A 72,089-nucleotide genomic window follows, 5' to 3' on the forward strand; every position below is an offset into this window, starting at 1 on the left:
AAACAGCGATTACCTGTAACCCCAACATAGGGGAAGAAAGATCACCGTCTGTGTACACAGGAGCTATTGGCGTACGGATTAATTTACCGATCAGGAAAGTATCACTGTGATATATGATCCTTTTATTGCATCCGATGACGATTTGCTAATTATTTGGATTAATTCTAAGTTCAAACTGATCGTGATTGATATATTGGTTCTTTGTTTGGATGATTTGGCTCAGCGGGAAAAGGAGGAGTCCTAATCATAGTATTAAACCCTGCAAACATACTACATTTATTAGCACCATCGTGGATGAGCATGGGTTCACTTTATACACATTGTGGCCATTATTAGAACGAGACTGTGTATTTTAGATCAGATGCTATAAGTACTGATGTCACAGGACTTTCTATTAAGAAGGCTATACATTTTTTCTTGTTGCCGATGATTTCAGACTGATTGCCTATTTTTTGATAGATAAGGATGTTATCAAATACATTATTTTTTCTTTGTTTTCATATGTTTTTTGTCAGAGGCAAGGGTGTCCATAAATTATAATTACACCATAAACACACCGGGTCTGATTCATCAAGACACACATACTGAGCATAACCCGCGTTTGGTATTGAAACGCACGTATTTCGGCTTTGCATATCCCCGAGTTCATCAAGGCACGGATCTCAAGATTTGTGTGCTGTTGAATTTGGGTGTAGGTCTGCTGAGCTCTACTACATAAGACACTGCACAATACATCCAATACTTATGTGGAATATAAATTCGCCTAAGAAGGCACAGAAAAAATATATATAATCAATGCCACCTATTCATAATGAAGGCATTAATGATTAAACAGAAAATTGTATTATTATTTTTTAAAATATTTTTTACTCATGAAAAATATTTATTAGGATAAACACAGTTGCTCCTGATTGTAAACATGTTATAGCATATGAGACTGTCATCAGCACTGATCAGGACTTAGGCTGGGTACACACTACAGTGTTTTCAGACAATTATTGGGCCAATCAAATGATAAACGATCATTCAACTTGATATCGCATTAGTGTGAACGCTGCAACAATCAACGATTATTGTATCATTTCATTTGATTTTTAAACCGGACTAAAAATCTTGTTCAGCGATGGAACAATGTCGTTCCAATCCTTCAGTGTGTATGCACTGAGGACTGGCAGGGTCCATAGATCTCTATGGAGTGTGCAGAATCATGATCTTTTCAGCCGATGGTTACGGCAGACGAAGAGCACAGATCTGAACCTAAATTGTGTAAAACGTCTTTAGTGTGTACACACGAATCGGCATGCTGATCAGGACTTTTTTTTTAAAAAAAAATATTCGTTAAGGATGTTGCATCGGGAGAAATTTAGTATAGTGTGTACCCAGCTAACCAGCCTTAGACAAGCCATGTAGCAGGAGCAAGAGATACGGCAGAAAAACTTTGAGATGCTCAGAGCTTAATTGGGACATGCGAAAAGTGGGAGTCAGGCAGACCAGAGAGGAGGATACAGCAATCAAGGTGAGAGGTTACAAGGGAGTGAATAAGTTGTGGTAGCTTCCATGGTGACAAAGGGACAGATCTTTGATATATTCCAGAGGTGGAAGTACCCTAGGCAGCAGTCTTAAAGAACAGAAAGAGAGATGAGTGAACCCTAGAAAGTGGTGAAAATGATTATATCAGTTGTGGAAATATTGAGTTGAAAAAAGTTCTGAAAACATCCAAGATGAGATGCCCGAAAGATAGTAGGAAACATGAGACATTAGGGGAGGGTAGATGTAAGGGAAGGAGAACTAGATCTGTGAGTCATCAGCATACAGGTGGTACTGGAGGCCTAAGGAGCTGATCAGGTCATCAAGGGAAGTGTAGAGGGAAAAGAGCAGGGGGACAAGAAAGGATTCTTGGGTAAAACTGAAGGATAAGGGAAGAGCGGAAGAGGGGGGGAGGGGTATTACTTTAGAGACTGAAAAGGAACGCTTGGTGAGGCAAGAGTAAGCAATTCTGCCAAAGTGGTAATTCCTGTTCATTGGAGACCCCTTACTCCCCTCCCCTAAAGGAGTGGTTAGGTAGAATAGATTGTTACATGGCAATGGGTGTTTCTATGTCTAGTTCAGACCGTTTTACAGATTTTGCAGTAATTTGGGATAAGTGGTTAGAATTTAAAGATTTCCCTGATTACTGCTCCCTGCTATAAGGGCGAGTACATTTTTTGATCCTTAGAGAATTAGAATTGGCAACCATACTAGATGGTCAACAGGCTTTGGGCCGTCACTGCTCATTAGTAAAAGTGATTTTACGTCTTTGTGGACATGCAGACCTTCTCTGCGCAAAACTCAGAGGCCACCATTCCTCGCCCTATCCCTTAACCCCATTTGTTCTGTATACCCAATTGTTTAGGTTCTGAGAAAATGTGAAGATTGTGCATTTGTTTTTTCATATAATCATCTCCAGTGCTTGTACACATAATTTCTGTATCTATGTATAATCTTCAATAAAAAAGGATTAAACAAAACAAAACAAAAAAAACCAGACTTTGCACTTTCCCTTCCCGCTTTCTTGGCCAAGTGGTTTTAGCTTTTCTATATAGGTGTAAAAAAATAGATGGCTGTATGCGGTGTACTAAATCGATAAATGAAATTTGGTGTCCTTTTGTAAACAGAACCCCGAGTCCGTAAAATGAAAACATTACTGTCATACACCTTCAGTGTATCCTCTGACTCAGGGATAAAGTTCTGACATTAAAAAGGTAACTGGTCCCATTGTAAACTAATACCTATAAAACTTTAATTGTCTGTTGAGCACTTTGGTACCTGCTGCTGAATTCCAACTATAATTCAACTATTAGTGACAGGTATCTGGGAATTTATGCTACCTTAACAGCGTGTACAATTATTATAGATGTGGATAGGTGCCTGGGTGCAAATAGCGCTTGAGTGTGCTCAAGTAAAATGTACACTTTTTATACACAATTAGAATTTATAATTATCCAGGTGATATTCAGCGTTTCCGTTTTAATGCTCTGTGGGTAGAGATTATATAGGTCCTCTCCTGGTGTGAATAAAAGGTTTAGAGAGGAAAAAGAACAACAAGTGCTTCCCAGTTTCCTTTCTACAATACACCTGCACATTTGTAGGAGTAATTCATTAAAGTGATATTGGTACCTTAGCTTTATATACCTATATGTTTTCATTTGCACATTTAACTTGATTAAAGTGAATTATGGTGACATGTTCAAATAGATAAACGCAGGACAACACCAAGGGGTATATTTACTAAACTGCGGGTTTGAAAAAGTGGAGATGTTGCCTATAGCAACCAATCAGATTTTAGTTGTCATTTTGTAGAATGCACTAAATAAATGACAGCTAGAATCTGATTGGTTGCTATAGGCAACATCTCCACTTTTTCAAACCCGCAGTTTAGTAAATCTAGCCCCAAATGTCTAGAAGAGCGATGCTTGAAGTCTAGCCAGGTGCAAACTTCCCTACTGTTGATCTTCAACAGGACTAACATACGGGCCAATCTGAATAATAGAAGGTGTGGATTAATAATTGGAAATCTGGTTGTATATAAAACAAATACCTCTCCCACAATATCTTTATGTTCAATGTTATACTGTGTTCTTAATGCACAAAACCATGTTTCACGAAAACCAAACAACTTCACTTTGGTCTCGTCTGTCCAGAGAACATTGTTCTAGAAACAACTACGTACTCCTAAGCTGTACTACAATGGTTTTTTTTTCTTTTTCTAGAGAAGCGCGCTCTCCAGGCTATGCTCCCATGGACGTCATGCTTGTTCAATCTTTTTCTGATGGCAGTTATGGAATGTAAACATTTACTGTGTTGACAAATGCCTATAGATCCCGGATGGTTCTTCCCATTCCTGGAAAGATTGGTTTCAATTTGTAAATTATCTTTCTCACTGGGGAATAATAGACTTAAAACTGTTTGTTAACTGCCTTATAATCCTACTAGACTGATGAGCAGCAACTCACGCTTCTGGGATTATTGCAAACGTCTTTTCTTCTTACCAGAGAGCTGACTGTTCTAAACCAAACTGCCAAAAGGTTCTGCTTTTATACCGAGGTAGTAACACGTCCTGATGGTCAGATAATGAAGTGCACCCTATTAGCAGCCAATGGCTAATATCAGCTTCTTTATTGATACACAGGCAGTAAGGGTGTACATTTATTCTCCACCCATGACTTCTTCATGTTCGTTTATAAACCGTTATATATAATTTATCACGAGATTGATTCATCAAATTTTAGGATTTGGTGAGACGTAGATGATTGTTAATTATGTCCTGATCTAACTAATTTGAAATAGGGTTTACTTTCTTTTTCACATTACTGTATAAATCCTAACTTTTACCTTATGGTTAGTGGTCTTTTCATTATATTGTAAATACAATCATACCTGGTGCCTCATGCATGTAGACAAAAATCCCAATTTCAGGATTTGGGCTTACCCTAAACTTACTATAACCGTAGGCTACACTGTTTGGGATTTCTTGAAGCCAAACAATCCATATTTTGTACTCATGAGTTTAACACCTATGCAAGTTAGACAGAGGACTCTGCATCTCTGGGTCTGTGCATGCTAGATAGCCAATGGTTACAGATGTATGACTTAGTAACAGGGGCAAGTAAGAAGACATTTGTATATATCTAATAAAAATACCAAGGGAGCGGTTTTACTCCTTCATTCTCTTTTTCTGTGGATTAACACAGAACATCATAAACCAGCTATCTGAATGGTAAATATCTTCTGTTATAAGAAAGTACTTACTGCACAAATTTTCTAAAATGACAACATAATAATAAAATACAGGAGTATATGTAAAAGATTTATTTAGGATAGAGAGAAAAACAAATTTAATGACCTTTTGGGCAATTAGCAGAAAGCTGAAATAGAGAAAAAGGCACTTTAACTAAATTTGTTTTGTTTCATTTTGAAAATAAACATTTTAATTTTGTTTAGACTAAGGAAAGGTGCAAAGAGGGTGTGATTTGCCAACACAAAGCGGTTCATAATCATTAGGGTTCATTCACCCTACACATTCAAAAAGGCATTAAATAGCGCAGAAAGAAGCATAAACCGGGCCTAAAATAGGGATGATTGCTCCGTGTGTTGCTTCAAATTGGTCTTGACGCCACGTAGGTTCAATAATCCCTTCTGTAAGCTCTGTCCGAGATATTTTCTGCTCCCAAAGCTCAGATGAAAAGGCAAAGCCGTGCGAGTGTATGTTAGTGTCCTTACTGATGCAATACAACTGTTTCCACCATTCTTAATGTTCTAGTACACGATCCATTACAAGACCGGGGCCAGTCAAACTGCAATGCAGTTACTACAAATATGCTTCATCTTCCATAGAATCATTCTCATATCATGTCTCAGCTCCACTTGTACTGACAGAGAGTTCCTTTGTTAGATCAGACACATCTTCCTCTGGTGTCTGCTGAGCACCTGTAGGTTCATCCCCTAAATATTTCTCTTTTCTACTCTGCTTGAGGCACTTGTCCAGTCTTTTGATGAATACATCAACGTCTTGTTTTTTAATGCCAATGGCTGAAGCCGCATTCAGATAAGAACATGGATAGTCGTTACTGTGGGACATGAAACCTTCAAAAACATATCCATTAATTGTCTGTGATGTACCGAGCGGCACAACCCTGGAAGAGAAGTAAAAGAGCAGAAACTTAAAAAAAAAAAAGACCAAGTAGGAATTGGTGCAATTTAATAGTGTACTCATTACATGAGAAAAATCTATAATAAAAATAAGAAATGTTATAAATAAAGACTAATAATATTTTTACTGCATACATCAGTGTGCCTATTCCTTGTATCTGTGTTCCTGAATCCTATTCTCCTAGGCCTGCTAACTGCAATATCTAAGGATAATACGGTTTTAACAGACTATGGTCAGTTAATTGTTTAACAAATGTTTAAATGTACACTAACCATGCTGAAAATGTTTTCCGAAACCTGCACAGACTGAAGGCAGACGTTTGTGGCCTGGACCAATATTCATGGAGGTATGAGGCCAAGCGGTCTCATTCCTAGGGCTACAATGTACACCAATTTTCGCAGGATAGCATCCCTCCCCCCTTTTTTTTTTCCACCCGAAACTCTAAGTCACAATTCTTAAATTTCCTGAATTTAAACTTCTGAGTAACCAAAAGTTACTCCACATAAGTTGGAATAGGTTCCTATAACCCTATATCTTACACGGGACCTAAAGTTAGTCTGGGGTGGATTTTATGACAAGAGTAATGTTGAGTGTTCTGGTTTTTCATTTCCAAATGATGGGACCCTACTCAGTGGTCCAGTCTCATGGATTTAAAATGTCTTCCTCCACCATGGGACTGGTAGATTTTAAACTGGGATATTCTTTTACATCTCTGAGAAAAGATTGAAAAAAAAAATGGTTCCTGAGCTCAGTCCTTGTGTTTAAGAATGGATGAGGCCTTAACACACACCTAGAGACACAGACACACACACACCCAGAGACACACAGACAGACACACACGTTCTGTATCCATTTACCAGCATTGAGGTAGGATGTGTATCAGCTGCTGTTTCCCAGCAGTAAAGAGACATTATCACCTCAGCTGAATATGATCTGCGAGACTGCTAATTGCAAAGAGATGGCTGACGTGTGGATACAGCAGTTTTGTTCAGAGCTGGCCAGGGAAACAGAACAATTCAGAGTAATGAAGCGTTCTGCCCTGAAGTACAAACGTTTCTGAGGGCCGTCGGAGACTAGAAAATCATTCCGTCTTGCAGAAAGCAAAACATGCTAAAGCAAAGAAAATTTACCCAGGTTACATTTAAATGTTTGCTTTACATCTTAAAACAAAGAAAAGAACAGGCATGGCAGACCGGGGAAGGTATTAAAGGAGGTTTTGGTTTCTTTCATTTTAGTGGAATATACAATTGTAACCCACTAAATTTATATGTTCATTATCTTTAAATTTTTGTAGTTAAAGTGCACCTGCCACAGGGGGAAACACGAGTCTTATCGATTAACGGTACATTAATATCTCCCAGTATGCTTATAAAGCAGTAAAATCCCTGGGAGCAATGACGTCCAGGAGGGAAACTTGCACTGTAGACTCATCATCATCATTTATTTATATAGCGACAACATATTCCGTAGCGCTTTACAATTGGGGACAAACATAGTAAACTAATAAACAAACTGGGTAAAACAGACAAAGAGGTGAGAAGGCCCTGCTCGCAAGCGGGAGACTCAACTCAATTCAACGTAATACACTAATGTGTTGACCGGGCAGAGGAGCAACTCTTAAGTACCAGTCTCATGTCATTAAAGGCTTCTGCTTTCTATATGTTTATCATATTTTACTTTGTGTACTATAAAATGGGTATGGTTGCATTAAAATACAGGGCACTGTCAAACACCCATTAGGAGGTTTACATATTTTCACCATTATAAAATCATAAAAATAATGGAATGTTGATCATGTTGTCTGATTTTATGAGACTAAAATAAAAAATAAATAAAAAGTTTACTGTACCTATAGAGTTGTGGAACAAGCCCTTATGACTAGGAAACCACTCACCTTGCACCGGACACCTGTCTTGTAAATAGCATGGATCCAAGCTGTGTGATGGCTGCTCCACCTTTATAATTCAGATTCCTCAAAGACATTGCTGTATTGTGGACATATAGAAAAGAAGTATTGGTGTAAGCTGGGACACTCTGCTCACTTCCAGATGTTTTTGTAAATAACTCCCAGCTATTAGCAGCTAGAGCCAGGTTCAGGTTTAGCCAAACAGTAATTTAGCAGTCAAAAAAACAGTGTTACTACAATTACAGAAAAGAGGATTATAAAGATACGTAAGCTCAGAAAGCTCAGAGAGGAGCTGTGCATCAAGAGGCGGAAAAGCTGCAAGAACCAATCAGAGACGGAGAGTGACTCAGCGAGGAGCTAATGAGATGGTTCCTCGAGGAACAGAGTAGAGGCTCAAAACCATTTGTTTTATGTATAAGTCTTAGTTAGTGCCCTGTATAAAAGCACCCAGTCTCCTGTTACATGCTTTTATATAGTCACATAGCTCCTCAGTCACTTCTAATATTCTTATATTTTACAGCAGGGGTGTATGATCCCATATAGACTTCTCAATTGTTCATACAAATATTCAGACCACTCATTTATTATACAGGGTATGTAGTGATGTCATCACCATCTGTGAAGTAGTCATGTCACTTCTTCGTCATACATCATTATATATGGAGAATAGCGATGTCACATCACTCGTTTTAAAAGTCTTACACAATGGAATATACAGGCATATTGTTTTTTTTTTTAAATTGAATCTTGTGTATTATAATGAATGTATAACTGTAGAAATAAAAAAGTATATTAGAAGTCACCTCTGAGTTTCTTCACTTTGCTAAAAGCACTCTGCTTACAGGATTTTGCTTTTTATACAACCACATAGAGAGGACTTTTAATATTGTTAAATGTTATACTAGGAGATTGATTACAGTCATCATTACATCTCGACTGGCAGCAACAACCACTGTAAGATAGACTACATCCCTAATGTCAGTCAGGGGACCAGGATGGTTAGTTACATGACCACCGATGTGTACAATCCTTATAATGCACCAACAGCCGCTGCATGATTACAGCATAGGAGAATTGTACAGTTGTTTTTTGTATAATCTTTAATAACTTTCATTAATTTTTAAGAGGCTAAGGATTAAATAGGAGAAGAGGGTGGGTTAAGTGAAGGAGTTGTGCTTAGGGGGTTACATTAGTACACATAGCTAAATGCAGCATTATAAAATAGAACCAGAGTGAGGTAAATTATAGGAGCACCATAATGCAGCATGCCAAAGAGTCAAAGTATTATAAAGACATATTTTTAAAATAGCGACTTCATGAAAACATTCCACTGTAGAAAACAGGAGATTTATAATAGCATACGGAAAATAAAAATGTAGATTGCCAAGGTGCAGAATCCCTGGATATTCTGAGACAACAATTACCTTGCAATTGAATACTTTATCGCATTAATAGGCTTAATGTCACACAGCACAAAGCAGGAGTCGGAGACCATTTGTACTCTGCACTCACACAGCGCCATAAAGAAAAGAATCCATTGATTGTACTAAGCCATTATGTCCGGTCTAAGTGCTTACAGTAAGTATTCCTTTGTGCTGATAATACAGATTCATTGTAGACAGAAACAACTAACACAGAACAAAACGTGTCTAATATTATGTTTATTTCACATAACCTTGTGACTGTATCTTAATGTATTTAAGCAATTTGACATTGCAAAATGATCAACTATCAGTATTTAATTTAAAGATGAGAACAGTGTTTAGGTGTCAAACACACATTTGTGCACCCTTCAAAATGTAGTTGAAAACTGTGTCAATAAAAATGCTTCAGAATTATAAAAAAAGTAATTTGCTCTGCGATTCCCTACATGTGCCAGTCCAAGCGCCTCTTCTCACCAGAGCTCGGTGACATAATGGCTGGGTGGGTATCATCGGGCCTAGATAAGCCTAGTCCTAAAGCAGTAGCATTGCAGGCCGGAGGCGGTCACAATTCCGACAGTGGAAATGTCAGCAGGCTAAATGTCGACACTTCCATTGTGGGGACAGCTTGAGAATGTCGACAGTGAGATTGTCGATATTCACAATGCCGACATTAACAGACCAATGCCGGCAGATCAGCAATTTAGTACCCATCCCTTGCAGGGAAGTCAGGCTGGCTATTTACTATCTCTGCTCTCAACTCATACTGGTCACCCATTTCTACAGATTTGCTGAATTATCATAAATTTTGGTCCGAACCATAAAATGGCTGCCTTCACTGTGTGTAGGCCATACTTGCCAACTCTCCCGGAAAGTCTGGGAGACTCCCGAAATTCGGGTCAGTCTCCCAGGCTCCCGTGAGAGCTGGCATTTCTCCCGTATCCCGGAATTCCCTTGTTAAAATGAATCGTGGCATTTTGATCCCGTCACCCCCCCCCCCCAAAAGGTAATTTTACTTGTGGGGGCGGGGCCAAAAAGTCGTGATTCGAAGGTGCCCCGCCCCCTCCCATTAGTCACGCCCCTCTATTGGACGTCACCTACTGAAAGTAGGCAAGTATGGTGTGGGCAACGGTACTAAATTCTGGACAGACTACCTTTTAGGTAGGAATTGCCTACTGCAAGTGAAGGGGACAAGAATGCCTAACCATAGGGATCAGTCTAAGGCAGAGGTAGGCAACCTGTGGCTCCCCAGGTGTTGTGAAACTACAAGTCCCAGCATGCTTTGCCAGTAGATAACCAGCAGATAGGTGGCAAGGCATGCTGGGATTTGTAGTTTCACAACACCTGGAAAGCCGCAGGTTGCCTATCCCTGGTCTAAGGAAACAGAATTCAAATTAGAGTGTGAAAAATGATATAAAATTACAACATATACTTAGGACTTTGTCTACTGAAAAATTCATCGTTTAACATAAATTCATTTAACTTACCCAATGAGATGGGATTATGTGGAGTTTTTAGCAACTGCTCATTGTATTTTTCTGCCAAGGTCTTTAGTTCATTGGAGAGGTATGCAAACATTTCCTATAAGAAAACATCTGGATTACATTAGTACCTGTCACCTACACATTTAAAGGGTAACGCCACTTTTAAAATAGGTTTTATAAATTACTAATACTCCCCAGGTACAGCAAATGAGGGCAGTGTGTTAAAGCTGTATATTTTCTTTCTTGTATTTAACTTTTCACATGCCAACATAAAGTAAGCCCTCTTCTAGGTATCAAATAATCATGAGTATTCAATGAGAAAGGGAGCAGCCCATGTACTGGCAGGAGCACGCTCAGTGTGTTCCGGTGAAACATTCTGTGACCTCATCAAGCTTCCTGCTTTCAATACATTGGCTCTAAATGATCACATGAGATCAGTATCACAGGAACTTCTGCCCAAACACGTAATGTAAATAATAACACAACAAGGGACAGCCGACATTTATTCACAATGGTACAGTATGTGCAGATTGCAGTGAGGCTGTACTGTTAAAGATAGATTTTTCAAAAACGGATTGACCTGTACGCTTTTTTTGAGATTTAAAAAACAAAACAAAAAAAAAAAAAAAAAAACATTGTTGTTGACAATACCACTCCACAGTTAAATATTGAGCATTGATTGACAGTAAAACAATATGAATGAGGGGATTAAGATCATATTAACATGACACTTAGACAAGATAACCAGGCAGGATATAATTACTGGGGCAGCACGGTGGCTAAGTGGTTAGCACTTCTGTCTTACAGCACTGGGGTCATGAGTTCAATTCCCGACCATGGCCTTATCTGTGAGGAGTTTGTATGTTCTCCCCGTGTTTCCGTGGTTTTCCTCCGGGTGCTCCGGTTTCCTCCCACACTCCAAAAACATACTTGTAGGCTAATTGGCTGCTAAAAAAATTGACCCTAGTGTGTGTGAGTGTGTGTATGTTAGGGAATTTAGACTGTAAGCTCCAAAGGGGTAGGGACTGATGTGAGTGAGTTCTTTGTACAGTGCTGCAGAAACAGTGGCGCTATATAAATAAATGATGATGGTGATGATGTACTGTATCATATATATGTGCATGAAGAATCCTCATGTGACAGAATGTAATATGGGTGGGTAGTTGCGCTTAATAACTAATAATAATTATTATTATTATTATTATATGCACATATGCAATTTGTTTTCCAAGTGTCAAAATAACTTTTGTCTTCATGAGCTGTACATTATATGCAAACATCTGAAAATTCATGTTCTTTGAATATTTTTTGCAATGACAAGCCTACCAACAGCGACGATTTTCGGAGTCCAGAAGGGACAGACTTATCAATATGGAGGGACCTGGTCTGCGGATAACAGGGGTGAATCATTGCTTGGCTGGGTGGTGTACACAAACAGTTGGGCTGATAGAGACTTGTTCATTTTTTCCCGATGTAGGAATCCACCACTTTTGCTCTCCATCCTCAACCAAGTTAGCGTCATTCATTAAAATGAGTTTTTTTTAAATCATGTTGTTTCCTTGTATCGACAGATATTTCTATTTATTTTTTACTTCTTTGCCAGTTATAGATGAAAATCAACAAGCAAAAGAGATCTGCAAATCATCTCAGAGAAACAATTGTTGTTGCTCATCAGCCTGGAAATGTCCCCACCAAATGTCAGTCTAGTTCATTACAAAATGTTTTATTTCCCTTACCCAAGTCCTGCAAGTGCTTCCATTGTACCTATAGTCTGTTCAATCCTTCCTTTATGGGACGAGCCCATTCATTATCGCCTCAATGCGAGTGCACGGTACCACTCAACAGTGACAAACTGCGTCTATAATTGGGTTGGTGCAAGTTTTGAATTTGGGTCTCACAGAGCGCAGGGTTTGGTGACAGTGCTCAGTCGCATACTCAGGAAGGATAAGCATTTGTTATTAAATGTCAGGTATAAGTTTTAATGTGTATGAAAGAAGCACTGTAAAAAGACGTCACTATTTCTATTATTTATACACATTTCTGATCAATGAAAATCTGCATTTTATAAAGGGTAACTGCAGATCTTAAAAATCATTGTGTGTCTGTCAGTGTCCGTCAGTAGGGCTGAACTAGTGGAGGAAGCACCATTGGTGTTCTTTTATTTCTGGAGTCACACATATTTGTTTTATGGTTCACAAGTACTAAATGGCTGCAGATGAGATTTCTGTAACGATTTTACCAACAACAAAGTCCTGATCAGCATGCCACTTCATGCGTACACTCTTGAATGATTTACCTTCAGATCTCTGCTCTTCATCTGTCATAACCATCAACTGAAAAGATAATGGGGTATATTTACTAAACTGCGGATTTGAAAAAGTGGAGATGTTGCCTAGAGCAACCAATCAGATTCTAGATGTCATTTATTTAGTACATGCTACAAAATGACAGCTAGAATCTGATTGGTTGCTATAGGCAAGATCTCTACTTTTTCACACCCAGTTTAGTAAATATACCTGTGACAGGATGGACCGCCTATGCCACCCTGTCTGTTGTTGCTGGGAACCGGCTGGGCTTACTTTGCCACCGTTCCCTTTCGCTATCCCAAATGCGTCCTCTTGCCGCAGTAGGAGGGGCTTACACATGGTGCCACCACTGGACTCCTTACCGGCATCCAGGACCAGGTTTCTTCTGGGTAACTGACGCTGCAAGTGTACCCCGTTACTGGTGTACCTGGGCTGGTACTTCTGACCTCTTACTATGGATCAGGGAAGCTGTGGATGGATCCCCCCCTGGCCTATCACACGGACCAGAGCTGCATGGGTAGCAAGCAGGCAGAGCGGTGGTACTGGAGGTACTTGGGTCCAAACCTCAGAGACAGCCGGAGAACAGATTAGATTTAGGGTCTAATCTGCAGGTCACAGGAATACAGCAATATTGAAGATATTTTCAAGCAGGTCTTTGAAGCGAGATGTTTATTTACTCTCATTGGTTAAAGGTACCAGCGATCTGGTCAGTTGAAATTAGAAGAACAAGTTTTCAATACAAGCCAGTGCCTTTTATACAGTTCAGACACAGGCTATTTTTAGATACAGGATGCAACCCGTATACACAAACATGGATTTATATGCATTACAAAGCCGACAATATTTACACTTATCTATAAAATTCTTAAAAACCTTACTGTGATATCCTGCATCTTATTTCAGAGGCAGGAGACCTACTAGCAAGTCAAAAGGTCTAACTGGCATGAAAACTTCAGACAGTCGCAGAATACACATTCCCAAAGAAAAAGTACAATCCTCAAACAAATCATTTCCCCACATCATAATACACAAAGGACTTTGTAAACAAAGGCTCATTGTATCAGATATATACATCAGAAATGAGACATTTGCTTTATAAAGGTTAAACAGAAAAAACTAATTTTCTACCCTGGTGTCAGAAATAACGATTTCCTAACTCAACATATACACAATATCAAACAAAAGTGCTTCTGCAATTATATAAATAAGTGCCCTGCTTAAATAAATTCATACCATAAATTATTTATGAGTGATCCAGTCACAATACCTCAATGACTATGTATAGAGAGCTGCCTAAACTGCTGGTCGCGAGCATACACACTGCAAAATTTACCCGACATCGCTCCATCATGTATAAAGATTTTTAGTCCAGGTAAAAAAAAAAAAAAATATCAAATCAAACGATATGAAGTGCTTTTACAATAAAATATGGTGAGGGTAGACACTGATGCAATATGGGACCTAACGGTCGTTTATCGTGTGATTGGCGCAGTAATCGGGTGAAAAAACTCTAGTGTGTGCTCAGCTTAACTGGGAAAACACACTGCAAACAATTTAGTCCACACACCCAAATTTACATGGAAAGCTGCCTCACTATTGTGACTGCCGTTACATAATATAGAATGCACACTTTAGACACTAAGGGGGGTATTCAATTGACGGCGTGATCGCCGAAAATTGAGCGCTCGAAAAATATTACCGTTAATACAATAATTACTCGCTGAATTTCAGCTCGCAGCTCCCTGAGCCGCGAGCTGAAATTCAGGGAGTAAATACCGTATTAAGGTTTTTTTACGCGCAGATTACCGTATCAACGGTAATACTTTTCGAGCGCTCGATTTTCGGCGATCACGCCATCAATTGAATACCCCCCCCTAAGGGCCTGATTCATTAAGGGAACATAAACAGCAATTTTGTGTATTTAAATTCATCTTTGAGCACACATGGCACTAAAAATAACCTACAATTTCAGGGAGGTGAACAGTCGTACGCTGCAGTCAATGTACAGTTAGGGCCTGCCAAGCTCAAGCGAACGCAGCAGCGTCCAATTCAAGCTTTGGCATCTCTCAGGTACTTGTTTTTCAACCGTATCTCGTGCTCCAGCTACAGGTCTAGTCTAAGGGCCGAGGGACTAGGAGGGAGAGATGATTAAAACATCTCTGTGCAAACAGATTGTAACTGGACGACAAAGCACCGGCAACACGGGGTTGTGAGATCTCAGGGAACCCGCTGACAGATAAAGTACTGGTACATTCAGCCCCTCACCAAGTATATTTCAGCTGCCCTCTAAGAACCACTGATCCTACTCAACATTTGGGCCTCTCTCTTCCATCTACATCAGTAAACCCGGCTAAACTGATCTAGGAGTTCAGCTGAGCAAGCAGGACTGTTATTGTCTTCACGAACAAAGGACGGGCAAAATCCCCATTGTGCATTGAGAGATGCAACAAGGATCCCCAAAATCTCAGCACCGAGTGTAAGGTAGGAAAACTATTGACTAAAAAGATCGAATTCAAAGCTAAACAAAACAATACCCTGGTAAAGGGAAGGACGGACTATTTCTACACTGACGGCGCGTCAGTAATTACCACCTTATAATGCCTACAATATCTGCTTCTTTGAATTGAAATCAATATTACATGGACAGAGGCTGGTATACAAATAACAGACAGAACTATTGACTATTTATATTTGTGTAAGTATAGATTTGACACCTTATACATACATTCAGTTGCTCACACAGCTCACTGTAAAAGTGTCTATTTCTATCACTTAAGTAGTGCGATTTTTTTTTATAATTATATGTTATGTATTGCCTTTTTATATATATGCTCATAATAGGGCAGCATGGTGGCGTAGTGGTTAGCACTTCTGCCTCACAGCACTGGGGTCATGAGCTCAAATCCCAACCATGGCCTTATCTGTGAGGAGTTTGTATGTTCTCCCTGTGTTTGCCTGGGTTTCCTCCGGGTGCTCTGGTTTCCTCCCACACTCCAAAAACATACTGGTAGGTTAATTGGCTGCTAACAAATTGACCATAGTCTGTGTCTGTCTGTCTGTGTGTGTATTAGGAAATTTAGATTGTAAGCCCCAATGGAGCAGGGACTGATGTGAATGAGTTCTCTGTGCAGCGCTGTGGAATTAGTGGCGCTAAATAAATAAATGGTGATAATAGTTTACTATTTATGTAATTTTATGCTAATAACAGAATATTAATTACCCGCTGTCTGTGGGTCCCGATCACTATTGCGAATTTTTACTTCTTAGATATTGATTTTTTTGTGGGGATTGCAGATTCCTTGCAATAAGCAGCCTAGAACCATAGTCCTATCAAGCGCCGAAAGGTAAAAATTGTTTTATCTGTAAATGTTAGTACATGGGCATTCAGGAGCAACTGTAAAAATGTATGTTATGTACAGTAGTCATTCATATCATCATATCCTGCAGTGTCTCGTGTAGGAGAACAGAGCTGACCTACACCCGTATTCACCACCACACGTATCTTCAGATCCGCTCCTTGAATTAGGGCGTACACATACCTGATTTATGTGCGTTTATATAAAAACCGCACGTTACGTTCCGTATGGCCCTGAATCAGGCCCTAAGACATCCTAATCAAAACATAAAATGCCCATCTACCGCGACATCCATCTTACCGAGATTGGTACCTACACTAGCAATTCATGTCTATAACAGGGTACATTCCACTCTGATTCATCTGCATTCAGGTTATAGAAACTGATGGCACCTACACCGATCAGAATGAGGGAGCAGTAGATGGACAGTCGCAGTTTGAACAAAATCTGCACAAAACGATCATCATGTTTTTTTCAGATATTATACAACAATATTACAGATTCTATGCCGATCTCTTGGGCAACAGAGATTTGGAGCAAAACTCCACAAGACACAAGGATTATACAGTCTACAGTGACACCCACAGGAACTTAAAGCTGGCTGAATGGACGATGTTTACCAATGTGAATGTGTGCTTGTCAGACTAGAACTACGACCATTTTTACACTACGCAGAAGGAACAGTATTAGGACAGCTGCACCCCAGACATCATACTACATACATGTAGTAGATATACATCTGGGTGGTGCAGTCTAGGGCAGCGTTTCCTAAATCTGGTCCCCAGGGACCACAAACAGTAAAGGATTCCCAGGTCACCGCACATAATCACAAGTGATTATTACCTTATTATCAGTACCTGTGGCTATTTAAAAATGAGTCCATCTGTAATGAATACACCTGTGCTCCTACTGGGAGATACGGAAAACATGCGCTGTTAGCAGCCCCCTGAGGACTGGAGTTTAGGGGACATATACTGGTGCTTGTATAGGGGAAATCTTTATTTTATTATAATTTCATAATAACCCTTTACTAAATGTAACTGCGTGTATAACTGGCAGCCATTAATGGTGAGCTGAGACTGGTGGTATACAGGTTATAGTGAAGAATATGGAATTTCAGGGGTCTCTATAGCAGTTATAGGACCATTCATGTGCTCCTTCTTCACTTGTGTGTATATATTTAGCTGTGTATATGTATATTTTTGATTCCAAATGAACAATTCTATAAAAACATAATCACTTCCATAAACAAACACTTGTGGCACAGAAGTTACACAATTTTCGTCTGACATAGCAGAGAGATATTTAGGGGCATATTCAATTTTTGGCGTTACAGCCAAAATTAACGCGGCCCGCGCACTATTACCGTCATTACGGTAATAGTGCGCATAAATACCGTTATTACGGTACTTTTCTCGCTGGATTTCAGCTCGCGGCTCAGGGAGCTGAAATCCGGCTTACTATTACCGTAATAACGGTAATAGTTTTGACGCCACGGGCATATTCAACAATTGAATATGCCCCTTAGTGTATGTGAAATGTAAGACAGTTGCTCTTTATCAGAAGATCACATTACACAAACTTCAATCGGCTACAATACTGTCCGTTTGTATGAAAATGTTCCCTTGAAAATGATTGACTAAATTGGCCCATTACAATAGATTGCATTGGATCTATTATATAAACAAACACATGTAGGTGACAACTGTGACGACTCTTTAACTAAAACACATTGGGTATGATTCATTAAGGAAAGTAAAAAAAAAAGGTTTTTCTTCCGGACAAAACCATGTCACAATCCAAGGGGTGCAAATTAGTGTATTATTTTGCACATAAGCTAAATACTGGCTATTGTTTCATGTAGCTCACAAATACTTGATAGCTTTATGTTTACACTGAAATTTATGGTTGATCTAGGACATGTCCTACCCAATCTATAAATCTGTCCTCATACTTTAAATTTACCTTCCCCTCCAATGTAACTTGGCTTTGACAAAGTTACTCCTTTTTTTTTTGCTTTACTTTCCATAATGAATCAGGCTCATTGAGTGTTGTTATTCTACAAGGGATAATGACTATGCTTTAATCTGTATTGCATGTTTGATTTACAGTTTAAACCTTAGATGAGAAGGAGTTGTAAACCTTAGATAGGAAAGAATCTTAAATGAAAAAATAAATACATACAATATCTGTAGTCATTTAAAAAGTTTGTTAAGGAGAAGATGTAATGGGGTGATTGGCATACGGAGCGACAGCCCTTTGTTATCAGTGATGTATATCTTGATAGGGCAAATTAATAATAAGCTACGTTTAATCAGATAAAGTAATCATTTTGATTTCTCCTTCGGCTGACTGGAGATTGACCCTAGTCTGTGTGTGTGTGTGTGTGTTAGGGAATTTAGACTGTAAGCCCCAATGGGACAGGGACTGATGTGAGTGAGTTCTCTGTACAGCGCTGCGGAATTAGTGGCCCTATATAAATAACTGGTGATGATGATTGAGATCTGACCTTCAGTCCTTCCAGCGCTCACTCAAAACTCACCTTTTCAAGCTCACCTATCCTACCACCACCTAACCATTCTATCCATCATCTCCTCTTCCTCGTCTGCCATCTCCATTTTCTCCCAGTTGGTCTTACTGTCTCTCACCACCCCTACCTCTAGAATGTAAGCTCTCATGGGCAGGGTCCTCTTTAACTATTGTCCCACATTTGTCTACTGTCTCGTACTCCCATCTTTTGCTGCACTCTGTGTAAGTCCCCATATCATTACTCACACTCACCTATGCTACTTATATGTATTACCTTCATCTATTTGTTACTTGCTTCTGTATCTGGCGCTTCAGAATTGGTGGCGCCTAATAAATTAATAATAATATGGTCGTATTTATTCCTACCCATCTATAAAATACATTACATATCAGGCTTTTATCAAAGGAAGGGAATATCTCTCAAGTCACCATATCAGTCACTGAGAATTTTTTCTAACTTTTAGCTGTAAAAATAACTTTCCGTCTCCCTCGCTTCTTTAACAAACATGCATCCAGTTTAGTCTCACACATACAGATGGGGATTCAATTTAATGCAGAAGAGATTAATAGCGCTTCTGGGCTTGGAGCATTTTTTTTTGTAGGGGTCAAATCAATAACAGGCTATTTTCTAGAGCTATGTCTATGGGGAACTTAATAGCACCCCAAGCAAACACGTAGTTCAAGGATTCAGAGAAATGAGATGGCAACTGCATTGATTTTTATGTACTATATTTAACTCAATTTGTACACCTCTTTTGTGATGAACAATTGGCAAATTCTGAAAAATCTAAAGTGCACAGTACTCCTGCATACCAAGCAGTAGGGTTTTATATTTTGGTTGTAAAAATCTGCAAAATAAATCAATGTCAAATGGTAGAAGGTGCTGCAGAGGTTTAGGTTACATTGGATTGAAGAAATATAAAAACAAATTATCCTTTGTATTTTTTATTGCAATTGATTCTCAATATAATACTATATAGGTTTCAAGGATAATCACAAGAGAAGGTCAGTGCTGCATCTGCCTATCGAATGAGCAGATTCTTAAAGGCATTTCAACTTACAGAAGCATCACTCATCCCTACTAACGGGCATTCCCTACTTTGTTTCCAGTGCTATATAAATGTGAGATTGTGATGCCCGCAAGGCTTGAAACAAGTCAATCCTTCACCTTTACAATGTTCCGAAATAGGACTGCATCTAACATTTAAAACAAGGCTTGAGAAAGTGCGTGATACGGACGAAATGCGTCGGAGACACCACATCTCCTACACCTTGTACTATATGCCGTTTATTCACCAATCTAATGTAGGTGCGGTTGTTCTTCTGCATTGAGAATAAATCCCCCGCAGCACTTCACTATGTAGTTTTCCTCCTTCTTTCCCGCGTATACTGCACATGCGCGGATCATTCAGGCGCTTCACACAGCATACAAGGGCACAAAGCGAGCAGTGCCTCCTTAGACATTCAGACGATCGCAGCCCCCTGCAACCCCACGGTGGCATCGTTCTAAACTTCCACCACGGGCAACCTCCCACAAGCACACCACGTTGGGAGAAACCATCGGGCACCAGACGCAGGATTGAACCACCCATGGTAGTTACATGCGACTTAACTACCCTCCAAAGGGTAATTGCAATATATCGCCGTTACGTGGGAGACACATCTCCACCTTTTCTCCAACGCTGTCCATGCTGCCATACAGCAGCATACCATCTACAAACCTTCTATAGACACCTACATCCTCACTGAAGTTATCATTCTGATTTTATGTACTGTGGACTCAATTTCATCAATATCACCATTGACTCTATTCATATTGTTATTACATGTCGTGTACTGTTATTTCACATTGATTTGTTTCCCTGATCACTCCCACCATCCTCTCTCTCAGGGGAGCATTTCATTTCATTCAACTCTATTCCATACACCCACTCACTAATGTGTTTGAGCGCAAGGTGACACATCCATCTCTCTATAACAAGGCTTTGGTGTAAAGAGAGGCCATTGCCACTATAGATCCTCTTCATCAGTAAACTTATAAAACAATTGACAGCCCTGTGATAAGTGGGTAAGAGTCATGATGTCTGGTGAGCGTACCCCCACTGGCATTTAGCGATGAGCAGAAGACACGGATAGCGGATATGGAAACCCGACAAAGCTTGATATCTTACTAACTAGTTACTGCTGTCCAGGCGTTCTGCCAGCTCTCAACCAAGTACATGAGAAGTGGTGGGAGGTATCTCTGAAATTGAATCTTTCCACCAAATCAGAGCCTAGAGAAGAGTCGATAGGCAGAAAACAGGGTGGGAGGGATATTTATTTTTAAACAGAAAGCTAAAAATACTGTGTATCAAGATACTTGAAACAAAATATGTATTACGGTTGGTGCAGGGGTGCATTTGAAATAACTTTCGCACTGTATTACTTCATCAAGAGGATATGAAGAGCGAGTTCAAGGCTTCTATTGACTATATAGAACAAAGGTCAGCAGGTACCTTGTGGTCTACTAAAATGAGATGCTATTTGATATTCCTTCAAAAGAACCCCTTACCCCCAGGCAGCCTTAGTAGATGCTGGACTCTGGTAATATAGAAGAGGGGGACACACACAACATATTTATATGTTTTTTCCAATTAATTCATTCGTTCATTCAGTCCTTGCCATCAACTTATAAGAGGGCTAGGTAACATCTCTTACAGTGATGACAGCAGTCACATTAAAAATATAACAACGAAACACCCTCCTAATACGTGTCATGCTCCCATGATAATGGTCTGTAGTGTCCCAGATAGACCACCACTGGTAACCACAGCTTGCTGAACAAGGAGGGTTGGAGGGAACAACGAGCAGTAAAATTACTCATTACCTTAACATTCCATTTCAGTCGGAAGGACAGATAGGTTGTCACTGCAAGACAATGGCGATCCACTGCATCACAGCTCAGCAAGAGGACACCTTTGTCTACTTCACTATATATTAAACCTTGACATTTTGAATTCAATGTCAACTACCATCTTCACAAAGAGGTCTTCTTTTAAACTAAGACAGCTGAATCAATTTCCATCTTCACCTATACACAAGACAGGCATTAGAAAGAAAGAGGAATATACTATTTGCTTATTGGAATAAGCATGGATGTTAGATATAAACTTTAATCAATATATCCCACCTCCTTTGCTATGAATGGAGTTCCCATTCCTCATGAGTGCCTCTCAATGGTCTAGTACATGTTCACACAGTACAGGGAGGTGGGGAGACGGAATGATTAGCATGTATGGATGAGTGATGGGATGGGGGGGGGTTATTTTATTCCCTGAATTAACTTCCTATACAATCTGGTTAATTAAACACCATCTGACAGGCCCTCTGAAAGGGTTTACTCACACATTCAGCTTTTACATCCAGACATGAAAACCCCCCACCCCCCCCCCCCACCAACAAAAAAACAAACCAAACACCAAAGCTGTACCTATACATTTAGAATTGTGCAGACATGTTCCACAAATTTCTTGGCGTATAAAAAAAGATGTTTTTCTTTTTACTACATGCCACTATATGGCATCTTAATAGATCACGTGTGAGTGTTCATCGGAATAATCAAAAGAACTTATTGTCCTAGGGCCTGATTCATTAAGGATCTTAACTTGAGAAACTTCTTATTTCAGTCTCCTGGACAAAACCATGTTACAATGCAAGGGGTGCAAATTAACATTCTGTTTTGCACATAAGTTAAATACTGCCTGTTTTTTCATGTAGCACACAAATACTTGATAGCTTATTTAAAAGTGATATTTGTGTGCTACATGAAAAAACAGTCAGTATTTAACTTATGTGCAAAACAGAATACTAATTTGCACCCCTTGCATTGTAACATGGTTTTGTCCAGGAGACTGAAATAAGAAGTTTCTCAAGTTAAGATCCTTAATGAATCAGGCCCCTAGTCTTTATAGGAGCCACAAAGCAATGGAAGACTACTTTGAAGACATTAGAAGTCACAGCAGCTAAAGGGTTAAACCTACCACTATTTACAGATTGACATTTATACAAACTTCAACTAACCTCTTCAGACTTAAAACATTTTTTTTCTCTAGCAGAACAGCTTACCTTCCTTTCTGTCAAGAGATTCTTATATCCACTTGCACCGAGTGACAGCAGTGTTATTAGGACATCCAGAGATGGAGAGGCAGATGCTCTCCCTGGGTACATTTTACTAATTTCTTCAATAAAAGAATTGTTAAAACCAGCGATAACAGCGCCACCTACTGGAACCATGAAATTCTTGTCTAAGCTCTGCACAAAAGCATCAATTCTGCCCTTGCAAGCACCCTGGACAAACAGAAATAAAGAAATCATTTAATCGCAATGGCTTTCATAACATTTTTCAATGCAGCAAAATGTCCAATAACGTGTTACAGTTTGTTATGTAGGAAGACAAAAAGACTCTGAAGGAAAGCTATAAAGAGATTGTTGTACAGAAGTATAGGGAGAAAGAGGGAAATGCCAAAAGGGTTTATGAAAGGTATAAAAGGGTTAACAGGGAAGAAGGGAATAGGAAGAGGCAAACTGTATGTGCCTAAATCCTCTTTCTTCTCTATGATATTGAACCGTTATTAAATGTGTGTCTGCCTAGGGTCAGAGTTATTGTATTCAATCTTCTAACGGTCTGGGATGCTCTCAGTTTTGAAGTGGGCGGGGATAGACTAATCTGTAGCCAATCAGATGATTGAAGTGAATACTGCAGCGGGAGAGGAGTGTGATGACCCTATGGGAGGGAGTGACCCGTCCACATGTGCGATTACATATGTGAGGACAGGGCTGCATGTGACAAGGCCAGGGTCATGATGGGAGGAGAGAGATGGAGGCACAGACTGTGGGGTATATTTACTAAGCAGCGGTTTGCCGATGGGTTTTGTCTTTAATAACATTGGCGCTTAGTTGATTGTGGAAGGGATGCAGGAAGATTGTCAAACGCAGCACTATATGAAACCAGTTCAAGAACTCTACTTGTTATTGATCATAATTCATGTTATTGTTTTATTTTCTTGTAAATGAATGTATCAGGCTTGATGAAAATACCTAAGTATTCTCAAAAACTTATCATTTAGTGGATAACTGAATAGATTTAAATGACCTCATTGAACTTCATCAATGGCTAAAACTGTACAAAATACTGTGCACAAAATATATGTTAACAACACTTTGGGTATACTCGTTAAAGACTACATAGTATGTCTTAAATGCACATGGGATGCCCTGGTTTAAGATGACAGTCCATCTTTAATGCAATTTCAATATACTGGCTACAAGGTCACATATAGTCTCTTTATTTATATTATAAAGTGACATCCTCTGTCCGAAATGCAATTTGTATTTTTTTAATTATTTTGACCAAAATACCTGTTAAAAAACACAATGGTAGCCACACTCACAAAAGACAGCTGATGTAGGAAAACATCCAACTATTGTACTGTGTCACATAAAACCGGTAAAGTTGGATCGTTATTGGTCCAGTTGTTATACGTGGATGAGGGTGACAGCTATTGGCCTGTATTTGCAGTTATCTTCTGCCCACAGTGACAGACCCCAGTCACGCCGGATGTGATTCTATTCACTTGACATGATGGGCCGAAAAGAAGAATCCCCTTCAGTTTGGCCAGTTACATGTGGCCAAACTGGACAGTGATCCTGCTGCTTGGCTAGTTTGTTTGTTGCATAAATAAAATAATTATACTAATAACTACAATTTACTGGAATGACTCCAAATATTCGAAATAGAACTACAGTCTGAATTTGGCAGTAAAATTCAATGTTGCTGCTATTTGACAGATAAGCGGAGAATAAGACTGATGCTGCCATTTGACATAGACTGAATATAATCGATTTCCTCTGTGAACTGTTGTTGTCTAATTGTTTCCGTGGTGACATGTTACTAAGGAGAGTCAGATATTCACATCTTACCCGTCAAATAGCAGCAACAGGTAATATCAGACAGAAGGGCTATTTCTAGTATCAAGAGCTATTCCAGTAAGTTTTGGTAAGCAGTATAATGATTTTAATTAGGCTACATGGAGTCACCCTTTAGGAAAGTGGATGAGTTATCAAAAATGTGCTCTCTCTTACTATGTATATTAATATAATTTATTTATAAAATTTATACTTCTAAAATATAACCGCAGAAATCTTTTGGTTGGTTATTATAAACATAGCAAAAAATTAAACAGATAGGACACTCACATGTAACAAATAAACCTTAGTGTACCCATACTGTCTAATACACAAGGGTAAGCAGCAGTTTTGCAGGATAAACCTATACTCTCTACAAGGAAGTGATTGGATCCTAGTGAACTGATAACCTGTAGTCTCATGAACGTAACTTCAGCCCACACAATGGCTGGCTGCATTGGGTGTAAGAAATATGTGCTCACACACAGATATTGGAGAGCTAAAATAAAAGGATATACTTTAGTCACATTACCTGCTGGATAAGATGCATACACTTTGAAGACTGAACACCGTAGGCATTATTGACTATGTGTGGAATATCATACTTGGCACAGATCACTGCCAATTCCTCTAGCCTAAACAGAGCACAAACAGTGAACTAATGACAGATTTGCATAAATTATATATTATTAGTTTTAAGCCATAAGGTATTCTTTAATAAAATACCAACAAAAACATGCAACATAGACTGCCTAAGCGGCACCCCTAAGAGCCCCCCCCCCCAGCTAAAATTTGCCAACAGTCCCCTGGAGTGTCTAATACATGGTAATGAAAATGCAGCAGATGGTGGAAGTTTTTATCATTATACTTTTCTCATCAGACTTTATGTAAGGAAGTTATATAGTTGCTGTAAAGGAGCAGGTATGCTCCAGACCCCCCCACCCCCAGTACACATGTTTTTACATGATGGTGCCAGAGAATCCCTTTCGGGAGTGGGCAGTGATGGCCAGCTGGGCTCCTGCACAGTACAATGCTGGCCCATTACTCACACGTGAACGCATAGAAAATGCTGGGAGTGCTGGAATGGGTTTTATAAAGCCCAGATATATATATATATATATATATATATATATATATATATATATATATATATATATATATATATATACATATACATACACATATACACTGTATGCTAACCAAATAGTCCTGCATTACAGTGCAAAGGGCAATAGCAAGCTTGGTACATAAGGTGTGGATGGGATGCATCTAGATTAATAATAGTAATACATGATAATGAGAGGCAATTAGCTACAGGGACAAGGGTTGACATACACATAGGGGGAGGCTAATTGGGAAACACATAAAGCCGGTATAAAACAATGGCTAAAGAGTTCACACTCACAGCTGTAACCCTTTTATTAGGCTGCAACAGCTACTGAAGGACTTTTTATTTAAACAATTCAAGATAGCATGGTTTTCACCCTTCATAATCAAATGAAATTTCACATTTTACAATGTGATGGACATAAGCCCCTGATGTAGAATTGAATAAACTCATTTACGTAGCGTATGTTGTGCAAATTCGTCCTGCGCATTCCTGAAAAGAAAACCCACTCCAATGCAGACTTGTGCGCATCTGGCGGAAGGGGAGCGGTCTGACGTAGGCCAATTACAATAAGGTGCCAATCTTTAACCGCAGCAGAGATAAGGCACTCTGCTGCGGTTAAAGATTGGCGCCTTATGTATGTACACCATTGATGTGTTTAGTATTGTTGATATATGTAGAAAAGAGGGAACCCTTTTCAAGTGTGTACATATTGGGAGGCAGATCTCAGGAGCGCTGTTAGTACTCAATCTAGATTATAACAATTACAATAAGGGCCTGGTCACTCAAATGTGGCTAAAGCAGCCCTGCAGATAAATGCAATAGTGAGGAGCAGCTCTAAGAGAACTCCCTGCACACTAACACTACTTAATCCAGTGTTACTTGGATGTTACATCAGCTGTTATTAGATCCAGATAGGAGAGATCTGATATGATTTGCTACCGCTCATTTTTCCCAACCCCATGGGAATTACTGGTAACCCTTGTGCCAATAATGGAGGTGCAATCGGGAGTAACTATACATTGGGTTCGAGACATAGAGCCTCCAGACCAATGTAAATGCAATGTGACCAGTCGAGAGCAGGTTAAACAAGTTAATGTTTGTCTGCTTGATTACAACATTTCTGAATGTAGCAATAAGATGCTCCTTCAAGCGGGCACTTAAAACTCACCTGTTCCTTAAGGCCTACCAACCATCCACTTAACCTCACCTCTCACCTCTTCTGTTTCTCCCCTGGCTCCTCTTCTCTCCCCTTTGCTTCACTGGCTCCCTCTTGTGCCTGATTTTGTTTACCCTCCCTTAGGATGTAAGCTCGTATGAGCAGGGCCCCTCTCCCCTCCTGTCTCCACACCTGTTCTTCCGCTCTGTCTTTACAGTATTTGCCTGCCTGGAGTTTCTGAAGTTCTGGTACTTTGTGTTTATTGTTCTGTATTGTTTTACCCTGTATAGTGTACTGTTTGTGCCGTGTACGGCGCTGCGGAAACCTTGTGGCGCCTAACAAATAATCGATAATAATAATAATAATAATAATAATAATAAGATGGGTCATATGGACGACAATTAGCGATGGCTTTGCTTTAGATCAGCTCTGTGTCCTAAACATCTTCTCACAAATACAAAACCAATTAGAACGTTGAGGAGGCAGTGGGTAATTAAGTACAGGACTGTGGAGGAGTTTAATCACTCCAAGGACAGGGATGTTTAGAAGATCTAATAAATACCATCTCAGTTCAACTTCTGGACCCAGTGAGTTCAACTATCATTGCTGTTGCGATCTATGTTCCTCCTTTGGTGATCTCCAGTGCCCCATTGGTGGCAGCAGCTGCCACAGAACATGGAGAACTAGGGCCCAGGTTCTGATCTCAGCAGTGAGCAGGATACTAGAGAACATCCACTGGCACATAGCTACCCCAAGCTGGTGGATACCCACAATAGTACCATGCAGGACAAAAGCTAAAGCCTTCACTAGAACCAGAAAAAGGTTCAGGTAAAATAAATGGTGAAGGACAGTAATAGTTGCCAGCAGGTGATGGTTTTAAGATTTATACAGTGACTGGTTCACGATTCATATCTCTGCCTTCCGCTGTCTTTCCTCGTTTTAACCATGCCACACCAACGCTAGCTGTACAGAAATGCCAGTCACTAATGACGGCTTCACGATTGGTGGCTGATAATGCTGCCTTATGCACTTCCCCCATCTGCAGCTACAATTGTTCTTCCTCTATCCTATGTATCAAACGTTCTCCATACCTCTTAGATTGTAAGCTCATATGGGCAGGGCCATCTCTACCTTCTATTTCATGTCATCGTATGGAATGTGCTTGTGCCATGACATGCCCTTAATGTTTAGAGCATTATGAAAAATAATAATAATAATAAAAGATATATTTCTATATTATACACATTTTACCAACTGCAATTATTTACCTGATCAATCAAAAGAAGAAAATGAAAGACAAAACGAAGGTGCAACTCAACAGTTAGGGACGTGTTTTCACTATAAACCCAAATCTCTACAATGAACTTGTACCAAGGTTTGTAGAGGTTACTGTGTAGACAATACCTGTCCGGCACACGAGGAGCGAAGCAGGATGTCGTAGAGTGAACACACAGGATGTTCTCAGCTCCGAGTTCATGGATTCTAGATTCTACACTATTCAGATCAGTGCGTAATTCATCCCCTTCCAGCACATTCTCAATCACTATTGGCTCAAAACCTTAATAAGAGATAGCATAAAGGATTGTAAGAGATAGAACTGAAATTTTACACCAAAATATTATACTGCTACATTTGACTTGAAACAAGGATTATCATGCAGCAAGTGGCGATATCTCGGTACGGCATTCTTACAAACCAAGGGCAGTATGACAATGCATATGGCAGAGAAAAACGTATAGTAGTAGTGGATTCCATGTCCAAATGATAATTCAGTTTTTGGTGGTGTTGCACAAGTTAAACCTAAATACAGAATATTAGTTACCTGGGATCAGGGTGATCTGACAAATCTAGCAGATCCCCTGACATCTGCTGCAATCCTGGACAACACACAGCTTGCATGAGAAATGGCTGATGTGGCAGGAGTCAGGTGAATTTCCTGATGTCTGCCACGATCCCTAGCTCCCGTTGAGCCGGGCTTTTAACATGCATGGATAACATGCTGCTAAGTGTACGAAGTAATATTTAGCATTTATGTTTAACCTATGAAATGCCACCAAAAATGAAATTTAGCATTTAATTATCCCCTTCATCATTCGAGCAACAGAAATCTTAGGTACTTAGTGCACAAGATAAAAAAAGAAAGATGGTCAGTTACAGGAACATCCAAGAGATTTTAGTGCAAAATCAAAACTTTATTCATGTTAAAAATCAGGAGAGCTCTTAGAGAACCTGATCTGATAGGGGCTTTAGTCAATGGATATCAGCCATTGGTTCTGCAAAGGTGCAAGGCAAAAGTGTCGGCCTGCTTTAAAATGCAAGGCATATCTACCTTCAGTTAAGTGCATGCAATATTCTGAATCCAATCCAGTTAGAGGAAAGCCATTATTTCAAATATAAGAGACTAAAGTAATACTTGTTATGTGTTAAAACAAAACATCATGTGTCACCTGCAGTAATCATAGATTTGAAGCAAGACTTCTGGTCTATCCTTGGCCAAATTATGTATTTTGCCTTTGGCCTTTTATGTCGGAGTGTAAGAAAGCAAAGGGTTAAACTCATTCCAGTAGCCATGGGAACCACAAAGCAGCTTGTTGCCATTCGCACACCTGTAATGAGAAGTCAACGTTACAATGAATCATTTGTCGCTGCATTGTGTTTCTACAAGAGTGGAAGAGTAGATTATGAATCCACCTGCCTGTAATCTTTAGAATGTCCAGCACTAGGGAATTTGTTAGTTTGTTTAGAAGACTGGAGCCCGCCGCTTTTGGCTGTACTGCAGATATATCTCCTGATCTTCCAATTCCATGTATAAGGCTACAGACAATTGAAAAAAAAAAAAGTTACTTGAAATCCTTGGTAAAAAGTTAGTTATAATATAATGTAACTTCCTGCTAGGGATCAATTCGGTAGCAACAGGGTAACAAAGAAATGAAGAAGGAAGATAGTGGAACAGACCATCTTAATACTAAGAGAGTGCACCCCTAACTACCAATACACAATAGGCCATGTATTTCTTTTGTTAGCAGGAGGCCGAGATCTCCATGAAAGCCTAAAAACAAGGCAAGGCACAATTAACTTTTTCATCTACTAGGATAAATGTAATGTCACTCTCTCACTGGTAATGACTCAAGCCCATTGTTTTTCTTCTACAGCACTACTTTCAAACGAAAACATTTAATCTTAAAGGCGTCACTTTGTGGTTCCCACCGGGACAGAGACTCGAACATGTTGATGTAATCAAATTAGCATGTCATTGCTACACGAGCAGTCTAAAAATATCAAAAGTTAGATAACAATTTGACTAAACAAATATAATTTCATCAGACAGGACCATAAATATGGTCACCCAAGGATTCGATTGGTGTCAAATTGGTAGGCACTTGGCCACTTAGAATATATGGATCCTGTATGTAGTGGCTCTCCCATGCACTATCATTAATCTCCGCCTGACACCTAGATGATCATGACTGACAAAATAATACCAAAAAGTGGTCTGAAAACAGATTTGGTGGTCTGTAGAGGCGAAGTGCAGACCACAGTCAACTACTCTGCAGCAGAAATAATATGATCAATACTTTAGAGTGAAACTGCCTCCTATACACATACTGAAAGTTGCTGGCTGAACGAATATTCATGAGAATGTAGCCTATCAATTAACTAGGAACCTGTGCCTCATAAATGTAAGTCAGACCTTATGAATATTAATCAAGCAGTGCCTCAGTGATGTCACTAGTTCCTAGCGAATTTATATCTGCATACTGCCCACAAAATGGCTGCCTCCACTGGGTGTAGGTGTCAAGTCCACTTTAAATAAATATTTCAGGAAATGAACACAAATGGTACATTTAACACTATAATATACACCAACTTTTCTTCACAGTTGAGAAGTTAAGACTGTCATATTGGAATTGTGGGCTGCACAGTGGCTTAGTGGATGAGGATTATGAAATACAACTGTATCCTGGAGGAAATGGCCACTCTTTGTCTGTTTTACCCAGTTTGTTCATTAGTTTATTATGTTTGTCCCCAATTGTAAAGCGCTACGGAATATGTTGGCGCTATATAAATAAATGATGATGATGATGATGGACTAAACAAAATATGGTTCCGCAACAGTGCAAGTTTATGTGAAAATATCAAACCAACCTATGTGTATCACAGTATTAGAAAGACAGGCTCATTATCCACAGTATACCAATAATGTAGTAATTTTGTACAAGAAAAACATCATACCAGTACAGCTATATAAGTTATACAATAACCGTCAGGGATAATATGCAACTAATACTGGCAAAAGGAGAAACGCCCTTTATGCTGTCCTTAAAAAGCACCCATGTTAATGCTAGTTTAAAATAAACTGTGTCCTATAAATGGACAACATTAATTTCAGGGAAATCACCACAGTTCATAGTCAGCCAGTACAAAACAGAGAAAATAAGACAATAGGGGGTGCCAAATTATAACATGCAATAGTAAAAAATATATATATACACACATATGAGGAATATGGCAGAATGACACAAACACCTGGGTTGCACTTACAAAAATATCACTTTATTAAAACACATCACATTACTCCATAAACCAAACCAAAAGACTAATAGACCTTGTGATATACTCTAAATATATAAAATCAATCTAAAACCAATTTTAATATGCAACAGTATCTCGAATAAATAATAACACACTTGCCAAGAGAAACCTATAATATAGACCACATATGTTTTATACTACAGTAACCCACATTCAGTGGAAATGTGATCACTACAATAAATCAAATTGACCTAAGGGGTGTATATTTCAAAATCTAAATCCCATCGTTTGTTAGATGCATTCTCTAGTAGAGTCTATATAACAACATGAGCCTTAAACTGAAGATATTTTGCAGGCTATTTTATCTTAAGATGGACATCAGTAGGTTTGAAATGTACAGCGGAAATAGATTTTTATACATTTCAATCCAATTGATGTTGTAACAGTGGAGGTTACGTCTACTTCTGGAGAGAACTATCCATCCTGAAAACAGAGCAAGCTGCAGATTTTATGCGCTTTCTAGCAGGGTGTATCCAAGATGAACCCTAGAGTATATCTAAGAAATGCTAAAAGGCGGCAGTAGTTATTAGGAAATAGACACAATGGGGTAGATTTATCAAACCTTCTAAAAACCATTCCTACTATCATTTGTGTAGGAGGCATTAGGACATGGGGCATGCCTAGCACTTTTGAAGAGATAAATTGCCCCATTCTCTCCTCCCCTCCAAACACCTTCATTACCATGCGCACTCATTCACTGCTTCTCTGCCATGAAGAACAGCAGTGAACATGACCAACCGTTCCACCTGTGGGACAAAGTATTCCCGATCAGTATGGTGGGATATAGCCCTCAAATCGGGACAGTCCCGAATAAATCGGGACAGTTGGGAAGTATGAAAAAGGAAAATTGGAGTTGTTGCCCATAGCAACCATTCAGGTTCTAGCTATCATTTTCTAGACTGTACCATATAAATGACAGCTAGAATCTGATTGGTTGGTATGGGCTCCACCTTTTTCCTATTTAGATGGTTTGATAAATCTACCCCAATAGGTCAATTACATTGATTTATTAAAAACATGTCTACCAAAATGGACATATCCATTAAATATAAGTTTGGCGATCAGATAAAGTTACAAGCTTGACGGCCACTTGCTTCTCTACAGGTAACTTTACATACTGTAGGATTATAAAAGACGAATACCGATAATGCCGACGGGAAACCATGCCAGATGCAACTCTTCCTTCTCTCTCCCCAACGCCACAATTACTGAGGAAATTATTGCTGTCCATCACCGCTAACTCATGAAGGAAGAGTTCAATTGTGCTCTCATCCCAAGCATCCTGTGGGCATTTTCCCTGAATTGGGAAAAAGAGCAAAACATTACATGGAAATTATATAGATTAATCATTTAAAAAACAAAACAACAATTCAAAGCATGATGAAGTTTATGGGCCCCAATTACAAAAGTATTCATTTAGTTTTTAAAATGTTGTTTTCTCCTTTATGTTATGCATATCTACACAGAGGTGCAAAAAACCTACATGATAAAATCCTTAGAGTGGGGGTAAGGAGAGATAGGGCTGGGATGCCAAAAACTCAGGTTTTTAGAATGTGGATCAATTACATTCAGAAATATATATTTTTTTTATTGTAATTCATTATTTCACATTAGGAATTAATTGGGAGAAAGAAAATATTAAGATCTCGACCCAAAAAACCCTGAGCAGTTCAAATAACAGAGCTCATATCTGTACAATCATACATTTGTGAATAGAACAGAATACTCTTTACATATGAACATTCTAAGGGCTAGATTTACTAAGCTGCGGGTTTGAAAAAGTGGGGATGTTGCCTATAGCAGCCAATCAGATTCTAGCTTTCATTTATTTAGTACCTTCTACAAAATGACAGCTAGAATCTGATTGGTTGCTATAGGCAACATCCCCACTTTTCCAAACCCGCAGCTTAGTAAATCTAGCCCTAAATGTCAAAAGCAGAGCCTGTTGCACGTTAGTCAGTGCCCAATGTGTACTCACAGCTTTGTCACTGCACACCCAATTGTGCAATATGCAGTTCATATATACATTTGCTTCATTTCAAGGTTGTTAAACGTCAGCAAATTTACAGACAATAAGTAAACAAAGACAAAGGTTCATCCACCAACCAAGTAAATTAGGGGCATCAGTTAATTTCTACTATTCCCAACAATAGTACCTAATTTATGGGTTTGATAAAGTGAAGGGTTGTCAACCTCTTAAGCTGGGTACACACTTATGCAATCTTACTTCTATATCAACTCTACTAACGACTGAAAGTCCCGATGAGCATGCCGATTCATGCATACACGCCTAACACGACTTACCAACAGATCTGTGATCTTCAGCTCTCATAACCATCTGCTGAAAATATCATGACTCTGTACACACTCTACATATATTATCTGCCTGCACTGCTGCGCACACACTTACACATTTGTCCGACATTGTTCCATCTTTGATCAGGATTTTTAGGAAGTTTAGATAACCAAATCAACAGATACAATGTGTTTTGATACGATAAAACATGATCTTGAAATATCTGAACAAATGGTCGTGAATCGTGTGATCTGTACAATAATTGCATTAGCGTGTACCCAACTTTACACACAATTCATAATTTATATATTACTTTTGACAATGCTACAACTATTAAATTGTGCTATGTTGAAAGACCATCATAATAGCTCTGCAAAAAGGGTTAGAAATAATTAACTTGTCATTAACATTGGATACAAGGGTTGTAAATATTGCTTAGTTCTATTCTGCTGTCACTACATGTCCCTTCATCCCATAGCAGCCTCTGTTTGGAAATACATGCTTGTAGCTCCACTAAAACTAGGACTCACTACATATCTTATTTTAAATACACAGCACACTGCAACAAACACCAGATCATTTTGAGTACTACAATTCCCATGATGCTTTGGAATTGGCTGTCACGTGACAGGCTTCGCTATCCTCCCCCGCACAGATTGTCACTTACCTTCTCCAGCAGCAATCTAATGAGCTGCTCGTGGCTGCGTCGGGCCTCCTTCCCCTGGCGGATATAAGCCGGTGAGACTATTTGCTCTCCGGCGGTGAAGCTATCGCCGTTCATGGCAGCGAGTTAAGAATATACACAATTGGCAACTCAGGGCCCTTAGGCACAGCGTGACACAGCCATGTCTAGCTCCTCCCACTATGCAGACTCTAGCCAATCAAAAGCGGGCCCGTGGTTTGCCTTCCCATCCTGAACCAATCCGGTTGTGACAATGAAAGGCAAGTGTCCGTTTAGAGTAGACAGAGTCTGCTCAGCAGCCAGGTAAACCACGCCCTCGCTTGGGAGGAGCTTATGACAGAAGATCACGTGAACAGTAACGTCTATAAAAAGGGGAGCGCGAACACGCGTCGTCTTAATAATGACTGTGTCAGTGCTGCTGCGTGGGTTGGGTTGTGTTGTGTTGGGTGGAAAGAAACGAGGGTGTTTTATTTTCTTAATTTGCTGGTGGGGTACAAAATGCAATAGTTTACAGTGCAGGCCACGCTTTAGAAATCAATTACTAAATGTAACTTAGCAATTACTCGACAGTAACCGGCACAAATGTGCAACAAAATAATAAATGGCCACTGCAGGGACCTCGCATAGTTATTTTGAAGCGTCTTTAAGAAGTTTACATTTTCCACATTAGGGCAGAAGCAACGTTATACTATGTGTCTCAACTCTGGAAATGTAGTTGGTATTGAACAGCGATAGAAAATAAAGTAGTTGGCAAAAGAAACTAATTTATGCAGTTCTAACGGGATGGATGAAAAAAAAAAATGGACAAGGGTGATGTTTAGAAAAGTTGAGTATTGAGAAAGCTTCATGAAACCCATTCTTACAGTGAGCTGAAGTTTTCTTCATTAAACATCAGACACACATGTTGGTCTCAGAATGATCCATTAATTCCCAGTAGGTCTTTACAATTTTATGCCTTTAAATTACTAAAAATCGTCATAGGAAATATAATCCTAAAGGAAAAGAGACCAGCTCCTGGTGCATTAACATTTTGAACAATTTATTTTTCACAAGCAATGCAGTAACAAGAAAATTAAAATGTTATGTTTAAAATAGAGATTAAAACTGCTCCTGTGTAGATAGTCTACCAGAGTCCCCTAAGGATAGGTGTATAACAGTATATTTGTTGTAGAACGTTCTGAGACCAGCTCCTGTCACCCTCTATGCTTATTGGAAATCTGGCAGGTCACTCCACTGGCTGTTCAATCGACCAATTTCAGCAATTGTCTTTTTCCTGATGGGGAATCCATTTCTTGGTTGTCCTTTTAAGTGTCTCTTAAAGGTCTTTGTGTCATTAATCCAATCATATTTCAAGATAAACCTTCACAAACTAAACCAATTGAATTCAATATATATACTTCCACAGAGCCGTAACTTAGAAATCTAGCGCCTGGGAAAGACAAATGCCTCCCCCCTAGTCCTCAATTTTAACTAAATGAACCTAAAACATTCTTAAATTGTACCCCCTTCAGTGCTTGCGCCCTAGGTGGTCGCCCCCTATCGCACACCCCTAGTTACGGCCCTGTTTCCAAACTCCATGTTCAATCACTATATTTTTTTGTGCTATGTGAATTACTTTACAAAAAAAAATAATTTGTAGGACTTAACCACTATATGGCCCACACCTTCTACAAAAACGAGAGAAAGATGGAACATTTCACTGAAAATTTCTATTGGGAACCCAAGAATATCCAACTTCATCATCATCATTTATTTATATAGCGCCACTAATTCCGCAGCGCTGTACAGAGAACTCATTCACAGCAGTCCCTGCCCCATTGGAGCTTGCAGTCTAAATTCCCTAATATAGAGACACACTCACAGACAGACAGAGACTAGGGTAAATTTTTGATAGCAGTCAATTAACCTACCAGTATGTTTTTTGAGTGTGGGAGGAAACCGGAGCACCCGGAGGAAACCCACGCAAACACAGGGAGAACATACAAACTCCAACTTGCACCATTGATTAAATCATATACTAATTTAGGACCCCTATCAATCTCCCAAGAATGGTTTATAAAGAAGAAGAGCCTGAGGAAAAATCGGTATTGGCCCACATTAGATAAATGACTTTCGTTTAAATTTCCTAATGTAGTGTAATCAGAGTTTGGAAGAAATTAATGATAGGGTCTCCAAGCTCATATTTCTAGTGAGTTTGGGGAATGCCTACAATACAATTGATGCTAAAGGAATCACTCCACTGTAGTTGATGCCATCTAGTACTGGATGGGTGGGGATGGTGAAACCACAAGGTGGCTTGAATTAGAAGCATCACATTATTTAGTGAGATCTAGGAGACCCCTTTCACCATCACTAATTAAACTAACGAGCGGAAATTTCAGTCTAGGTATTTTATTATCCAGATAAAACTGAATTTGTTGAAAGATATTCCTTAGGACTTAGACTGGAATTGTCTGAAATAAATACTTAAAATTCTTATTTAGGAGTCCCTGAGTAAAGCCCCATTGGTGGTGTGTGTGTGTTTATGTGTGTATTAAGGTATCAAAGCAGTATGTGGAAAAACACTGAGATTGTATTGCGGCACCTCGCAATCTTGTATATACATTGTGTGTAAAATCTACTTTTGACTAGAGATGTTCAATGACCCCGTGTTCTGGTTTTGGATCCCTATTTTTTTTTCTAAAATCCCTATTTTTATTGGCTAAAATCACATAATTTAGTTCTTTTTTCCCCCCTCATATTATTAACCTCAATAACACTAATTTCAAGTAATTTGCAGTCAATTTTGATCACCTCAAGTCACAATATTATTTTCATACACTTTCAAACAAAGACTGCATCGACCTGGCTGGATGCTAAGCGACAGAGCAATGACACAAACACATGGCAGTTCATAGCCCATCTAGGAAACAATGCCACACAGAAAAGACAAGTGGTGCAAGATGGAATTGTCCTTGGGCCCTTCCACCCACTCTTATGTAAGATATTGAAAAGGACATGTACAGTTTAACAAAGCAAGCACTCCAGCGACAAGCAGTGCCACTTTTGTGACTGAAGTGCTTGGTTTGTTTGGGCCCCCACAAAACAAGCTAACAATGGGCTTAAAGCACCTAAGCAAACAGTGCTGTTAATGAACTCTACTGTGGCAAGTCATGCACCAGTGAAAGCAGTTCTTGCCAGTGATAAGAAGGCCATTGTCACGCCTCTGGGCATAAAACCAAAAAATCCACCCTTTATGTGTGGAATTATTTTTACACAAATCCTAACAGTTGTCTAGCCATTTGTGGCATTGTAAAGCCAGTCAGTAAAGGTAGAGACCTTTACCATTTAGGAACCTCATCCATATTACACCATTTGAAGCGAGTTCATGGAACATTTTTGTGAAAATCAGAAACTTGTGCTAAAAAATAACAAGCATCTGCTACCTCCCTTCTCCCAACACCTTTATCATCAATATCCTCACAAGTGATCGGAGATAGTCCTACATCCAAGTTTCTAAGGCGAAATGACTCCTCCCCTATCCAGAACTCCTCAGAAGAATCCTTGAGCGTTAGGCTCTCTGCTGCTGCTGGGAGTGAATCTTCAACCCAGAAGCAGACCAAGAAAAAGACCTACTAGTACAGTGATGGGCAAACTTTTTCAGCAGCGGGCCGAATAAAAATGAAAAACTTTAGGTGGGCCAAATGAATTTATTAACAAACTCAAATATCGAAATATATAATACAACACAATCACATTAGCTTTATATAATACAAATTATTATAAAACGAATGTGATGAATGAAGCTGTGACTGCATTTCTATAAGCTCATCGTAATCTGGTTCGAACCGGGGTGTACCGATTCCGAGAAGTGAAGTTAAATGCTCATCTGTCAGTCTGTAACTAATTGAACTCTTTCTAAGTTTCATTGTAGAAAACACCTGTTCACATATATAAGGTGAAGCAAACATAGCACTTACTTTCTGAGCGTGAGATATCAGATTTGGGAAACTGGATTTCGACAAAGACTTGTAGAACTCTAATTTTGGGACATTGAGAAACAATTAATTCAAGTTGCAAGTCCGGTTTCACTTTTTCACAGTTTTCATTAAAAGGCATGCTGAAAACATCTAAGTCTTTTTCAATGGCATTGAAGTCTTCAAATCTTCGTTCAAATTCAAGATGGAGTTTTCTCAGATTGTCTTCGTAGCTCTTTAGTTTGTCTTTCTTCACTGGGGCTATTTAATTTAACCTCGGGAAGTGAGACAAGTCGTTCTTGGCTAGCTTAGCAAACAGAGCAAGTTGTCGTTTAAAACTTCTGAGATGGCCCCAGATATCGTCGATAAATTGATTTTTCCCTTGCATCTTAACATTCAACTTGTTCATGTGGCAGAGATAAACTGTGAAAAATGCAAAGTCAGAAAGCCATGTTGTATCTTCCAACATTTCACACTCCACAGACCACTGTTTCTCATGGAAGAATGACACTATCTCATCTTTGAGCTGCCAAACTCGCTCGAAGACGCGTCCTGCACTAAGCCATCTTATTTTTGTGTAGTACAGCACATCAGAGTATTCAGATTGTATTGAGTCAAGAAAGTCTCGAAATTGTCTGTGAGTAAGTGCACGAGATCGAATAGTATTTACAAGTTTCACAATTACATCAAGCACAGGTTTCATATTCAAGGCAGATTTACACAAGGCGTCTTGGTGAATGACACAATGTAGAAAGACAATATTGTTCTCCGGATTTTTTTGATTAAAGTTACCAACAAATCCAGATTTTTTTCCAATCATGCTTGGTGCTCCAACCGTCGTAATATTGCATATACTTGTTATAGGTACTTTAAAAGTTGATAGGCCTTCCAGAAATGCAAGAAAAATATCTGACCCTGTTGTTGTTCCCTTTAACGACTGCATGCATGCTAATTCCTCTGTAATAGAAAAGTTTTCATCAACACCTCTTATAAATAATAGCAACTGAGCAGTATCATTTATGTCCGTGCTTTCATCCATAGTAATGGAGCAGAATTTAAATTTACTTATCTTTGACATCAACTGTGATGTCAGATTTTTATTTATTTCTTCGACTCTAGACGTCACAGTTTTTCGAGATAAGCTTAGTCTCAAAATCCTTTTTCTTGTCAGGACATAAAACATTACAAACTTGGAGCATACAGAGTTTAACAAACTCCCCATCACAAAGAGCTTTATTGCTTTTAGCAATATTGTATGCTACAATATAACTTGCATGTGTAGCTGCTTTCTGAGAACTATTTATTTTCATAACATTTTTTTGCTGACCTGATAATTTTTTTCGAAGATCTTCTGCTTTTTGTTTCCTTTCAGATTCAGTCATGGCTTCATAATTGGTATTTTTATGCTTAGAAATGAAGTGGCGGGAAATGTAATTTGGTACTGGGGCCACAATACCTCCTCCAACTTTCAAGTGTAGCGTTTATAATTTATAAAAACTACAGTAGTTCAAGCACGTCAATACCTCTTGTTTTGGACGACCATGGTACAGAGCATTCATTATTGAGATCCCATCAAGTATGTGAAAGACAGACAGGGTAGGGTCTAAGTGTTATTTGTTGACTTTGTTAACCCAAAAATTGTCGCTGTTGCAAATATTCGTGCAATGAAGAGTGACTTTTTCTATTAAAGGCTCAAGCTTTCAAGTGTAGTGTTTCTAACTTATAAACACTCCAGTAGTTCAAGCACGTCAATACCTCTTGTTTTAGACGACCATGGTACAGAGCATTCATCATTGAGATCCCATCTAGTATGTGAAAGACAGACAGGGTCTAAGTGTTATTTGTTGACTTTGTTAACCCAAAAATTGTCGCTGTTGCAAATATTCGTGCAATGAAGAGTGACTTTTTCTATTAAAGGCTCAAGCTTTCAAGTGTAGTGTTTCGAACTTATAAACACTCCAGTAGTTTAAGCACGTCAATACCTTTTGTTTTAGACGACCATGGTACAGAGCATTCATTATTGAGATCCCATCAAGTATGTGAAAGACAGACAGGGTCGAAGTGTTATTTGTTGAGTTTGTTAACCCAAAAATTGTTGCTGTTGCAAATATTCGTGCAAGGAAGAGTGACTTTTTCTATTAAAGGCTCAAGCTTTCAAGTGTAGTGTTTCTAACTTATAAACACTCCAGTAGTTCAAGCACGTCAATACCTCTTGTTTTAGACGACCATGGTACAGAGCATTCATCATTGAGATCCCATCAAGTATGTGAAAGACAGACAGGGTCGAAGTGTTATTTGTTGAGTTTGTTAACCCAAAAATTGTCGCTGTTGCAAATATTCGTGCAATGAAGAGTGACTTTTTCTATTAAAGGCTCAAGCTTTCAAGTGTAGTGTTTCTAACTTATAAACACTCCAGTAGTTCAAGCACGTCAATACCTCTTGTTTTAGACGACCATGGTACAGAGCATTCATTATTGAGATCCCATCAAGTATGTGAAAGACAGACAGGGTCGAAGTGTTATTTGTTGACCTTGTTAACCCAAAAATTGTCGCTGTTGCAAATATTCGTGCAATGAAGAGTGACTTTTTCTATTAAAGGCTCAAGCTTTCAAGTGTAGTGTTTCTAACTTATAAACACTCCAGTAGTTCAAGCACGTCAATACCTCTTGTTTTAGACGACCATGGTACAGAGCATTCATTATTGAGATCCCATCAAGTATGTGAAAGGCAGACAGGGTCAAAGTATTATTTGTTGACTTTAACCCAAAAATTGTTGCTGCAATGAAGAGTGACTTTTTCTATTAAAGGCTCAAGCTTTCAAGTGTAGTGTTTCTAACTTATTAACACCACAGTAGTTCAAGCACGTCAATACCTCTTGTTTTAGACGACCATGGTACAGAGCATTCATTATTGAGATCCCATCAAGTATGTGAAAGACAGACAGGGTCGAAGTGTTATTTGTTGACCTTGTTAACCCAAAAATTGTCGCTGTTGCAAATATTCGTGCAATGAAGAGTGACTTTTTCTATTAAAGGCTCAAGCTTTCAAGTGTAGTGTTTCGAACTTATAAACACTCCAGTAGTTTAAGCACGTCAATACCTTTTGTTTTAGACGACCATGGTACAGAGCATTCATTATTGAGATCCCATCAAGTATGTGAAAGACCGACAGGGTCGAAGTGTTATTTGTTGAGTTTGTTAACCCAAAAATTGTCGCTGTTGCAAATATTCGTGCAATGAAGAGTGACTTTTTCTATTAAAGGCTCAAGCTTTCAAGTGTAGTGTTTCTAACTTATAAACACTCCAGTAGTTCAAGCACGTCAATACCTCTTGTTTTAGACGACCATGGTACAGAGCATTCATTATTGAGATCCCATCAAGTATGTGAAAGACAGACAGGGTCGAAGTGTTATTTGTTGAGTTTGTTAACCCAAAAATTGTCGCTGTTGCAAATATTCGTGCAATGAAGAGTGACTATTTCTATTATAGGCTCAAGCTTTCAAGTGTAGTGTTTCTAACTTATAAACACTCCAGTAGTTCAAGCACGTCAATACCTCTTGTTTTAGACGACCATGGTACAGAGCATTCATCATTGAGATCCCATCAAGTATGTGAAAGACAGACAGGGTCTAAGTGTTATTTGTTGAGTTTGTTAACCCAAAAATTGTCGCTGTTGCAAATATTCGTGCAATGAAGAGTGACTATTTCTATTAAAGGCTCAAGCTTTCAAGTGTAGTGTTTCTAACTTATAAACACTCCAGTAGTTCAAGCACGTCAATACCTTTTGTTTTAGACGACCATGGTACAGAGCATTCATTATTGAGATCCCATCAAGTATGTGAAAGACAGACAGGGTCAAAGTATTATTTGTTGACTTTAACCCAAAAATTGTTGCTGCAATGAAGAGTGACTTTTTCTATTAAAGGCTCAAGCTTTCAAGTGTAGTGTTTCTAACTTATTAACACCACAGTAGTTCAAGCACGTCAATACCTCTTGTTTTAGACGACCATGGTACAGAGCATTCATTATTGAGATCCCATCAAGTATGTGAAAGACAGACAGGGTCGAAGTGTTATTTGTTGACCTTGTTAACCCAAAAATTGTCGCTGTTGCAAATATTCGTGCAATGAAGAGTGACTTTTTCTATTAAAGGCTCAAGCTTTCAAGTGTAGTGTTTCGAACTTATAAACACTCCAGTAGTTTAAGCACGTCAATACCTTTTGTTTTAGACGACCATGGTACAGAGCATTCATTATTGAGATCCCATCAAGTATGTGAAAGACAGACAGGGTCGAAGTGTTATTTGTTGAGTTTGTTAACCCAAAAATTGTTGCTGTTGCAAATATTCGTGCAAGGAAGAGTGACTTTTTCTATTAAAGGCTCAAGCTTTCAAGTGTAGTGTTTCTAACTTATAAACACTCCAGTAGTTCAAGCACGTCAATACCTCTTGTTTTAGACGACCATGGTACAGAGCATTCATCATTGAGATCCCATCAAGTATGTGAAAGACAGACAGGGTCTAAGGTTTATTTGTTGAGTTTGTTAACCCAAAAATTGTCGCTGTTGCAAATATTCGTGCAATGAAGAGTGACTTTTTCTATTAAAGGCTCAAGCTTTCAAGTGTAGTGTTTCGAACTTATAAACACTCCAGTAGTTTAAGCACGTCAATACCTTTTGTTTTAGACGACCATGGTACAGAGCATTCATTATTGAGATCCCATCAAGTATGTGAAAGACAGACAGGGTCAAAGTATTATTTGTTGACTTTAACCCAAAAATTGTTGCTGCAATGAAGAGTGACTTTTTCTATTAAAGGCTCAAGCTTTCAAGTGTAGTGTTTCGAACTTATAAACACTCCAGTAGTTTAAGCACGTCAATACCTTTTGTTTTAGACGACCATGGTACAGAGCATTCATTATTGAGATCCCATCAAGTATGTGAAAGACAGACAGGGTCGAAGTGTTATTTGTTGAGTTTGTTAACCCAAAAATTGTTGCTGTTGCAAATATTCGTGCAAGGAAGAGTGACTTTTTCTATTAAAGGCTCAAGCTTTCAAGTGTAGTGTTTCTAACTTATAAACACTCCAGTAGTTCAAGCACGTCAATACCTCTTGTTTTAGACGACCATGGTACAGAGCATTCATTATTGAGATCCCATCAAGTATGTGAAAGACAGACAGGGTCAAAGTATTATTTGTTGACTTTAACCCAAAAATTGTTGCTGCAATGAAGAGTGACTTTTTCTATTAAAGGCTCAAGCTTTCAAGTGTAGTGTTTCTAACTTATTAACACCACAGTAGTTCAAGCACGTCAATACCTCTTGTTTTAGACGACCATGGTACAGAGCATTCATTATTGAGATCCCATCAAGTATGTGAAAGACAGACAGGGTCGAAGTGTTATTTGTTGACCTTGTTAACCCAAAAATTGTCGCTGTTGCAAATATTCGTGCAATGAAGAGTGACTTTTTCTATTAAAGGCTCAAGCTTTCAAGTGTAGTGTTTCGAACTTATAAACACTCCAGTAGTTTAAGCACGTCAATACCTTTTGTTTTAGACGACCATGGTACAGAGCATTCATTATTGAGATCCCATCAAGTATGTGAAAGACAGACAGGGTCGAAGTGTTATTTGTTGAGTTTGTTAACCCAAAAATTGTTGCTGTTGCAAATATTCGTGCAAGGAAGAGTGACTTTTTCTATTAAAGGCTCAAGCTTTCAAGTGTAGTGTTTCTAACTTATAAACACTCCAGTAGTTCAAGCACGTCAATACCTCTTGTTTTAGACGACCATGGTACAGAGCATTCATCATTGAGATCCCATCAAGTATGTGAAAGACAGACAGGGTCTAAGGTTTATTTGTTGAGTTTGTTAACCCAAAAATTGTCGCTGTTGCAAATATTCGTGCAATGAAGAGTGACTTTTTCTATTAAAGGCTCAAGCTTTCAAGTGTAGTGTTTCGAACTTATAAACACTCCAGTAGTTTAAGCACGTCAATACCTTTTGTTTTAGACGACCATGGTACAGAGCATTCATTATTGAGATCCCATCAAGTATGTGAAAGACAGACAGGGTCAAAGTATTATTTGTTGACTTTAACCCAAAAATTGTTGCTGCAATGAAGAGTGACTTTTTCTATTAAAGGCTCAAGCTTTCAAGTGTAGTGTTTCGAACTTATAAACACTCCAGTAGTTTAAGCACGTCAATACCTTTTGTTTTAGACGACCATGGTACAGAGCATTCATTATTGAGATCCCATCAAGTATGTGAAAGACAGACAGGGTCGAAGTGTTATTTGTTGAGTTTGTTAACCCAAAAATTGTTGCTGTTGCAAATATTCGTGCAAGGAAGAGTGACTTTTTCTATTAAAGGCTCAAGCTTTCAAGTGTAGTGTTTCTAACTTATAAACACTCCAGTAGTTCAAGCACGTCAATACCTCTTGTTTTAGACGACCATGGTACAGAGCATTCATTATTGAGATCCCATCAAGTATGTGAAAGACAGACAGGGTCGAAGTGTTATTTATTGAGTTTGTTAACCCAAAAATTGTCGCTGTTGCAAATATTCGTGCAATGAAGAGTGACTATTTCTATTAAAGGCTCAAGCTTTCAAGTGTAGTGTTTCTAACTTATAAACACTCCAGTAGTTCAAGCACGTCAATACCTCTTGTTTTAGACGACCATGGTACAGAGCATTCATCATTGAGATCCCATCAAGTATGTGAAAGACAGACAGGGTCTAAGTGTTATTTGTTGAGTTTGTTAACCCAAAAATTGTCGCTGTTGCAAATATTCGTGCAATGAAGAGTGACTATTTCTATTAAAGGCTCAAGCTTTCAAGTGTAGTGTTTCTAACTTATAAACACTCCAGTAGTTTAAGCACGTCAATACCTTTTGTTTTAGACGACCATGGTACAGAGCATTCATTATTGAGATCCCATCAAGTATGTGAAAGACAGACAGGGTCAAATTATTATTTGTTGACTTTAACCCAAAAATTGTTGCTGCAATGAAGAGTGACTTTTTCTATTAAAGGCTCAAGCTTTCAAGTGTAGTGTTTCTAACTTATTAACACCACAGTAGTTCAAGCACGTCAATACCTCTTGTTTTAGACGACCATGGTACAGAGCATTCATTATTGAGATCCCATCAAGTATGTGAAAGACAGACAGGGTCGAAGTGTTATTTGTTGAGTTTGTTAACCCAAAAATTGTTGCTGTTGCAAATATTCGTGCAATGAAGAGTGACTTTTTCTATTAAAGGCTCAAGCTTTCAAGTGTAGTGTTTCTAACTTATAAACACTCCAGTAGTTCAAGCACGTCAATACCTCTTGTTTTAGACGACCATGGTACAGAGCATTCATCATTAAGATCCCATCAAGTATGTGAAAGACAGACAGGGTCGAAGTGTTATTTGTTGAGTTTCTTAACCCAAAAATTGTTGCTGTTGCAAATATTCGTGCAAGGAAGAGTGACTTTTTCTATTAAAGGCTCAAGCTTTCAAGTGTAGTGTTTCTAACTTATAAACACTCCAGTAGTTCAAGCACGTCAATACCTCTTGTTTTAGACGACCATGGTACAGAGCATTCATCATTGAGATCCCATCAAGTATGTGAAAGGCAGACAGGGTCAAAGTATTATTTGTTGACTTTAACCCAAAAATTGTTGCTGCAATGAAGAGTGACTTTTTCTATTAAAGGCTCAAGCTTTCAAGTGTAGTGTTTCTAACTTATTAACACCACAGTAGTTCAAGCACGTCAATACCTCTTGTTTTAGACGACCATGGTACAGAGCATTCATTATTGAGATCCCATCAAGTATGTGAAAGACAGACAGGGTCGAAATGTTATTTGTTGACCTTGTTAACCCAAAAATTGTCGCTGTTGCAAATATTCGTGCAATGAAGAGTGACTTTTTCTATTAAAGGCTCAAGCTTTCAAGTGTAGTGTTTCGAACTTATAAACACTCCAGTAGTTTAAGCACGTCAATACGTTTTGTTTTAGACGACTATGGTACAGAGCATTCATTATTGAGATCCCATCAAGTATGTGAAAGACAGACAGGGTCAAAGTATTATTTGTTGACTTTAACCCAAAAATTGTTGCTGCAATGAAGAGTGACTTTTTCTATTAAAGGCTCAAGCTTTCAAGTGTAGTGTTTCGAACTTATAAACACTCCAGTAGTTTAAGCACGTCAATACCTTTTGTTTTAGACGACCATGGTACAGAGCATTCATTATTGAGATCCCATCAAGTATGTGAAAGACAGACAGGGTCGAAGTGTTATTTGTTGAGTTTGTTAACCCAAAAATTGTTGCTGTTGCAAATATTCGTGCAAGGAAGAGTGACTTTTTCTATTAAAGGCTCAAGCTTTCAAGTGTAGTGTTTCTAACTTATAAACACTCCAGTAGTTCAAGCACGTCAATACCTCTTGTTTTAGACGACCATGGTACAGAGCATTCATTATTGAGATCCCATCAAGTATGTGAAAGACAGACAGGGTCGAAGTGTTATTTATTGAGTTTGTTAACCCAAAAATTGTCGCTGTTGCAAATATTCGTGCAATGAAGAGTGACTATTTCTATTAAAGGCTCAAGCTTTCAAGTGTAGTGTTTCTAACTTATAAACACTCCAGTAGTTCAAGCACGTCAATACCTCTTGTTTTAGACGACCATGGTACAGAGCATTCATCATTGAGATCCCATCAAGTATGTGAAAGACAGACAGGGTCTAAGTGTTATTTGTTGAGTTTGTTAACCCAAAAATTGTCGCTGTTGCAAATATTCGTGCAATGAAGAGTGACTATTTCTATTAAAGGCTCAAGCTTTCAAGTGTAGTGTTTCTAACTTATAAACACTCCAGTAGTTTAAGCACGTCAATACCTTTTGTTTTAGACGACCATGGTACAGAGCATTCATTATTGAGATCCCATCAAGTATGTGAAAGACAGACAGGGTCAAATTATTATTTGTTGACTTTAACCCAAAAATTGTTGCTGCAATGAAGAGTGACTTTTTCTATTAAAGGCTCAAGCTTTCAAGTGTAGTGTTTCTAACTTATAAACACTCCAGTAGTTCAAGCACGTCAATACCTCTTGTTTTAGACGACCATGGTACAGAGCATTCATCATTAAGATCCCATCAAGTATGTGAAAGACAGACAGGGTCGAAGTGTTATTTGTTGAGTTTCTTAACCCAAAAATTGTTGCTGTTGCAAATATTCGTGCAAGGAAGAGTGACTTTTTCTATTAAAGGCTCAAGCTTTCAAGTGTAGTGTTTCTAACTTATAAACACTCCAGTAGTTCAAGCACGTCAATACCTCTTGTTTTAGACGACCATGGTACAGAGCATTCATCATTGAGATCCCATCAAGTATGTGAAAGGCAGACAGGGTCAAAGTATTATTTGTTGACTTTAACCCAAAAATTGTTGCTGCAATGAAGAGTGACTTTTTCTATTAAAGGCTCAAGCTTTCAAGTGTAGTGTTTCTAACTTATTAACACCACAGTAGTTCAAGCACGTCAATACCTCTTGTTTTAGACGACCATGGTACAGAGCATTCATTATTGAGATCCCATCAAGTATGTGAAAGACAGACAGGGTCGAAATGTTATTTGTTGACCTTGTTAACCCAAAAATTGTCGCTGTTGCAAATATTCGTGCAATGAAGAGTGACTTTTTCTATTAAAGGCTCAAGCTTTCAAGTGTAGTGTTTCGAACTTATAAACACTCCAGTAGTTTAAGCACGTCAATACCTTTTGTTTTAGACGACTATGGTACAGAGCATTCATTATTGAGATCCCATCAAGTATGTGAAAGACAGACAGGGTCAAAGTATTATTTGTTGACTTTAACCCAAAAATTGTTGCTGCAATGAAGAGTGACTTTTTCTATTAAAGGCTCAAGCTTTCAAGTGTAGTGTTTCTAACTTATTAACACCACAGTAGTTCAAGCACGTCAATACCTCTTGTTTTAGACGACCATGGTACAGAGCATTCATTATTGAGATCCCATCAAGTATGTGAAAGACAGACAGGGTCGAAGTGTTATTTGTTGACCTTGTTAACCCAAAAATTGTCGCTGTTGCAAATATTCGTGCAAGGAAGAGTGACTTTTTCTATTAAAGGCTCAAGCTTTCAAGTGTAGTGTTTCTAACTTATAAACACTCCAGTAGTTCAAGCACGTCAATACCTCTTGTTTTAGACGACCATGGTACAGAGCATTCATTATTGAGATCCCATCAAGTATGTGAAAGACAGACAGGGTCGAAGTGTTATTTGTTGACCTTGTTAACCCAAAAATTGTCGCTGTTGCAAATATTCGTGCAATGAAGAGTGACTTTTTCTATTAAAGGCTCAAGCTTTCAAGTGTAGTGTTTCGAACTTATAAACACTCCAGTAGTTTAAGCACGTCAATACCTTTTGTTTTAGACGACCATGGTACAGAGCATTCATTATTGAGATCCCATCAAGTATGTGAAAGACAGACAGGGTCGAAGTGTTATTTGTTGAGTTTGTTAACCCAAAAATTGTTGCTGTTGCAAATATTCGTGCAAGGAAGAGTGACTTTTTCTATTAAAGGCTCAAGCTTTCAAGTGTAGTGTTTCTAACTTATAAACACTCCAGTATTTTAAGCACGTCAATACCTTTTGTTTTAGACGACCATGGTACAGAGCATTCATTATTGAGATCCCATCAAGTATGTGAAAGACAGACAGGGTCAAAGTATTATTTGTTGACTTTAACCCAAAAATTGTTGCTGCAATGAAGAGTGACTTTTTCTATTAAAGGCTCAAGCTTTCAAGTGTAGTGTTTCGAACTTATAAACACTCCAGTAGTTTAAGCACGTCAATACCTCTTGTTTTAGACGACCATGGTACAGAGCATTCATTATTGAGATCCCATCAAGTATGTGAAAGACAGACAGGGTCGAAGTGTTATTTGTTGAGTTTGTTAACCCAAAAATTGTTGCTGTTGCAAATATTCGTGCAAGGAAGAGTGACTTTTTCTATTAAAGGCTCAAGCTTTCAAGTGTAGTGTTTCTAACTTATAAACACTCCAGTAGTTTAAGCACGTCAATACCTTTTGTTTTAGACGACCATGGTACAGAGCATTCATTATTGAGATCCCATCAAGTATGTGAAAGACAGACAGGGTCGAAGTGTTATTTGTTGAGTTTGTTAACCCAAAAATTGTTGCTGTTGCAAATATTCGTGCAAGGAAGAGTGACTTTTTCTATTAAAGGCTCAAGCTTTCAAGTGTAGTGTTTCTAACTTATAAACACTCCAGTAGTTCAAGCACGTCAATACCTCTTGTTTTAGACGACCATGGTACAGAGCATTCATCATTGAGATCCCATCAAGTATGTGAAAGACAGACAGGGTCTAAGGTTTATTTGTTGAGTTTGTTAACCCAAAAATTGTCGCTGTTGCAAATATTCGTGCAATGAAGAGTGACTTTTTCTATTAAAGGCTCAAGCTTTCAAGTGTAGTGTTTCGAACTTATAAACACTCCAGTAGTTTAAGCACGTCAATACCTTTTGTTTTAGACGACCATGGTACAGAGCATTCATTATTGAGATCCCATCAAGTATGTGAAAGACAGACAGGGTCAAAGTATTATTTGTTGACTTTAACCCAAAAATTGTTGCTGCAATGAAGAGTGACTTTTTCTATTAAAGGCTCAAGCTTTCAAGTGTAGTGTTTCGAACTTATAAACACTCCAGTAGTTTAAGCACGTCAATACCTTTTGTTTTAGACGACCATGGTACAGAGCATTCATTATTGAGATCCCATCAAGTATGTGAAAGACAGACAGGGTCGAAATGTTATTTGTTGACCTTGTTAACCCAAAAATTGTCGCTGTTGCAAATATTCGTGCAATGAAGAGTGACTTTTTCTATTAAAGGCTCAAGCTTTCAAGTGTAGTGTTTCGAACTTATAAACACTCCAGTAGTTTAAGCACGTCAATACCTTTTGTTTTAGACGACTATGGTACAGAGCATTCATTATTGAGATCCCATCAAGTATGTGAAAGACAGACAGGGTCAAAGTATTATTTGTTGACTTTAACCCAAAAATTGTTGCTGCAATGAAGAGTGACTTTTTCTATTAAAGGCTCAAGCTTTCAAGTGTAGTGTTTCTAACTTATTAACACCACAGTAGTTCAAGCACGTCAATACCTCTTGTTTTAGACGACCATGGTACAGAGCATTCATTATTGAGATCCCATCAAGTATGTGAAAGACAGACAGGGTCGAAGTGTTATTTGTTGACCTTGTTAACCCAAAAATTGTCGCTGTTGCAAATATTCGTGCAAGGAAGAGTGACTTTTTCTATTAAAGGCTCAAGCTTTCAAGTGTAGTGTTTCTAACTTATAAACACTCCAGTAGTTCAAGCACGTCAATACCTCTTGTTTTAGACGACCATGGTACAGAGCATTCATTATTGAGATCCCATCAAGTATGTGAAAGACAGACAGGGTCGAAGTGTTATTTGTTGAGTTTGTTAACCCAAAAATTGTTGCTGTTGCAAATATTCGTGCAAGGAAGAGTGACTTTTTCTATTAAAGGCTCAAGCTTTCAAGTGTAGTGTTTCTAACTTATAAACACTCCAGTAGTTCAAGCACGTCAATACCTCTTGTTTTAGACGACCATGGTACAGAGCATTCATCATTGAGATCCCATCAAGTATGTGAAAGACAGACAGGGTCTAAGGTTTATTTGTTGAGTTTGTTAACCCAAAAATTGTCGCTGTTGCAAATATTCGTGCAATGAAGAGTGACTTTTTCTATTAAAGGCTCAAGCTTTCAAGTGTAGTGTTTCGAACTTATAAACACTCCAGTAGTTTAAGCACGTCAATACCTTTTGTTTTAGACGACCATGGTACAGAGCATTCATTATTGAGATCCCATCAAGTATGTGAAAGACAGACAGGGTCAAAGTATTATTTGTTGACTTTAACCCAAAAATTGTTGCTGCAATGAAGAGTGACTTTTTCTATTAAAGGCTCAAGCTTTCAAGTGTAGTGTTTCTAACTTATAAACACTCCAGTAGTTCAAGCACGTCAATACCTCTTGTTTTAGACGACCATGGTACAGAGCATTCATCATTGAGATCCCATCAAGTATGTGAAAGGCAGACAGGGTCAAAGTATTATTTGTTGACTTTAACCCAAAAATTGTTGCTGCAATGAAGAGTGACTTTTTCTATTAAAGGCTCAAGCTTTCAAGTGTAGTGTTTCTAACTTATAAACACTCCAGTAGTTTAAGCACGTCAATACCTTTTGTTTTAGACGACCATGGTACAGAGCATTCATTATTGAGATCCCATCAAGTATGTGAAAGACAGACAGGGTCAAAGTATTATTTGTTGACTTTAACCCAAAAATTGTTGCTGCAATGAAGAGTGACTTTTTCTATTAAAGGCTCAAGCTTTCAAGTGTAGTGTTTCTAACTTATTAACACCACAGTAGTTCAAGCACGTCAATACCTCTTGTTTTAGACGACCATGGTACAGAGCATTCATTATTGAGATCCCATCAAGTATGTGAAAGACAGACAGGGTCGAAGTGTTATTTGTTGACCTTGTTAACCCAAAAATTGTCGCTGTTGCAAATATTCGTGCAATGAAGAGTGACTTTTTCTATTAAAGGCTCAAGCTTTCAAGTGTAGTGTTTCGAACTTATAAACACTCCAGTAGTTTAAGCACGTCAATACCTTTTGTTTTAGACGACCATGGTACAGAGCATTCATTATTGAGATCCCATCAAGTATGTGAAAGACAGACAGGGTCGAAGTGTTATTTGTTGAGTTTGTTAACCCAAAAATTGTTGCTGTTGCAAATATTCGTGCAAGGAAGAGTGACTTTTTCTATTAAAGGCTCAAGCTTTCAAGTGTAGTGTTTCTAACTTATAAACACTCCAGTAGTTCAAGCACGTCAATACCTCTTGTTTTAGACGACCATGGTACAGAGCATTCATCATTGAGATCCCATCAAGTATGTGAAAGACAGACAGGGTCTAAGGTTTATTTGTTGAGTTTGTTAACCCAAAAATTGTCGCTGTTGCAAATATTCGTGCAATGAAGAGTGACTTTTTCTATTAAAGGCTCAAGCTTTCAAGTGTAGTGTTTCGAACTTATAAACACTCCAGTAGTTTAAGCACGTCAATACCTTTTGTTTTAGACGACCATGGTACAGAGCATTCATTATTGAGATCCCATCAAGTATGTGAAAGACAGACAGGGTCAAAGTATTATTTGTTGACTTTAACCCAAAAATTGTTGCTGCAATGAAGAGTGACTTTTTCTATTAAAGGCTCAAGCTTTCAAGTGTAGTGTTTCGAACTTATAAACACTCCAGTAGTTTAAGCACGTCAATACCTTTTGTTTTAGACGACCATGGTACAGAGCATTCATTATTGAGATCCCATCAAGTATGTGAAAGACAGACAGGGTCGAAGTGTTATTTGTTGAGTTTGTTAACCCAAAAATTGTTGCTGTTGCAAATATTCGTGCAAGGAAGAGTGACTTTTTCTATTAAAGGCTCAAGCTTTCAAGTGTAGTGTTTCTAACTTATAAACACTCCAGTAGTTCAAGCACGTCAATACCTCTTGTTTTAGACGACCATGGTACAGAGCATTCATTATTGAGATCCCATCAAGTATGTGAAAGACAGACAGGGTCGAAGTGTTATTTGTTGAGTTTGTTAACCCAAAAATTGTCGCTGTTGCAAATATTCGTGCAATGAAGAGTGACTATTTCTATTAAAGGCTCAAGCTTTCAAGTGTAGTGTTTCTAACTTATAAACACTCCAGTAGTTCAAGCACGTCAATACCTCTTGTTTTAGACGACCATGGTACAGAGCATTCATCATTGAGATCCCATCAAGTATGTGAAAGACAGACAGGGTCTAAGTGTTATTTGTTGAGTTTGTTAACCCAAAAATTGTCGCTGTTGCAAATATTCGTGCAATGAAGAGTGACTATTTCTATTAAAGGCTCAAGCTTTCAAGTGTAGTGTTTCTAACTTATAAACACTCCAGTAGTTTAAGCACGTCAATACCTTTTGTTTTAGACGACCATGGTACAGAGCATTCATTATTGAGATCCCATCAAGTATGTGAAAGACAGACAGGGTCAAATTATTATTTGTTGACTTTAACCCAAAAATTGTTGCTGCAATGAAGAGTGACTTTTTCTATTAAAGGCTCAAGCTTTCAAGTGTAGTGTTTCTAACTTATTAACACCACAGTAGTTCAAGCACGTCAATACCTCTTGTTTTAGACGACCATGGTACAGAGCATTCATTATTGAGATCCCATCAAGTATGTGAAAGACAGACAGGGTCGAAGTGTTATTTGTTGAGTTTGTTAACCCAAAAATTGTTGCTGTTGCAAATATTCGTGCAATGAAGAGTGACTTTTTCTATTAAAGGCTCAAGCTTTCAAGTGTAGTGTTTCTAACTTATAAACACTCCAGTAGTTCAAGCACGTCAATACCTCTTGTTTTAGACGACCATGGTACAGAGCATTCATCATTAAGATCCCATCAAGTATGTGAAAGACAGACAGGGTCGAAGTGTTATTTGTTGAGTTTCTTAACCCAAAAATTGTTGCTGTTGCAAATATTCGTGCAAGAAAGAGTGACTTTTTCTATTAAAGGCTCAAGCTTTCAAGTGTAGTGTTTCTAACTTATAAACACTCCAGTAGTTCAAGCACGTCAATACCTCTTGTTTTAGACGACCATGGTACAGAGCATTCATCATTGAGATCCCATCAAGTATGTGAAAGGCAGACAGGGTCAAAGTATTATTTGTTGACTTTAACCCAAAAATTGTTGCTGCAATGAAGAGTGACTTTTTCTATTAAAGGCTCAAGCTTTCAAGTGTAGTGTTTCTAACTTATTAACACCACAGTAGTTCAAGCACGTCAATACCTCTTGTTTTAGACGACCATGGTACAGAGCATTCATTATTGAGATCCCATCAAGTATGTGAAAGACAGACAGGGTCGAAATGTTATTTGTTGACCTTGTTAACCCAAAAATTGTCGCTGTTGCAAATATTCGTGCAAGGAAGAGTGACTTTTTCTATTAAAGGCTCAAGCTTTCAAGTGTAGTGTTTCTAACTTATAAACACTCCAGTAGTTTAAGCACGTCAATACCTTTTGTTTTAGACGACCATGGTACAGAGCATTCATTATTGAGATCCCATCAAGTATGTGAAAGACAGACAGGGTCAAATTATTATTTGTTGACTTTAACCCAAAAATTGTTGCTGCAATGAAGAGTGACTTTTTCTATTAAAGGCTCAAGCTTTCAAGTGTAGTGTTTCTAACTTATTAACACCACAGTAGTTCAAGCACGTCAATACCTCTTGTTTTAGACGACCATGGTACAGAGCATTCATTATTGAGATCCCATCAAGTATGTGAAAGACAGACAGGGTCGAAGTGTTATTTGTTGAGTTTGTTAACCCAAAAATTGTTGCTGTTGCAAATATTCGTGCAATGAAGAGTGACTTTTTCTATTAAAGGCTCAAGCTTTCAAGTGTAGTGTTTCTAACTTATAAACACTCCAGTAGTTCAAGCACGTCAATACCTCTTGTTTTAGACGACCATGGTACAGAGCATTCATCATTAAGATCCCATCAAGTATGTGAAAGACAGACAGGGTCGAAGTGTTATTTGTTGAGTTTCTTAACCCAAAAATTGTTGCTGTTGCAAATATTCGTGCAAGAAAGAGTGACTTTTTCTATTAAAGGCTCAAGCTTTCAAGTGTAGTGTTTCTAACTTATAAACACTCCAGTAGTTCAAGCACGTCAATACCTCTTGTTTTAGACGACCATGGTACAGAGCATTCATCATTGAGATCCCATCAAGTATGTGAAAGGCAGACAGGGTCAAAGTATTATTTGTTGACTTTAACCCAAAAATTGTTGCTGCAATGAAGAGTGACTTTTTCTATTAAAGGCTCAAGCTTTCAAGTGTAGTGTTTCTAACTTATTAACACCACAGTAGTTCAAGCACGTCAATACCTCTTGTTTTAGACGACCATGGTACAGAGCATTCATTATTGAGATCCCATCAAGTATGTGAAAGACAGACAGGGTCGAAATGTTATTTGTTGACCTTGTTAACCCAAAAATTGTCGCTGTTGCAAATATTCGTGCAAGGAAGAGTGACTTTTTCTATTAAAGGCTCAAGCTTTCAAGTGTAGTGTTTCTAACTTATAAACACTCCAGTAGTTCAAGCACGTCAATACCTCTTGTTTTAGACGACCATGGTACAGAGCATTCATTATTGAGATCCCATCAAGTATGTGAAAGACAGACAGGGTCGAAGTGTTATTTGTTGAGTTTGTTAACCCAAAAATTGTCGCTGTTGCAAATATTCGTGCAATGAAGAGTGACTATTTCTATTAAAGGCTCAAGCTTTCAAGTGTAGTGTTTCTAACTTATAAACACTCCAGTAGTTCAAGCACGTCAATACCTCTTGTTTTAGACGACCATGGTACAGAGCATTCATCATTGAGATCCCATCAAGTATGTGAAAGACAGACAGGGTCGAAGTGTTATTTGTTGAGTTTCTTAACCCAAAAATTGTTGCTGTTGCAAATATTCGTGCAAGGAAGAGTGACTTTTTCTATTAAAGGCTCAAGCTTTCAAGTGTAGTGTTTCTAACTTATAAACACTCCAGTAGTTCAAGCACGTCAATACCTCTTGTTTTAGACGACCATGGTACAGAGCATTCATCATTGAGATCCCATCAAGTATGTGAAAGGCAGACAGGGTCAAAGTATTATTTGTTGACTTTAACCCAAAAATTGTTGCTGCAATGAAGAGTGACTTTTTCTATTAAAGGCTCAAGCTTTCAAGTGTAGTGTTTCTAACTTATTAACACCACAGTAGTTCAAGCACGTCAATACCTCTTGTTTTAGACGACCATGGTACAGAGCATTCATTATTGAGATCCCATCAAGTATGTGAAAGACAGACAGGGTCGAAATGTTATTTGTTGACCTTGTTAACCCAAAAATTGTCGCTGTTGCAAATATTCGTGCAATGAAGAGTGACTTTTTCTATTAAAGGCTCAAGCTTTCAAGTGTAGTGTTTCGAACTTATAAACACTCCAGTAGTTTAAGCACGTCAATACCTTTTGTTTTAGACGACTATGGTACAGAGCATTCATTATTGAGATCCCATCAAGTATGTGAAAGACAGACAGGGTCAAAGTATTATTTGTTGACTTTAACCCAAAAATTGTTGCTGCAATGAAGAGTGACTTTTTCTATTAAAGGCTCAAGCTTTCAAGTGTAGTGTTTCTAACTTATAAACACTCCAGTAGTTCAAGCACGTCAATACCTCTTGTTTTAGACGACCATGGTACAGAGCATTCATCATTAAGATCCCATCAAGTATGTGAAAGACAGACAGGGTCGAAGTGTTATTTGTTGAGTTTCTTAACCCAAAAATTGTTGCTGTTGCAAATATTCGTGCAAGGAAGAGTGACTTTTTCTATTAAAGGCTCAAGCTTTCAAGTGTAGTGTTTCTAACTTATAAACACTCCAGTAGTTCAAGCACGTCAATACCTCTTGTTTTAGACGACCATGGTACAGAGCATTCATCATTGAGATCCCATCAAGTATGTGAAAGGCAGACAGGGTCAAAGTATTATTTGTTGACTTTAACCCAAAAATTGTTGCTGCAATGAAGAGTGACTTTTTCTATTAAAGGCTCAAGCTTTCAAGTGTAGTGTTTCTAACTTATTAACACCACAGTAGTTCAAGCACGTCAATACCTCTTGTTTTAGACGACCATGGTACAGAGCATTCATTATTGAGATCCCATCAAGTATGTGAAAGACAGACAGGGTCGAAATGTTATTTGTTGACCTTGTTAACCCAAAAATTGTCGCTGTTGCAAATATTCGTGCAATGAAGAGTGACTTTTTCTATTAAAGGCTCAAGCTTTCAAGTGTAGTGTTTCGAACTTATAAACACTCCAGTAGTTTAAGCACGTCAATACCTTTTGTTTTAGACGACTATGGTACAGAGCATTCATTATTGAGATCCCATCAAGTATGTGAAAGACAGACAGGGTCAAAGTATTATTTGTTGACTTTAACCCAAAAATTGTTGCTGCAATGAAGAGTGACTTTTTCTATTAAAGGCTCAAGCTTTCAAGTGTAGTGTTTCGAACTTATAAACACTCCAGTAGTTTAAGCACGTCAATACCTTTTGTTTTAGACGACCATGGTACAGAGCATTCATTATTGAGATCCCATCAAGTATGTGAAAGACAGACAGGGTCGAAGTGTTATTTGTTGAGTTTGTTAACCCAAAAATTGTTGCTGTTGCAAATATTCGTGCAAGGAAGAGTGACTTTTTCTATTAAAGGCTCAAGCTTTCAAGTGTAGTGTTTCTAACTTATAAACACTCCAGTAGTTCAAGCACGTCAATACCTCTTGTTTTAGACGACCATGGTACAGAGCATTCATCATTGAGATCCCATCAAGTATGTGAAAGACAGACAGGGTCTAAGGTTTATTTGTTGAGTTTGTTAACCCAAAAATTGTCGCTGTTGCAAATATTCGTGCAATGAAGAGTGACTTTTTCTATTAAAGGCTCAAGCTTTCAAGTGTAGTGTTTCGAACTTATAAACACTCCAGTAGTTTAAGCACGTCAATACCTTTTGTTTTAGACGACCATGGTACAGAGCATTCATTATTGAGATCCCATCAAGTATGTGAAAGACAGACAGGGTCAAAGTATTATTTGTTGACTTTAACCCAAAAATTGTTGCTGCAATGAAGAGTGACTTTTTCTATTAAAGGCTCAAGCTTTCAAGTGTAGTGTTTCGAACTTATAAACACTCCAGTAGTTCAAGCACGTCAATACCTCTTGTTTTAGACGACCATGGTACAGAGCATTCATTATTGAGATCCCATCAAGTATGTGAAAGACAGACAGGGTCGAAGTGTTATTTGTTGAGTTTGTTAACCCAAAAATTGTCGCTGTTGCAAATATTCGTGCAATGAAGAGTGACTATTTCTATTAAAGGCTCAAGCTTTCAAGTGTAGTGTTTCTAACTTATAAACACTCCAGTAGTTCAAGCACGTCAATACCTCTTGTTTTAGACGACCATGGTACAGAGCATTCATCATTGAGATCCCATCAAGTATGTGAAAGACAGACAGGGTCTAAGTGTTATTTGTTGAGTTTGTTAACCCAAAAATTGTCGCTGTTGCAAATATTCGTGCAATGAAGAGTGACTATTTCTATTAAAGGCTCAAGCTTTCAAGTGTAGTGTTTCTAACTTATAAACACTCCAGTAGTTTAAGCACGTCAATACCTTTTGTTTTAGACGACCATGGTACAGAGCATTCATTATTGAGATCCCATCAAGTATGTGAAAGACAGACAGGGTCAAATTATTATTTGTTGACTTTAACCCAAAAATTGTTGCTGCAATGAAGAGTGACTTTTTCTATTAAAGGCTCAAGCTTTCAAGTGTAGTGTTTCTAACTTATTAACACCACAGTAGTTCAAGCACGTCAATACCTCTTGTTTTAGACGACCATGGTACAGAGCATTCATTATTGAGATCCCATCAAGTATGTGAAAGACAGACAGGGTCGAAGTGTTATTTGTTGAGTTTGTTAACCCAAAAATTGTTGCTGTTGCAAATATTCGTGCAATGAAGAGTGACTTTTTCTATTAAAGGCTCAAGCTTTCAAGTGTAGTGTTTCTAACTTATAAACACTCCAGTAGTTCAAGCACGTCAATACCTCTTGTTTTAGACGACCATGGTACAGAGCATTCATCATTAAGATCCCATCAAGTATGTGAAAGACAGACAGGGTCGAAGTGTTATTTGTTGAGTTTCTTAACCCAAAAATTGTTGCTGTTGCAAATATTCGTGCAAGGAAGAGTGACTTTTTCTATTAAAGGCTCAAGCTTTCAAGTGTAGTGTTTCTAACTTATAAACACTCCAGTAGTTCAAGCACGTCAATACCTCTTGTTTTAGACGACCATGGTACAGAGCATTCATCATTGAGATCCCATCAAGTATGTGAAAGGCAGACAGGGTCAAAGTATTATTTGTTGACTTTAACCCAAAAATTGTTGCTGCAATGAAGAGTGACTTTTTCTATTAAAGGCTCAAGCTTTCAAGTGTAGTGTTTCTAACTTATTAACACCACAGTAGTTCAAGCACGTCAATACCTCTTGTTTTAGACGACCATGGTACAGAGCATTCATTATTGAGATCCCATCAAGTATGTGAAAGACAGACAGGGTCGAAATGTTATTTGTTGACCTTGTTAACCCAAAAATTGTCGCTGTTGCAAATATTCGTGCAATGAAGAGTGACTTTTTCTATTAAAGGCTCAAGCTTTCAAGTGTAGTGTTTCGAACTTATAAACACTCCAGTAGTTTAAGCACGTCAATACCTTTTGTTTTAGACGACTATGGTACAGAGCATTCATTATTGAGATCCCATCAAGTATGTGAAAGACAGACAGGGTCAAAGTATTATTTGTTGACTTTAACCCAAAAATTGTTGCTGCAATGAAGAGTGACTTTTTCTATTAAAGGCTCAAGCTTTCAAGTGTAGTGTTTCTAACTTATTAACACCACAGTAGTTCAAGCACGTCAATACCTCTTGTTTTAGACGACCATGGTACAGAGCATTCATTATTGAGATCCCATCAAGTATGTGAAAGACAGACAGGGTCGAAGTGTTATTTGTTGAGTTTGTTAACCCAAAAATTGTCGCTGTTGCAAATATTCGTGCAATGAAGAGTGACTATTTCTATTAAAGGCTCAAGCTTTCAAGTGTAGTGTTTCTAACTTATAAACACTCCAGTAGTTCAAGCACGTCAATACCTCTTGTTTTAGACGACCATGGTACAGAGCATTCATCATTGAGATCCCATCAAGTATGTGAAAGACAGACAGGGTCTAAGTGTTATTTGTTGAGTTTGTTAACCCAAAAATTGTCGCTGTTGCAAATATTCGTGCAATGAAGAGTGACTATTTCTATTAAAGGCTCAAGCTTTCAAGTGTAGTGTTTCTAACTTATAAACACTCCAGTAGTTTAAGCACGTCAATACCTTTTGTTTTAGACGACCATGGTACAGAGCATTCATTATTGAGATCCCATCAAGTATGTGAAAGACAGACAGGGTCAAATTATTATTTGTTGACTTTAACCCAAAAATTGTTGCTGCAATGAAGAGTGACTTTTTCTATTAAAGGCTCAAGCTTTCAAGTGTAGTGTTTCTAACTTATTAACACCACAGTAGTTCAAGCACGTCAATACCTCTTGTTTTAGACGACCATGGTACAGAGCATTCATTATTGAGATCCCATCAAGTATGTGAAAGACAGACAGGGTCGAAGTGTTATTTGTTGAGTTTGTTAACCCAAAAATTGTTGCTGTTGCAAATATTCGTGCAATGAAGAGTGACTTTTTCTATTAAAGGCTCAAGCTTTCAAGTGTAGTGTTTCTAACTTATAAACACTCCAGTAGTTCAAGCACGTCAATACCTCTTGTTTTAGACGACCATGGTACAGAGCATTCATCATTAAGATCCCATCAAGTATGTGAAAGACAGACAGGGTCGAAGTGTTATTTGTTGAGTTTCTTAACCCAAAAATTGTTGCTGTTGCAAATATTCGTGCAAGGAAGAGTGACTTTTTCTATTAAAGGCTCAAGCTTTCAAGTGTAGTGTTTCTAACTTATAAACACTCCAGTAGTTCAAGCACGTCAATACCTCTTGTTTTAGACGACCATGGTACAGAGCATTCATCATTGAGATCCCATCAAGTATGTGAAAGGCAGACAGGGTCAAAGTATTATTTGTTGACTTTAACCCAAAAATTGTTGCTGCAATGAAGAGTGACTTTTTCTATTAAAGGCTCAAGCTTTCAAGTGTAGTGTTTCTAACTTATTAACACCACAGTAGTTCAAGCACGTCAATACCTCTTGTTTTAGACGACCATGGTACAGAGCATTCATTATTGAGATCCCATCAAGTATGTGAAAGACAGACAGGGTCGAAATGTTATTTGTTGACCTTGTTAACCCAAAAATTGTCGCTGTTGCAAATATTCGTGCAATGAAGAGTGACTTTTTCTATTAAAGGCTCAAGCTTTCAAGTGTAGTGTTTCGAACTTATAAACACTCCAGTAGTTTAAGCACGTCAATACCTTTTGTTTTAGACGACTATGGTACAGAGCATTCATTATTGAGATCCCATCAAGTATGTGAAAGACAGACAGGGTCAAAGTATTATTTGTTGACTTTAACCCAAAAATTGTTGCTGCAATGAAGAGTGACTTTTTCTATTAAAGGCTCAAGCTTTCAAGTGTAGTGTTTCTAACTTATTAACACCACAGTAGTTCAAGCACGTCAATACCTCTTGTTTTAGACGACCATGGTACAGAGCATTCATTATTGAGATCCCATCAAGTATGTGAAAGACAGACAGGGTCGAAATGTTATTTGTTGACCTTGTTAACCCAAAAATTGTCGCTGTTGCAAATATTCGTGCAAGGAAGAGTGACTTTTTCTATTAAAGGCTCAAGCTTTCAAGTGTAGTGTTTCTAACTTATAAACACTCCAGTAGTTCAAGCACGTCAATACCTCTTGTTTTAGACGACCATGGTACAGAGCATTCATTATTGAGATCCCATCAAGTATGTGAAAGACAGACAGGGTCGAAGTGTTATTTGTTGAGTTTGTTAACCCAAAAATTGTCGCTGTTGCAAATATTCGTGCAATGAAGAGTGACTATTTCTATTAAAGGCTCAAGCTTTCAAGTGTAGTGTTTCTAACTTATAAACACTCCAGTAGTTCAAGCACGTCAATACCTCTTGTTTTAGACGACCATGGTACAGAGCATTCATCATTGAGATCCCATCAAGTATGTGAAAGACAGACAGGGTCGAAGTGTTATTTGTTGAGTTTCTTAACCCAAAAATTGTTGCTGTTGCAAATATTCGTGCAAGGAAGAGTGACTTTTTCTATTAAAGGCTCAAGCTTTCAAGTGTAGTGTTTCTAACTTATAAACACTCCAGTAGTTCAAGCACGTCAATACCTCTTGTTTTAGACGACCATGGTACAGAGCATTCATCATTGAGATCCCATCAAGTATGTGAAAGGCAGACAGGGTCAAAGTATTATTTGTTGACTTTAACCCAAAAATTGTTGCTGCAATGAAGAGTGACTTTTTCTATTAAAGGCTCAAGCTTTCAAGTGTAGTGTTTCTAACTTATTAACACCACAGTAGTTCAAGCACGTCAATACCTCTTGTTTTAGACGACCATGGTACAGAGCATTCATTATTGAGATCCCATCAAGTATGTGAAAGACAGACAGGGTCGAAATGTTATTTGTTGACCTTGTTAACCCAAAAATTGTCGCTGTTGCAAATATTCGTGCAATGAAGAGTGACTTTTTCTATTAAAGGCTCAAGCTTTCAAGTGTAGTGTTTCGAACTTATAAACACTCCAGTAGTTTAAGCACGTCAATACCTTTTGTTTTAGACGACTATGGTACAGAGCATTCATTATTGAGATCCCATCAAGTATGTGAAAGACAGACAGGGTCAAAGTATTATTTGTTGACTTTAACCCAAAAATTGTTGCTGCAATGAAGAGTGACTTTTTCTATTAAAGGCTCAAGCTTTCAAGTGTAGTGTTTCTAACTTATAAACACTCCAGTAGTTCAAGCACGTCAATACCTCTTGTTTTAGACGACCATGGTACAGAGCATTCATCATTAAGATCCCATCAAGTATGTGAAAGACAGACAGGGTCGAAGTGTTATTTGTTGAGTTTCTTAACCCAAAAATTGTTGCTGTTGCAAATATTCGTGCAAGGAAGAGTGACTTTTTCTATTAAAGGCTCAAGCTTTCAAGTGTAGTGTTTCTAACTTATAAACACTCCAGTAGTTCAAGCACGTCAATACCTCTTGTTTTAGACGACCATGGTACAGAGCATTCATCATTGAGATCCCATCAAGTATGTGAAAGGCAGACAGGGTCAAAGTATTATTTGTTGACTTTAACCCAAAAATTGTTGCTGCAATGAAGAGTGACTTTTTCTATTAAAGGCTCAAGCTTTCAAGTGTAGTGTTTCTAACTTATTAACACCACAGTAGTTCAAGCACGTCAATACCTCTTGTTTTAGACGACCATGGTACAGAGCATTCATTATTGAGATCCCATCAAGTATGTGAAAGACAGACAGGGTCGAAATGTTATTTGTTGACCTTGTTAACCCAAAAATTGTCGCTGTTGCAAATATTCGTGCAATGAAGAGTGACTTTTTCTATTAAAGGCTCAAGCTTTCAAGTGTAGTGTTTCGAACTTATAAACACTCCAGTAGTTTAAGCACGTCAATACCTTTTGTTTTAGACGACTATGGTACAGAGCATTCATTATTGAGATCCCATCAAGTATGTGAAAGACAGACAGGGTCAAAGTATTATTTGTTGACTTTAACCCAAAAATTGTTGCTGCAATGAAGAGTGACTTTTTCTATTAAAGGCTCAAGCTTTCAAGTGTAGTGTTTCGAACTTATAAACACTCCAGTAGTTTAAGCACGTCAATACCTTTTGTTTTAGACGACCATGGTACAGAGCATTCATTATTGAGATCCCATCAAGTATGTGAAAGACAGACAGGGTCGAAGTGTTATTTGTTGAGTTTGTTAACCCAAAAATTGTTGCTGTTGCAAATATTCGTGCAAGGAAGAGTGACTTTTTCTATTAAAGGCTCAAGCTTTCAAGTGTAGTGTTTCTAACTTATAAACACTCCAGTAGTTCAAGCACGTCAATACCTCTTGTTTTAGACGACCATGGTACAGAGCATTCATCATTGAGATCCCATCAAGTATGTGAAAGACAGACAGGGTCTAAGGTTTATTTGTTGAGTTTGTTAACCCAAAAATTGTCGCTGTTGCAAATATTCGTGCAATGAAGAGTGACTTTTTCTATTAAAGGCTCAAGCTTTCAAGTGTAGTGTTTCGAACTTATAAACACTCCAGTAGTTTAAGCACGTCAATACCTTTTGTTTTAGACGACCATGGTACAGAGCATTCATTATTGAGATCCCATCAAGTATGTGAAAGACAGACAGGGTCAAAGTATTATTTGTTGACTTTAACCCAAAAATTGTTGCTGCAATGAAGAGTGACTTTTTCTATTAAAGGCTCAAGCTTTCAAGTGTAGTGTTTCGAACTTATAAACACTCCAGTAGTTCAAGCACGTCAATACCTCTTGTTTTAGACGACCATGGTACAGAGCATTCATTATTGAGATCCCATCAAGTATGTGAAAGACAGACAGGGTCGAAGTGTTATTTGTTGAGTTTGTTAACCCAAAAATTGTCGCTGTTGCAAATATTCGTGCAATGAAGAGTGACTATTTCTATTAAAGGCTCAAGCTTTCAAGTGTAGTGTTTCTAACTTATAAACACTCCAGTAGTTCAAGCACGTCAATACCTCTTGTTTTAGACGACCATGGTACAGAGCATTCATCATTGAGATCCCATCAAGTATGTGAAAGACAGACAGGGTCTAAGTGTTATTTGTTGAGTTTGTTAACCCAAAAATTGTCGCTGTTGCAAATATTCGTGCAATGAAGAGTGACTATTTCTATTAAAGGCTCAAGCTTTCAAGTGTAGTGTTTCTAACTTATAAACACTCCAGTAGTTTAAGCACGTCAATACCTTTTGTTTTAGACGACCATGGTACAGAGCATTCATTATTGAGATCCCATCAAGTATGTGAAAGACAGACAGGGTCAAATTATTATTTGTTGACTTTAACCCAAAAATTGTTGCTGCAATGAAGAGTGACTTTTTCTATTAAAGGCTCAAGCTTTCAAGTGTAGTGTTTCTAACTTATTAACACCACAGTAGTTCAAGCACGTCAATACCTCTTGTTTTAGACGACCATGGTACAGAGCATTCATTATTGAGATCCCATCAAGTATGTGAAAGACAGACAGGGTCGAAGTGTTATTTGTTGAGTTTGTTAACCCAAAAATTGTTGCTGTTGCAAATATTCGTGCAATGAAGAGTGACTTTTTCTATTAAAGGCTCAAGCTTTCAAGTGTAGTGTTTCTAACTTATAAACACTCCAGTAGTTCAAGCACGTCAATACCTCTTGTTTTAGACGACCATGGTACAGAGCATTCATCATTAAGATCCCATCAAGTATGTGAAAGACAGACAGGGTCGAAGTGTTATTTGTTGAGTTTCTTAACCCAAAAATTGTTGCTGTTGCAAATATTCGTGCAAGGAAGAGTGACTTTTTCTATTAAAGGCTCAAGCTTTCAAGTGTAGTGTTTCTAACTTATAAACACTCCAGTAGTTCAAGCACGTCAATACCTCTTGTTTTAGACGACCATGGTACAGAGCATTCATCATTGAGATCCCATCAAGTATGTGAAAGGCAGACAGGGTCAAAGTATTATTTGTTGACTTTAACCCAAAAATTGTTGCTGCAATGAAGAGTGACTTTTTCTATTAAAGGCTCAAGCTTTCAAGTGTAGTGTTTCTAACTTATTAACACCACAGTAGTTCAAGCACGTCAATACCTCTTGTTTTAGACGACCATGGTACAGAGCATTCATTATTGAGATCCCATCAAGTATGTGAAAGACAGACAGGGTCGAAATGTTATTTGTTGACCTTGTTAACCCAAAAATTGTCGCTGTTGCAAATATTCGTGCAATGAAGAGTGACTTTTTCTATTAAAGGCTCAAGCTTTCAAGTGTAGTGTTTCGAACTTATAAACACTCCAGTAGTTTAAGCACGTCAATACCTTTTGTTTTAGACGACTATGGTACAGAGCATTCATTATTGAGATCCCATCAAGTATGTGAAAGACAGACAGGGTCAAAGTATTATTTGTTGACTTTAACCCAAAAATTGTTGCTGCAATGAAGAGTGACTTTTTCTATTAAAGGCTCAAGCTTTCAAGTGTAGTGTTTCTAACTTATTAACACCACAGTAGTTCAAGCACGTCAATACCTCTTGTTTTAGACGACCATGGTACAGAGCATTCATTATTGAGATCCCATCAAGTATGTGAAAGACAGACAGGGTCGAAGTGTTATTTGTTGACCTTGTTAACCCAAAAATTGTCGCTGTTGCAAATATTCGTGCAATGAAGAGTGACTTTTTCTATTAAAGGCTCAAGCTTTCAAGTGTAGTGTTTCGAACTTATAAACACTCCAGTAGTTTAAGCACGTCAATACCTTTTGTTTTAGACGACCATGGTACAGAGCATTCATCATTGAGATCCCATCAAGTATGTGAAAGACAGACAGGGTCTAAGGTTTATTTGTTGAGTTTGTTAACCCAAAAATTGTCGCTGTTGCAAATATTCGTGCAATGAAGAGTGACTTTTTCTATTAAAGGCTCAAGCTTTCAAGTGTAGTGTTTCTAACTTATAAACACTCCAGTAGTTCAAGCACGTCAATACCTCTTGTTTTAGACGACCATGGTACAGAGCATTCATCATTGAGATCCCATCAAGTATGTGAAAGACAGACAGGGTCTAAGGTTTATTTGTTGAGTTTGTTAACCCAAAAATTGTCGCTGTTGCAAATATTCGTGCAATGAAGAGTGACTTTTTCTATTAAAGGCTCAAGCTTTCAAGTGTAGTGTTTCGAACTTATAAACACTCCAGTAGTTTAAGCACGTCAATACCTTTTGTTTTAGACGACCATGGTACAGAGCATTCATTATTGAGATCCCATCAAGTATGTGAAAGACAGACAGGGTCAAAGTATTATTTGTTGACTTTAACCCAAAAATTGTTGCTGCAATGAAGAGTGACTTTTTCTATTAAAGGCTCAAGCTTTCAAGTGTAGTGTTTCTAACTTATAAACACTCCAGTAGTTCAAGCACGTCAATACCTCTTGTTTTAGACGACCATGGTACAGAGCATTCATCATTGAGATCCCATCAAGTATGTGAAAGACAGACAGGGTCTAAGGTTTATTTGTTGAGTTTGTTAACCCAAAAATTGTTGCTGTTGCAAATATTCGTGCAATGAAGAGTGACTTTTTCTATTAAAGGCTCAAGCTTTCAAGTGTAGTGTTTCTAACTTATTAACACCACAGTAGTTCAAGCACGTCAATACCTCTTGTTTTAGACGACCATGGTACAGAGCATTCATTATTGAGATCCCATCAAGTATGTGAAAGACAGACAGGGTCGAAATGTTATTTGTTGACCTTGTTAACCCAAAAATTGTCGCTGTTGCAAATATTCGTGCAATGAAGAGTGACTTTTTCTATTAAAGGCTCAAGCTTTCAAGTGTAGTGTTTCTAACTTATTAACACCACAGTAGTTCAAGCACGTCAATACCTCTTGTTTTAGACGACCATGGTACAGAGCATTCATTATTGAGATCCCATCAAGTATGTGAAAGACAGACAGGGTCGAAATGTTATTTGTTGACCTTGTTAACCCAAAAATTGTCGCTGTTGCAAATATTCGTGCAATGAAGAGTGACTTTTTCTATTAAAGGCTCAAGCTTTCAAGTGTAGTGTTTCGAACTTATAAACACTCCAGTAGTTTAAGCACGTCAATACCTTTTGTTTTAGACGACCATGGTACAGAGCATTCATTATTGAGATCCCATCAAGTATGTGAAAGACAGACAGGGTCAAAGTATTATTTGTTGACTTTAACCCAAAAATTGTTGCTGCAATGAAGAGTGACTTTTTCTATTAAAGGCTCAAGCTTTCAAGTGTAGTGTTTCTAACTTATTAACACCACAGTAGTTCAAGCACGTCAATACCTCTTGTTTTAGACGACCATGGTACAGAGCATTCATTATTGAGATCCCATCAAGTATGTGAAAGACAGACAGGGTCGAAGTGTTATTTGTTGACCTTGTTAACCCAAAAATTGTCGCTGTTGCAAATATTCGTGCAATGAAGAGTGACTTTTTCTATTAAAGGCTCAAGCTTTCAAGTGTAGTGTTTCGAACTTATAAACACTCCAGTAGTTTAAGCACGTCAATACCTTTTGTTTTAGACGACCATGGTACAGAGCATTCATCATTGAGATCCCATCAAGTATGTGAAAGACAGACAGGGTCTAAGGTTTATTTGTTGAGTTTGTTAACCCAAAAATTGTCGCTGTTGCAAATATTCGTGCAATGAAGAGTGACTTTTTCTATTAAAGGCTCAAGCTTTCAAGTGTAGTGTTTCTAACTTATAAACACTCCAGTAGTTCAAGCACGTCAATACCTCTTGTTTTAGACGACCATGGTACAGAGCATTCATCATTGAGATCCCATCAAGTATGTGAAAGACAGACAGGGTCTAAGGTTTATTTGTTGAGTTTGTTAACCCAAAAATTGTCGCTGTTGCAAATATTCGTGCAATGAAGAGTGACTTTTTCTATTAAAGGCTCAAGCTTTCAAGTGTAGTGTTTCGAACTTATAAACACTCCAGTAGTTTAAGCACGTCAATACCTTTTGTTTTAGACGACCATGGTACAGAGCATTCATTATTGAGATCCCATCAAGTATGTGAAAGACAGACAGGGTCAAAGTATTATTTGTTGACTTTAACCCAAAAATTGTTGCTGCAATGAAGAGTGACTTTTTCTATTAAAGGCTCAAGCTTTCAAGTGTAGTGTTTCGAACTTATAAACACTCCAGTAGTTCAAGCACGTCAATACCTCTTGTTTTAGACGACCATGGTACAGAGCATTCATCATTAAGATCCCATCAAGTATGTGAAAGACAGACAGGGTCGAAGTGTTATTTGTTGAGTTTGTTAACCCAAAAATTGTCGCTGTTGCAAATATTCGTGCAATGAAGAGTGACTTTTTCTAGTAAAGGCTCAAGCTTTCAAGTGTAGTGTTTCTAACTTATTAACACCACAGTAGTTCAAGCACGTCAATACCTCTTGTTTTAGACGACCATGGTACAGAGCATTCATTATTGAGATCCCATCAAGTATGTGAAAGACAGACAGGGTCGAAATGTTATTTGTTGACCTTGTTAACCCAAAAATTGTCGCTGTTGCAAATATTCGTGCAATGAAGAGTGACTTTTTCTATTAAAGGCTCAAGCTTTCAAGTGTAGTGTTTCGAACTTATAAACACTCCAGTAGTTTAAGCACGTCAATACCTTTTGTTTTAGACGACCATGGTACAGAGCATTCATTATTGAGATCCCATCAAGTATGTGAAAGACAGACAGGGTCAAAGTATTATTTGTTGACTTTAACCCAAAAATTGTTGCTGCAATGAAGAGTGACTTTTTCTATTAAAGGCTCAAGCTTTCAAGTGTAGTGTTTCTAACTTATTAACACCACAGTAGTTCAAGCACGTCAATACCTCTTGTTTTAGACGACCATGGTACAGAGCATTCATTATTGAGATCCCATCAAGTATGTGAAAGACAGACAGGGTCGAAGTGTTATTTGTTGACCTTGTTAACCCAAAAATTGTCGCTGTTGCAAATATTCGTGCAATGAAGAGTGACTTTTTCTATTAAAGGCTCAAGCTTTCAAGTGTAGTGTTTCGAACTTATAAACACTCCAGTAGTTTAAGCACGTCAATACCTTTTGTTTTAGACGACCATGGTACAGAGCATTCATCATTGAGATCCCATCAAGTATGTGAAAGACAGACAGGGTCTAAGGTTTATTTGTTGAGTTTGTTAACCCAAAAATTGTCGCTGTTGCAAATATTCGTGCAATGAAGAGTGACTTTTTCTATTAAAGGCTCAAGCTTTCAAGTGTAGTGTTTCTAACTTATAAACACTCCAGTAGTTCAAGCACGTCAATACCTCTTGTTTTAGACGACCATGGTACAGAGCATTCATCATTGAGATCCCATCAAGTATGTGAAAGACAGACAGGGTCTAAGGTTTATTTGTTGAGTTTGTTAACCCAAAAATTGTCGCTGTTGCAAATATTCGTGCAATGAAGAGTGACTTTTTCTATTAAAGGCTCAAGCTTTCAAGTGTAGTGTTTCGAACTTATAAACACTCCAGTAGTTTAAGCACGTCAATACCTTTTGTTTTAGACGACCATGGTACAGAGCATTCATTATTGAGATCCCATCAAGTATGTGAAAGACAGACAGGGTCAAAGTATTATTTGTTGACTTTAACCCAAAAATTGTTGCTGCAATGAAGAGTGACTTTTTCTATTAAAGGCTCAAGCTTTCAAGTGTAGTGTTTCGAACTTATAAACACTCCAGTAGTTCAAGCACGTCAATACCTCTTGTTTTAGACGACCATGGTACAGAGCATTCATCATTAAGATCCCATCAAGTATGTGAAAGACAGACAGGGTCGAAGTGTTATTTGTTGAGTTTGTTAACCCAAAAATTGTCGCTGTTGCAAATATTCGTGCAATGAAGAGTGACTTTTTCTAGTAAAGGCTCAAGCTTTCAAGTGTAGTGTTTCTAACTTATAAACACTCCAGTAGTTCAAGCACGTCAATACCTCTTGTTTTAGACGACCATGGTACAGAGCATTCATTATTGAGATCCCATCAAGTATGTGAAAGACAGACAGGGTCGAAGTGTTATTTGTTGAGTTTCTTAACCCAAAAATTGTTGCTGTTGCAAATATTCGTGCAAGGAAGAGTGACTTTTTCTATTAAAGGCTCAAGCTTTCAAGTGTAGTGTTTCTAACTTATAAACACTCCAGTAGTTCAAGCACGTCAATACCTCTTGTTTTAGACGACCATGGTACAGAGCATTCATCATTGAGATCCCATCAAGTATGTGAAAGACAGACAGGGTCTAAGGTTTATTTGTTGAGTTTGTTAACCCAAAAATTGTCGCTGTTGCAAATATTCGTGCAATGAAGAGTGACTTTTTCTTTTAAAGGCTCAAGCTTTCAAGTGTAGTGTTTCTAACTTATAAACACTCCAGTAGTTCAAGCACGTCAATACCTCTTGTTTTAGACGACCATGGTACAGAGCATTCATCATTAAGATCCCATCAAGTATGTGAAAGACAGACAGGGTCGAAGTGTTATTTGTTGAGTTTCTTAACCCAAAAATTGTTGCTGTTGCAAATATTCGTGCAAGGAAGAGTGACTTTTTCTATTAAAGGCTCAAGCTTTCAAGTGTAGTGTTTCTAACTTATAAACACTCCAGTAGTTCAAGCACGTCAATACCTCTTGTTTTAGACGACCATGGTACAGAGCATTCATCATTGAGATCCCATCAAGTATGTGAAAGGCAGACAGGGTCAAAGTATTATTTGTTGACTTTAACCCAAAAATTGTTGCTGCAATGAAGAGTGACTTTTTCTATTAAAGGCTCAAGCTTTCAAGTGTAGTGTTTCTAACTTATTAACACCACAGTAGTTCAAGCACGTCAATACCTCTTGTTTTAGACGACCATGGTACAGAGCATTCATTATTGAGATCCCATCAAGTATGTGAAAGACAGACAGGGTCGAAATGTTATTTGTTGACCTTGTTAACCCAAAAATTGTCGCTGTTGCAAATATTCGTGCAATGAAGAGTGACTTTTTCTATTAAAGGCTCAAGCTTTCAAGTGTAGTGTTTCTAACTTATAAACACTCCAGTAGTTCAAGCACGTCAATACCTCTTGTTTTAGACGACCATGGTACAGAGCATTCATCATTAAGATCCCATCAAGTATGTGAAAG

The 72,089-nt window shown here is 38.2% G+C and overlaps 1 protein-coding gene across 1 annotated transcript; it reads right to left on the reverse strand.

Moving 5' to 3' along the window:
• Window positions 1-4,843: 4,843 nt before the first annotated feature.
• On the reverse strand, window positions 4,844-34,677 carry SEPSECS (Sep (O-phosphoserine) tRNA:Sec (selenocysteine) tRNA synthase). The gene is made up of 10 exons (XM_075194748.1): window positions 34,458-34,677; window positions 32,637-32,791; window positions 29,597-29,715; window positions 29,349-29,507; window positions 28,306-28,459; window positions 25,167-25,269; window positions 22,796-23,017; window positions 10,504-10,597; window positions 7,584-7,674; window positions 4,844-5,672 (listed from the first exon to the last, which is right to left on the reverse strand). Exons 1-10 carry the CDS (start codon window positions 34,569-34,571, stop codon window positions 5,387-5,389), a joined length of 1,497 nt encoding a protein of 498 aa, XP_075050849.1. The 5' UTR covers window positions 34,572-34,677; the 3' UTR covers window positions 4,844-5,386.
• Window positions 34,678-72,089: the final 37,412 nt, after the last annotated feature.

This window comes from Mixophyes fleayi, chromosome 1 (genome assembly GCF_038048845.1).
Source record: "Mixophyes fleayi isolate aMixFle1 chromosome 1, aMixFle1.hap1, whole genome shotgun sequence".
NCBI classification, from domain to species: domain Eukaryota; kingdom Metazoa; phylum Chordata; class Amphibia; order Anura; family Limnodynastidae; genus Mixophyes; species Mixophyes fleayi.

What these genes read in the sequence shown, in the direction of transcription:
- SEPSECS (XM_075194748.1), bottom strand. Translation starts at nt 34,571, where the DNA reads ATGAACGGCGATAGCTTCACCGCCGGAGAGCAAATAGTCTCACCGGCT. An exon ending in TTAGATTGCTGCTGGAGAAG is followed by an intron (nt 32,792 to 34,457) that starts GTAAGTGACAAT and finishes TTCCCAATTCAG; the next exon opens with GGAAAATGCCCACAGGATGC. An exon ending in GTATGCATCTTATCCAGCAG is followed by an intron (nt 23,018 to 25,166) that starts GTAATGTGACTA and finishes CTGTTTGTCCAG; the next exon opens with GGTGCTTGCAAGGGCAGAAT.